The 71,877-nt window shown below is 42.7% G+C and overlaps 2 protein-coding genes across 8 annotated transcripts; both read right to left on the reverse strand.

Annotated features, from left to right (window-relative positions):
* Nucleotides 1-7,442: 7,442 nt before the first annotated feature.
* On the reverse strand, nt 7,443-11,427 carry IQCF3 (IQ motif containing F3). 2 transcript variants are annotated; one of them, XM_054483717.1, is made up of 7 exons: nt 10,998-11,427; nt 10,091-10,156; nt 9,506-9,667; nt 9,008-9,040; nt 8,822-8,892; nt 8,602-8,649; nt 7,443-7,896 (listed from the first exon to the last, which is right to left on the reverse strand). In XM_054483717.1, the coding sequence occupies exons 5-7, from the start codon at nt 8,837-8,839 to the stop codon at nt 7,498-7,500; spliced, it is 465 nt and encodes a 154-aa protein (XP_054339692.1). In that variant the 5' UTR covers nt 8,840-8,892; nt 9,008-9,040; nt 9,506-9,667; nt 10,091-10,156; nt 10,998-11,427; the 3' UTR covers nt 7,443-7,497. The 2 variants fall into 2 exon arrangements, with proteins under 2 accessions (XP_054339692.1, XP_054339691.1); XM_054483716.1 differs by having other exon boundaries at nt 10,965-11,427.
* Nucleotides 11,428-18,636: 7,209 nt separating this feature from the next.
* LOC129034129 (IQ domain-containing protein F5-like) lies at nt 18,637-40,998 on the reverse strand. Of its 6 annotated transcripts, XM_054483711.2 has the most exons (5): nt 40,830-40,868; nt 40,482-40,580; nt 27,574-27,718; nt 20,174-20,293; nt 18,637-19,083 (listed from the first exon to the last, which is right to left on the reverse strand). In XM_054483711.2, exons 4-5 carry the CDS (start codon nt 20,264-20,266, stop codon nt 18,652-18,654), a joined length of 525 nt encoding a protein of 174 aa, XP_054339686.1. In that variant the 5' UTR covers nt 20,267-20,293; nt 27,574-27,718; nt 40,482-40,580; nt 40,830-40,868; the 3' UTR covers nt 18,637-18,651. The 6 variants fall into 6 exon arrangements, with proteins under 6 accessions (XP_054339686.1, XP_054339684.1, XP_063518008.1 ...); XM_054483709.1 differs by lacking the exon at nt 27,574-27,718 and having other exon boundaries at nt 40,830-40,998; XM_063661938.1 differs by lacking the exons at nt 27,574-27,718; nt 40,482-40,580; nt 40,830-40,868 and adding an exon at nt 20,453-20,511 and having other exon boundaries at nt 20,174-20,375.
* Between the last annotated feature and the right edge of the window lie 30,879 nt (nt 40,999-71,877).

Below are 71,877 nucleotides of genomic sequence, written 5' to 3' on the forward strand. Positions count from 1 at the left end.
ATATTGTACTTAATGATGAGGTATATACTTTGTTTCTTTGTTTTCGAGACAGGATCTTGCTCTGTTACCCAGTGACAGTGGCTGCAGTGGCATAATCACATCTCACTGCAGCCTCCACCTCCCAGGCTCAAGTGATCCTCCCAGCTCAGCAAGCCAAATAGCTGGGACCACAGCCATGCACCACCATGTCTGGCTAATTTTTTTTTTTTTTGGAGACGGAGTTTCACTCTTGTTGCCCAGGCTGGAGTGCAATGGCGCGATCTTGGCTCACTACAACCTCCGCCTCCCGGGTTCAAGTTATTCTCCAGCCTCAGCCTCCCTAGTAGCTGGGATTACAGGCATGTGCTACCACACCCAGCTAATTTTGTATTTTTAGTAGAGGTGAGGTTTCTCCATGTTGGTCAGGCTGGTCTTGAACTCCTGACCTCAGGTGATCCACCTGCCTCGGCCTCCCAAAGTGCTGGGATTACAGGCATGAGCCACTGCACCTGGCCTCCTGGCTAATTTTTTAATTTTTTTGCAGAGACGAGGTCTCCCTATGTTGCCCAGGCTGGTCTTGAACTCCAAAGCTCAAGTGATCCTCCAACCTTGGCCCCCTAAAACACTGGGATTTCAAATGTAAGCCCCCTTGTCTGGCCTGAGGTATATGCTTTGAATTAATAAACTTTATATGGTCTATGTATTTGTATTATAGCTAGAATATAAGGATCTGGGAAATAAAGGGTAGAAGTAGAAGCAGCCCATCTTACCTTTATTCCCAGTGACCCACGTGGGAAGTTGTACTTTCCATTTCCGACTTTATGCTCTGTGTTATTAAAGGCCCTAATTCATGCATGGAGGATGCTTCTATCAAGGGATAGAACAAGGGTCCCACTAAATCTGAAGCTATGGCTACACAAATTCTCACTGTAATAGGAGTTTCTATATTGGCCAGGGTAATTGACTCTGAGTATCCCAAGATAGAAATGTTAGTAGTTAATGGAAGTAGGAAAGAATACATCTGGAATGCAGATTTGCTGAAAAGCTTCTTGATAGTTTATGCTCAGTGATGAGACAAGCATCTACAGCATATATGGCCTGACATGATGAAGAGAAAGGAAGGTTTGGATTACTCCACCAGGTAAGCAACCTAGACAAGACAAACGGCTGGCTTAGAGTGAGAAGAATCTAGAAAGGAAGTTAGAGGAGGTTGATGATTAATATCAATTACAGCCTGTAGATTAAGAGAAGTGGGGATAATAGCTTGCTGTAGTAATTACCTTGTAGTAAACTTTTTATGTACTGTGACTGGCCACTACCTTGAGGATTCAGTGACAAAACACAGTGGACTTGCCATGGGGCAGGTATGGATCTGAGCGGCAGAAGCTGTTGGTGTACTGCTCATGTCTACTGAACACTCATCTCTAGACACAGAATTGCTTACTGAGGATGCCTGACACTTTCTGCCTGAGGGCCCTTTCCTGGTCATAAGAGAATAATGAATTCATTCATGGAGAAAAATGAAATTGCAGAGAAGTTCATGTCCCCTGAAGCAGCTCTCAAGCAATGATTGATGGAGAGTTGGTGGATAAATATTCTCATTTACCCTTATGTGGAATAACTCATGTGTGGTGTACGCTGTCCCAGAATTACCAGAAAGTTGAGCCCCATGTCTCACATGAGTAACTTGCTATAGAAAGTACTTTTTGTAGGCTTCTTTCCCTTCTCTATTTTCTTCCTCACTGCCTCACTTTTCTGTTTCTTTCTCACCCCTACAATGTTTGCTGTGATCACCTCTCAACTAAACTACTCACACTTGAATCCTTATTTCAGAATCTGCTTCTAGTGCAACCCAAAGTACAAGTGTAAAGAAAATAATTAATTATGCTAATGGCATAGAAATGAAGATGTTTAAGCATTGGAGAAAGAGAAATATAAAATAACAAGTAAAAATCTGTAATCTTACATTTGATTTGGAAATTTTAATATAGACTCATTTTTTTTTCTTTTGAAAGATATTTTCTAACTCTGTTTCCTGAAATGGCCAACTTAATAGCAATAAAAACTGACACTAGGCCGGGCGCGGTGGCTCACCCCTGTAATCCCAGCACTTTAGGAGGCCAAGGCAGGTGGATCACAAGGTCAGGAGTTCGAGATCAGTCTGGCCAACATAGTGAAACCCCATCTCTACTAAAAACACAAAAAATTAGCTGGGCGTGGTGGCGGGCACCTGTCATCCCAGTTTCTTGGGAGACTGAGGCAGGAGAATCGCTTGAACCTGGGAGGCAGAGGTTGCAGTGAGCCAAGATCACACCATTGCATTCCAGCCTGGGTGACAGTGCAAGACTCCATCAAAACAAAACAAAACAAACAAACAAACAAACAAAACCCCAAAAACTCCTGACGCCCAAGTTGTGGTTTGTAAACACCATTTCCCACTAAAAGCAATCAGAGGTCTTTGGAGAAGTGGCTGATTTCAGGTCTAGTGAAGAAAATGTATGAAATGAACCTGAGTATCTTATACTAGAAAGAAAGAAAGAACGTTATCAAAGACTACTCTATTTTAAAAGGATACAGAAGCCAACTTGGAGGGGCTGCCATGGGCCTAAAATGGGAGAGTTTAAGATTCAAAAGTATAATATCAGTGGAATAAAACAAATCAACTATGTTAAAATCCACAATTTTGTAATAATATTAAAAAGCGAAAAAACCTCATTAGTCATTTAAAAATTTTTTATTAATTTTTTTTGTGAGGCATCTGTCTGCTATTTAATCATTAGTCACTTCTGAATGCCAGATAAACAGTGGAAAACAAAGGGAAAGAATCAAGGTTTTGATCTTGTGTTTTCTGCACAAACTATATTTCAGGACGATAAAATTGTGGATGAAGAAAAGTTCTATTTAGAATAATACCAACTAACAAATGAAGAAAAAAATGGAAGAAACAAAATACCATTTGAATCTGGACAGGGCCAAGTTTTATATGGCATATTTTAAAGGTGATTGATTGGTGATGGGTTTACAATTGTTGAAGGTAGCTGATGGATACATGTGGGTTCATTATTCTCTTTACATATATTTCTAAAAAGGGGATATTTTCCATTTTTTTAAAAGCCCTTTATCCTCAGGTTGCAGTATGTGTAAAAGAAAAAAAACCCTTTAAAAAGAATATCGTGGCTGCAGCTTCAATTAATGAAATAATAGCTTGATGATATTAACCCTCCCATAGATAGCAATGTAAAATCTGGACAAAATATTTTGATAAAAAAGAACTATTTGAAGGTACTGGAGAGTGGCCCAAAGGAGGCAGAAACTGGAGGACAGTTGAGATCTGAAACATACAAACTGCACCACTTGAGTTAAGAATATTTGTATCTTTTTTTTCTTCAGGACACTCCAAATCCTCATGGTGAAGGGTGGCAAAAAGCCAGTCTTTTTGCTTTAGGGTTCAGAAGACAGAAGTTAGCTATGGCAGAGTGGCTGACAAATGAGGGAAAGGGAGTAGAAAGTGAAATCCGTGAAAGAAGGGAGCTTCAGAGAGGACAAGCCCAGAATCTGCGTGTAGGCTCTGCCCAACTACTTGGCTGACCATTGAACAATAAACATGGGGGAGAGACTCCAGAGGACCCAGAAGAGAGACAAGCTGGTAGCTCAAAGAACTTGGCAGAGATTTCAACTGTTGGCCACTGCATGTGAGGCAGAATTTGGAGTTAGGTTCCAAAAAATTTAAAACCTGGTAGAAAATATATCAACATTCCTAAGAGAAATATAGCTGAATCAAGGGTCTTAATAAAATGTTATTTATAATGTTCACCACACAAATAAAAGACTTTCAGATGTATGAAAACCCAGGAAAGTATGACCCATGGTGAAGAAAAAAAGTAGCCAAAAGAAGCAAATCCCAAGATAACAAATATTTAGAATAAGCAGATAAGGACTTTAAAGCAGCCATTATAAGTGTGCTCAGGGACTTCAGATGGGGAATCCCACTGGTGGAATTAAAACTATAAAAAACAAATAACTGTAGAATTAAGAATCACAATAACCAAAATAAAATAAAAATCTCACTGGATAGGTTTGTCAACAGATGGAAGACAATGGAAAAATGAGTCAGTGCGCCTAAAGATAGATCAATACAAATTATCCAATTTGAGTAACATGGAGAGAATTACCTAAAAAATTAGTGAACAAAGTCTTAGTGCTTTTTGGAACAATATTAAGTGATCTAACATATATGTAATTAAACTCCAAGAAGAAAGGTAGAGAAAAAGCAAAGTAGAAAAAAATTTTGAAGAAATAATGGCTAGAAATCCCTCAAATTTAGTAAAAAAAAAAAAGGAAAACATACAAAAAAAAAAAAAAAAAACCAACAACAAAAAACTCCAGTTAGATTACAGTTGCAAGAAGTTCCATGAAATACAAATTTATCTGTCAATTAAAAAGAATGGGCCACTTATGGTGGCTCATGCCTGTAATCCTAACACTTTGGGAGGCTGAGATAGGAGGATCACTTGAGCCCAGGAGTTTGAGACCAGCCTGGGTGAGACCCCATCTCTACAAAAAAAATTTTAAAAATTAGCTGGGCGTGATGGCAAGCACCTGTGGTCCCAGTTACTTGGGAGGCTGAGGTGGGAGAATTGCTTGAGCCCGGGAGGTTGAGGATGCAGTGAGCTGTGATCATGCCATTGTTCTCTAGCCTGGGTGACAGAGCAAGATCCTGTCTCAAAAAAAAAAAAAAAAAAAAAAAGAAAGAAAGGAAAAAAAAGAAAAGAAGAAAGAAAAAGAATGTCCACAAACCCCAAATAAGAGAAATACAAAGAAATCTACGTTCAGGCACATAATATTAAAACTGCCAAAAATCAGAGAAAAAGAGAAAATCTTAAAAACAGCTAGAAAAAGAACACATTACATATAGGGACACCACAATACGAAGTTGGCTGACTTTTAATGAGAAACAATGGAACCAGAAGACAATTGAACAGCAACTCTAAAATGCTGGGGGCTGGGAGGAGCCCTTAAGACCCAGAATTCCATATCCAGTTTAACTGTCTTTCAAAAATGAAAGCAAAATAAAGACATTTCCAGACAAAGACAGAGATAATTCATTGCTAGTTGATCTGTCTGACAAGAAATCTAAAGCAAGTCCTTCAGCCTGAAAGAAAATGACACCAGAAGATGATTCAAATCTGCAGAAAGAAAAGAAGTACATTGTAAATAGTAAATATTTTGGTAACTATAAAATACTGATAAAATACGTATTTTTCTTTTCTCCTTTTCATTTCCTGAGATGACATAAGACTGTATAAAGCAATAATTAAAACACCTGTATTTTGGGGTTTATAACATATAAAAGGTTAGTATATATGACAATAATAGCACAAAAATGGGGAGAGAAAATGAAACTATATTGGAGCAAATTCACTATATTTAACCAGGATTAAATTAATGTGGACCTGAACTAACTAACTAATTGGAATAAGTTAAAATGAACATTGCAACACCTTGAGCAATCACTAAGAAAACAATTTAAAAATAGTTTAAAAATTAACAGGAATTTAAATGGCATGCTAATATTATTTAACACAAAAAAGATGGTTAAAGAAGAAAGAAACAAAATGGGCATAAGACTTATATGAAACAAATATTAAAATGACAGGTGTAAATACAATCACATCAATAATTGCATTTAATATTAATAGTCTAAAAAGATACTGTCAGACTAAATCAAAAGGTAAGATCCAACTATATTCTCTTTGCCTTTAAAAACCTGATTGAAATGAGCCCAAATGGAGCTCATATCCAAGGTTACGTGCATCTGAGTCTTCCAGGAAGCTCTCTTAACTTTGGCTCAAGTAAACTCTTTAAATTATATTTTGTGCCTCAGCCTCTTCCTTTTAGGTCAACACTTTTTATAGCTGAAGAGTAGTCTGTGATATGCATATACCACAGGTTGTCTAACCATTCACCCATTTGGGTTGGTCCACTTTTTTGGCTATTCTAAAGATACAGAAAAAAAAACTTAGTTCAGCCTACATCCAACTATACTCAACACAGTACTTCACCTCTGGTCACCAAGAAGTGTGTGGGGATTTCTCCCCAAGAAGCAATTCTCTGGCAGATTCTTCAGTGGACACCAGCTTGGTGTCCCCTACCTCAATTCAGTTCTGACAATATCTACGTAGAGATAGCGTCAGATCCCATAGCTTGGAGGCTCTGTCCCACAAGACTGCCTCATGCTTCAGATGCTAATCACAAGCACAAGTTGTTGCCCTAGAAGGTAGAAGGCAACAACAACAACAAAAAATTAGAGACCAGGGTGGTTGAAATGAATGTTGCTGTAGTCACTGATGAATGATGACAAGGGCTAGGGCAATGCTACCCAGAGTGTGGTCTGTGGACCAGACCCAGCGTATGAGCTGTTTGTTACCAATGATATAAGTACAGAGATTGAGGATAAGCATGGAGAAACTATTATAACAAATTGAAGTACCAACATTATGTGTTCTAATAAATAAAAATAAGGCTTTTGTTCTCTATGACTTTTCTATATATTTTTCTCATAATTCATTTTTAATGTTTTACATATGAACCGGTCTGTGATGAATTGGACATTTTTAAGAAGTGGTCCTTCCCCATGGACAGCTTGGGAGACAATGGTCTAAGGTGGGTGACTGAGATCGGAGGGAAGTAAAAATCACTGGAGGTGAAAAACAGGGGGTTTGGGAGCATCACAGTCCATGCCAAAGTCCCTGGTTATGGTGCCACACACAGGGAGGCGGTGAGGGCAGTAGGAGCCCTGTTTGTGTTCAGGGCCCTGGGGAAGCAGGTGCTGAGGAGGCAGGAGGGAGTCAGAGCTCAGGTGCCTTAAGATCGTGGTATCAGCTGCTTCCAAAAGGGGCATTCCTGTCCATCAACCTCCAAGTTAGCATGAGGCTTATAAACCTTGCACCCAGTTGTCACTAAGGACAGCCTCCTGTGCTTTCCCTGGACAACACTGCTCCAAGGAGAGTGCTCCAAGGGCTTGACAGCCTGACTTCTGTCAGGGACTTGGCAAATAGAAACCCAACCTGTGCAAGCCCCAGTTGGCTCCTGATGGTTGAATGAAAGAGCATGGCCTCAGACACAACTGTCTTCTAAGAGGGTGCCCAGATTCTTCAGGAAAGTGAAGCCCATACCCTTCTGATTCCAAGCTCAGGAGACAGGAATGATGCCAGGGCTGTGGAGTGGGACATCTGGCTCTGCACACGAGGACAGCCTTGGGCTGCAATTTCTAATTTGCATGTAAAGGCAGCAGCATATGGCCACTGTCAGTCCTCAAAGGGGCCATAGGCCCTGCTGGGGCAGGGAGAGGGGAACGAGGAAGTACTTACACTGAAGTCTTTCCCCAGGTAGAGAAGCAGAGAAAGAGTGGGGCATGAATCCCAGGGGTCCCTGTGGTGAGAGGAATCACTGAGACTCACACAACCTGGTCAGACATTTATTAGGGCAGTGGAGCCTGTTCTCCATGCCCCAGGCCTTTCAGATTGATAGGATTTCAATGTGGAACTCTGGCTGCTTTGAAGGAATTGCGTATTGGACCTGTAAAAAGCCATCAGTCTGGAAGGCAAGGCTGCTCTCTGGGACCTGGAACAAGCAGAGAGCATTGCACATTTGGCGGTAACATTGCCGGCACTGCCACATGCGGATGCAGGACTGGAGCTTGACCGTCGCCTGCTCCTGGATGACATAGACCCTCAACAGGGCCTGCCGCCGCTGATGTATCCGTCTCTGCACCAGCGTCCTCCACCAGCACTGAATCATCCAGGCCCTGAGGGCAGCGACCAGCAGGGTCCTGCGCACCAGGACCCCACGCCACCAGGCCTGGATCTGCCCAGCCGCCTTCACCCTTTTTCCATGATGCAGTTGTGCAAGAAGCAACTGGCCAAGCAAAGCAGAGGACTCCCAGTGAATTTGTCACCATCAAGCACAGGTGGTTCTCTAAAGAATCAGCCCTCTCCCTGCTGGTTTTGAGGACCCAGGAGACCTGGGTGGGGTTTGTCCTCTACTTCTGTCCTGTCCATGGCTCTGGACATCCTCACAGTCCCAGTGCCCTCATCTATGAAATCGGAATATGTTTGATCTGTGGACTTCTTGGGTTTATGGGATTAGGGGAGACACTTTCTGGTCCAGAAGACCCAACTGGAAGACCAGGGTGTGAGGAACTGAAGGATTCTTATAAGAATCCATGAACCTCTGCATTTATGGCCTGTGTCTTGGTCCAAACTCCAGCCACGATGCTGCCTCCTAATGTCTTGCGTGGTGCTGCAGCCCTTTGGGGTCTCCCCTCATCTCACTTTTGTGGACTTCCACTACCATGTCTCTGTCCCTCCGCATTCTGCTGGGCCTTTCCACTTCCTGTGCTGAGCCCCACCTATCAGGTGGCTGTGCACATGAAACTTCCTCCCCTTTTACTGTCTATCTCCATACCTTACTCAGTTCACCAAGGAGAGGGAGGGCTTGAGGGGATAAGAGGGCAATGCTGAGCCAACCCCTGTGGGACCAGAGATGGAGCTCCATTCTAAGAACTCTGGGGTCAAAGAGTCAATGATCTGCAATTCTCTCACCCTCCTGGGCCCCACCTACCTTCCGTCGCCTCTGTCTTTCTACATCATCTTCATCTGGACCACCTTTCTGCAATCAGAATGTGGGTGTGGGGGAGCATGGGTGAGGAGCAGCCTGACTGTAAAGTCCCCACAGGCCCAGTTCCCCATTCTTTGCCTGGGTCCTAAGAAGTGGCCTGGTGCTTTCCTGGGCCATGGGACAACTCCCCACCCCTGGGGGAGTGTGTGTGCCTGAGTCTTACACAGCATTTACTGCCCATGGTTTGGAGCAGTGGTTCAGGTGATCATCTCCCTCTGGTTGCTGTTCCCTGACCTTGGCAGGGGCAGGAAAGGTGGAGAAAGAGATGGCCATGATGTCACAAAGGCAACTATGACCGGGGCCAGAGTGCCTTTTCCAGGCTCAAAGTTGATGGATAAAGAGCAAATACCTGGCTCTCCTGTTGACTTCCTTGGGCAACTCTCTGTTGAGGAAAAATTGTGCAAATATCATTTCTCAGATTGTCATCTGCCTGTTAATTTTTTTCATGGTTGCCTTTCCTTCCACAGTTATCTTTAATTTTTGATATGCTCAAATCCATTGCCCCTTTACAATTCTACTTTTGTAGTTTTCTAATAAAGTGTTTTCCATCCAGGATCATAGATTTTTCTATTAGATTCTGGTCTACCTTTTACATTAAGGTGTTTTAACATTTAATGTAGATGTTTTTATAAGACATTTACAATTAGAAATGACAAAGGGGATGTTACCACGGACCCCACAGAAATAAAAATAACCATCAGAGACTATGCACACAAACTAGAAAACCTAGAAGAGATGGATAAATTCCTGGACACGTACACCCTCCCAAGACTGAAGCAGGAAGAAATTGATTCCCTGAACAGACTAATAATGAGCCCTGAAATTGAATTAGTAGTAAATAGCTTACCAACCAAATAAAGCGCAGGACAAGAAGGATCCACAGCTGAATTCTATCAGATGAACAAAGAAGAGCTGGTGCCATTCCTACTGAAACTATTCCAAAAAATTGAGGAGGAAAGACCCCTCCCCAGCTCATTCTATGAGGCCAGCATCATCCTGATACCAAAACCTGGCAAAAACAAAACTTTAGGTCAATATCCTTGACAAACATTTATGCAAAAATCCTCAACAAAGTACTTGCAAACTGAATCCAGCAGTCCATCAAAAAGCTAATCCACCATGATCAAGTAGGCTTCATCCCTGGAATGCAAGGTTGGTTCAACATATGCAAATCAATAAAATGTGATTAATCACATAAACAGAATTACAGACAAAAGCCACATGATTATCTTAATAGATTCAGGAAAAGCTTTTGATGAAATTCAACATCTCTTCATGTTAAAAACGCTCAATAAACTAGGTACTGAAGGGACATACCTCAAAATAATAAGAGCCATATATGACAAACCCACAGCCAACATCATACTGAACAGACAAAAGCTGAAAGCATTCCCCTTGATAACTGGCACAAGACAAGGATGGCCTCTCTCACCACTCCTATTCCACATGGTATTGGAAGTCATCTTGTAGCTTCAGAACATCAGGGAAAAAGAAGATCCTAAAAGTTTCCAGAAAGAAAAAAAAAATAGGTCACATCCCACAAACAAAGGAATCAGAGTGATAAAAGACATTGTGTTAGTCGGTTCTTGCACTGCTATAAAGAAATACCTTTAAAAAAAAGAAAAAAAATACCTGAGACTGGGTAATTTATAAAGAAAACAGGTTTAATTGTCTCATGGTTCTGCAGGCTGTCCAGGACGCATAGTGGCTTAGTAAACCAATGCAGGAACAGAAAACCAAGTACCACATATTCTCACTTAGAAGCAGGAGCTAAATAATGAGAATTATTATGGACACAAAGGGAAACAACAGACACTGGGGACCACTTGAGGGTGGAGGGTGGGATGAGGGAGAGGAGCAGAAACATAACTATTGAGTACTAGGTTTAGTACCTGGGTGATGAAATAATCTGTACAACAAACCCCTGTGACACGAGTTTATCTATATAACAAACCTACACATATACCCCTGAACCTAAAATAGAAGTTAAAAACCAAAACCAAAACTAAAAACCAACAACAACAAAAAACTTCATGTACCTTGTTTAAAAAAACTTACAATTATAAATTAATTATAAAAATTATGAATAATTATAATCTTAGCATTTATAAAAATTATAAACATAATTATAAATTAATTATAAAAATTATAATTAATAAAAAAGGACAGTATGCATTTCCTGCCTTATTCTCTCCCAAAAGAATCTCCCATCACTGAGACAACTATTTTTAACTCTTCTGTATATTTCTCCTATGATTTACCTCTATAACATGCTATATAAAATTATTTTCACTTTTAGATATTACCTCTTGACTTCTTTTCATGAAGTGAAGATTTACCTGTTCCCATCCTTCTGCTCTCCTCTCTATATGATTATAGCATCACAGTTTTTGGTTCAATAAGTATTCAGTGCTTCCATCATTGTGATTATATCCTGTCCATGCCTTAGCAACATGGCATATTGCTATGACATAGCCTTTCATGCATTCCTGTCTGTTGTTCCTGGAGCTCTTGATTGCCATTGTTTGTACTAATTTATCTGAAACTTTCCATCAAAACTTGGATAATCCGTCAACTCTGCTTTTTTCACGGACCCCTGCACCACTATGTAATCTGGGTAGCTGCTCTTTAAACCTGCTGCCTGGTCATTCTTCTGGGGTACCCTCTCCCCAGCATCCTAGGAATTTCCTTCCCTTCTTCCCTGTGAGGACTCTCCTACTTACTGGATCCCATGTATTGCAGGCACAGTTTTACTGGGGTGCAGAACCACTCTGGATGCAATGGGATAAGGAATTCATAATAGGAATTAGAACATATGCGATTGTGCAAGCATCTGGGGAAAAGAGGGTATTACATTCTAGATAGAAAATTATTTTTTGTTCCTTTCCTTTTTTTTTCTTTTCTTTTGCTTTTTTGAGAGAGGATCTCTCTCTGTCACCCAGGCTGGAGTGTAGGAGCACAATCACAGCTCACTGGAGCCTCGACCTCCCAGGCTCAGTGAACTCAACCAATTTTCCCACCTTGGCCTCTGGAGTAGCTGGGACTACAGGCACATGCCACTGTACCTGGCTAATTTTTTGTAGAGATGGAGTTTCACCATGTTGCCCAGGCTCGAAAATTATTTTTCTCTCAGAATTCGTTCCACTTTCTGTTAGAGATTTTGATCTGTGTCCTTGCCCAAATCTCATGTTGAATTATAATCCCCAGTGTTGGAGGTGGGGCCTGGTGGGAGGTGACTGGATCATGGGGGTGGTTTCTCAAGGTATAACACCATCCCCTTTGGTGTTGTCATGGCAGTAGTGAGTGAGTGAGTTATTGTGAGATCTGGTTGTTTAAGCGTGGCACCTCTCCCTCTCTCTTCCTCCTGCTCGTGTAAGATGTGCCTGCTTCCCCTTCACCATCTGCAATGTTTGTAAGTTTCCCAATGCCTCCTCAGAAGCGCCTATGCTTCCTGGACAGCCTGCAGAACTGTGAGACAATTAAACCTCTTTTCTTTTTAAATTACCCAGTCTCAGTTATTTCTTTTTTTTTTTTTTAAAGATACTTCTTTATAGCAGTGCAAGAACCGACTAATACAATGTCTTTTATCACTCTGGAATGTGACCTATTTTTTTTTCTTTCTGGAAGCTTTTAGGATCTCCTTTTTCCCTGATATTCTGAAACTACAAGATGATATACCTAGAGATGTGTTTTGGTTTTTCTAACCATTCATTGTGTTGGGCACTGGTTTAGCCTTTTAATTTAAAAATTCATGTCATTTACTGGGAAACTTTGTTGTATTTGCTTTTTTTTTTTTGATAATTTCTACCCCTCAATTTTTTTAGTTTTCTATGTTTAGAAATCCTATTAATCAAATCATAGATTGATCCTCAAAGTTTCTAATATTTTCTACACTATATTCCATCTTTTTGTGTCAGTTTCTCCCTGTAAGGTGATGGAATATGTCTTCCTGGCCTTGAGTTTGACTATATGACCTGTTTTGGCCAATAGAATAGTGTAGAATGACAGTATGCAAGTTCTGGGCTGGGCTTTAAGAGGCTTGTCCATTTATGTTTGCCATCTTAAACTTTTTGATCTACTTTCTGGTAGATTTTCTATATCTTTTAAAGAGTCATTCTCATCCTCTGAATATTCTTTTTTTATAGCACACTATGCTTGTTTTATTGATTTGTTATTATCTCTTATGGGTCTAAGAATACTAATGATAGCTGTTAGTGGTGTGTGTGTGTGTGTGTGTGTGTGTGTGTGTTTGAGACAGAGTCTTGCTCTGTCACCCAGGCTGGAGTGCAGTGGTGTGATCTCGGCTCACTGCAACTTCCGCCTCCTGGGCTCAAGTGATCCTCCTGCCTCAGCCTCCCAAGTAGCTGGGATTACATGCACCCACCACCACACCCAGCTAATTTGTTGTATTTTTAGTTGAGATGGGTTTTCACCATGTTGGCCAGGCTAGTCTTGAACTCCTGACCTCTAGTGATTTGCCTACTTTGGCCTCCCAAAGTGCTGGGATTATAGGCAAGAGCCACTGCACCTGGCTTGTGTGCGGTTTTTAACCTTTTATCTTGTCTCTAATATTTCTTTTAAGCCCTTCTCTTCTGTTTTTGTTTTTGTCTCAGTTTTCTCAATAGAAATCCCAGAACCTTGGATAAGAGAGTAGGATAATGAAACCTGTCTGCAAGCCTTTGGGGAGCTGATTTGGCAGAGAGGGCTGGAGGCTTCTCTATTTAGCCTGTACACTTTCACATACTCCCTTGGTTTTTGGTATGGTGCTTCACCACTGCCGCCAGCTATGCCTGCATTCCCTGCATTCAGATGCTCTCTGGTTCAACTTATCTAGTAAATAAACCTGTCTTCTTCCAAGGTGGGGAGAGAACTCTTGCCTGGCTATGTGCGTCAAGGAGGAGGATGGGGTGAACACAACAATTTCGTAAATAAATGTTTATTTCCTACTTAGATTCTTAGTAGCCAGTACCTCAATTTCACACTAATCATTTTGTAACACATTTTAGTGTCTATGAACACTTTTCTATTCTGTTTTCAAAACTGATTTAATGAACTGTGGAAATTAATTCTGCAATATGATTTTTTTTTGCATTAGTTTGTCAAGTTCCGGTAAGTCATGATGAGATTTTGATTAGAATTAAACTTAATTTTATTTTATTGGAATGTGAGTTTACTAGATTATGTTGGAGACAAGTGACAATTTTACAATGGTAAGAATTTCTATCTATAAATATACTATATCTCTCCTTTGTTCAGGTCTTCTCTTATGTTTTCTGAGCTGTGGGCAAAGTGCCACGTGCAATGTCAGGGATAAGGAGTACGCCTTGCTTTTGCTCTTTCTTCCTTGTTGCTGGCTGGACTGTGAATGTAATTACTGAGTTTGAAGCAACCATTTTTGAATCAATAATGACCTTGGAAATGGAGGCAATACATAGCAGAGTAACACATTAGAGGGGCCAGGATTCCTCACCCTGTGGAGCGCCATATCAGGTCTGGATCACCTATACTGGACTTACATGGGAAAGAGAAAAAAATCTTCTCATTTATTGAAACCACTGTTTCTTTGGTTGTGCTGTCACTCACAGCCACCTTCATCCTGATATATCTAGGCTCCACCCCAGTGGTTCTTAGGGTGGGCAGCCTCAGACCAGAAGCCACAGCATCACCTGGAATCTTGTTAGAAACACACATCCTGTGATCCTGATACACTGAATCAGAAGTGCTAGGTAAGGCCCAGTAATCTGGGCTGTGACCTATAGGTCAAAGCCATGACCAATCCACATTTGATTTACCCTGTTGGCCATTCTGATTCTAGGTGTGAGCTGATTTATCCACAGCAGATTCTCTTTCATTGTAGTTTTCTGCATTACAGGAATGTTCTGGTCTTCTGCGTGTATTAATTGAGAGACAATTCCACGTTTACTGTCAAGAACTCCCTAGGCACACCTTCTGTCAAGTTTCTGATTCAAAAACCAGTGTTTGAAAACCACTTCCTGAAACATTGCTCACATAATATTAAACGCTTTTTGTTTATTAATCCAATGAAATGTCTTACTCTTTAGATATCTGACCTGGCAAACTGACTTGAGTGAAAATGGGGATGTCTTGACTCACAAAATTAAAATTTCCCATAGGACAGCTAGGCAAGCTTCAGGCATGGCTAGGCTTAGTCCCTCCCTTTCCATCCCTTGACTGTACTTTCCTCGGTTGGCTTCATTCTTAGCAAGCTTTTTCTGTGTGGTGCCCCCAGCAGCTCTGCTTACATAATCCCTATAGTTAGCAAACCCAGTAGTTCCAAGACATCACAAAAGCTGAGGCTTATTGACCTGGTTTGGGTCTCATGCTCAGCCCTGAACCAATCATATGCATTAAGTGACCATATGCATCAAGTGTTCTGATATTCCTCTAAGCACCTGCACATCCTGGGTTGATGAGCCTGAGTGAGTCATGCCTCCATCATGCAGGAGCAACTACGTTGGTACCTTCTCTAAGGCTTCTCCATCCCATGGTTGTGGGATGGAGACAAAGGGTAATCATGATTTAGAAAAGCAAATGGATTGTCTGAGAACTGGCTGCTGAAATAATAATCTTTACCGGCCATTTACAGATCCAGAAAATTCAGTGAGTCCAAGAGGTGGAAGGAGACATGACATTAGCAGAGAGTAGACAGAGGGAAGCAGAAGCCAATGGGGAAAGATACTGAGGAGTGGAAGAGACAGAGTGAAAGACACATTATGAGAGGTAGGCAGAGATAGAGACAGGCAAAACCCCATAGAGAAAGAGAGCAGCATGCACCCATGAAGTGGAAGGGCAACAATAGACCCTGCCCCACCACGCTGTGCACACAGACACACTCACTCACACACTTGGGAACACTGCCAGAGAGAAACGATAACACAGAGAGACTGAGGCTGAGAACAACATGCCTATTGGGTATGAGGGATCTAGGGTGGTTGGCTGACAGACTCATTCAGGGATGGTGGGATAGTTGTTTCTAGGCAGTAGGATTTCAACTGTGCTGAAGCCACAGATCTAAGATCTGGATGGAATTGTGAATCGTGTATTCATTCATCAGATAAATGTTTATTAAAGCAACAAAAAGACAACCACCAACTAATTAAAATTATTGCAAGGGACTTGAATATACATTTGTCCAAAGATGGTATTCAAATGGAGACCATGCACCTAAGTCAGCATCATTTGTTATTAGGGAAATGCAAATCAAGCCCACAATTAAATATCACATCACACCAACTAGAATGGTTATAATTTTTTTAAAAAGAGAAAATAGTGAATGTTGGCAAGGATGTACAAAAATCAGAACCGTTGTACATTGCTGGAGGGAATGTAAAATGATGTAGCTGCTAGATATTCACAACAGGTTTATTCACAAGAGCCAAAGGTGCAAACATCCAAATGTCCATCAATGATGAATGGATTAGCAAAGTGTGGCATATCTATACAATGGAATATTACTCAGGATAAAAAGTAATAATATGTGCTACAACATGGATGAACCTTGGAAACATTATGTTCAGTGAAAGAAGCCAGACACAAAATATTGTATAATTCCATTTATGTGGAAAACCTAGAATAGGTAAATTCATGAAGACAGATGCAGACTGGGGGTTGCCAGGAGCTGGGGATAATGGAAAATGGTAGTTTAATGAATATGAGTGTATTAGTCCGTTTTCACACTGCTGATAAACACATACCTGAGATTGGGCAATTTATAAAAGGAGGAGGTTTGTTGGACTTACAGTTCCACATGGCTGGGGAGGCCTCACAATCATAGCAGAAGGTAAGGAGGAGCAAGTCACATCTTACATGGATGGCAGCAGGCAAAGAGAGAGCTTGTGCAGAGAAACTCCCGTTTTTAAAACCATCAGATCCGTGAGACCCATTTACTGTCACAAGAACAGCATGGAAAAGACCCACCCCCATGATTCAATCATCTCTCACCAGGTTCCTCCCACAACACGTGGGAATTATGGGAGCTACAAGATGAGATTTGGGTGGGGACACAGAGTCAAACCATATCAATGGGATTTTCTTTTACTGTGATAAAAATGTCTGAGAACTTTATAGAGACAGTGGTTGCTTAACACTGTGAATCTCCTAAATACCATCAAATTGTTAATTTTAGTTTAGTGGTTAATCTTACCTGGTTAATCTAAAAATGATTAGTCTTATGTTACATGAAGATCACTTCAAATTTACAGACCACACACACATACACACACACACACTTCTTGTTTTTTTTTTTTTTTTGAGACAGGGTCTCACTCTGTCCTCCAGGCTGGAGTGCAGTGGCATGATCTTGCGTCACTGCAACCTCCACCTCCCAGGTTCAAGTGATTCTCCTGCCTCAGGCTCCTGAGTAGCTGGGATTACAGGCACGTGCCATCACGCCTGGCTAATTTTTGCATTTTTAGTAGAGGCGGGGTTTCTCCATGTTGGTCAGGCTGGTCTCGAACTCCTGACCTCATGATCCACCCATCTCGGCCTCCCAAAGTGCTGGGATTACAGGTGTGAGCCACCGCGCCCGGCCCCGCTGCCTGTTTTTTTAATTAGTCAGGTGTGGCCACAAGCGGAGACAAAAAGAAACTCAAGAAAACTAAGTTTATTACACTCACAGGACCTGGTTCTTACAGTGGGCGGCATGCCATGCAGGGTGACAAGGGAAGCTCCAGGCTTTGGTCAGGTGGCCGAGGAAGAAGCAAGGGGAGATATGAAGTCATGGTCTAAATTGAGTTTCTGAGGGAAGGCAAGGCAGGGCAGGGTAAAGCATTTAGGGTTGGCTGGTTGGCATAATGTGGTGAGTTCTAAGCTGTAGAGGTGGTCCCTAGTGTTCTGGTACCTGCCCAGGAATAATTAAGGGAGAGGAATATTGCCTCCTGGGGTGTAAGAGCCAGATGCAGGAGGTCTGCTCTGGATTGGGTAGTTTGGATATCTAAATATATACAGATTGAGTACTCCTAATCTAAAAATTCAAACCCCAAAATGCTACTAAATAGGAAGTTTTTTGTGTGCCAAAATGAAGCTCAAAGACAATGCTGTTGGAGAATTTTGGATTTTGATTTTCAGATGAGGGATGCTGAATATGTAAGTAAAAAGTAAATATTCCAACATCCCCCAAAATCTGAACTCTGAAGCTACTCTGCTCCTAAGCATTTCAGATAAGGATACTGAACCTGTACATATGTGTAGATACATAGAGAGAGAACCATCATGTTCCAAGCCCCATTCTAGGTCCTGGGAACCCAGCACTGACCCCAGAATCCTGCTCTCCTGGAGGCCACATTCTAGAAGGAGAAAGAAAATAGACAATCGGGTAAGACAAACTCAAGTAGTGATGAGGACTTTGAAAACAGAAAGGTAGACTGAGGAGCTGGAGAGGGCGCCTTTGCATAGAAACAAACCTGCATGGAGTGGGAGCTCCATCCAGAAGCCGACGGCCCTAGGAGAGCAGGCAGCGGGGCAAAGTTCTCAGATGGAACACGCTTGGGATAGTTGCTAAATAGCAGAGCAGCCAGGGAGGACATAAAGAGGATGAGATGGCCAGGGCCAGACTATGCAGGGTTATGTAGACCCAGAGAGAGTTTTTGAACTTGCTCTAAGTGTTAAGGGAAGACGCTGTAGGATTAAGAGCAAAGGATGGCACGAGCCTCCATACTGCATGGCCACAGGGGGCGCCATTACACACACCACAGCAGGAACCAGTCCCCCTGGAGCTGGCCTTCTTGGTGGCTCTGCAACCCCAACCCTCTCGCCTATGGCCGACATTGCTAATCTCTCACAAGCCCTGCTCCTCCAGCATGGGGCTGTCACATCCTTCTCCCCACAGGACCCCAGACAAGCCAGCTGACTCCTCAGAGCTGACCTGTGAGATGCCAGGTACCCGTCCTCATTTCCCTGACCCTTTGCTGAGACAAAGATCTCTCGGAGTTTGCTTAATAGAGAACTAGGGACACATAGTTGGAGCAGACCTGGTCAGTTCTTTATTGGGAAGGGGATGCAGTCTGTAATTCGGCAAATCTGTGATCCCAGGAAGATGTCAAGCTCAAGGCTCAGCTGGCTTGTTGTGAGCTCGTAGCTGCCGTGGAAAAAGCCACGGGTATGGCAACTTCTCCAGCGCCAATAGAACTGGATGATGCGGACAGCGTTGAGCAAACGACAGTAACGCTGGCGGACACGCCACATGCGGACCCAGGACTGCAGCCTGACTGCTGCCCATAGCTGCCGTGCACAGAGCTCCAGCGCCGCCCGTCTCCTCTTCGCCTGCAGCCTTGCCAGCACCTGCCTCCACCAGCACTGAATGATCAAAGCTCTGAGGGTCGCGTGCAGTAGTGTGCGTCGCACCAGCGTGCCCCGCCACCAGGCCTGGATCTTTGTGGAGGCCAGTTCAATGTCACCAGGTGGCTTCTTTAGTGGGGAGGGGTGCAATGGAAAGGAAGGACAATCAGGAAACATTATCACACGTCAGTCAGCCCCAGGGTGTGAGAGGAAGGGGCCTTGATCCTCTATGAGGAATGGCCCCTTCCTCTAAAGTTCATGAATGGGACAAGAGCTGGACCTAGGAGACCTGATAAGTGTCCACCCTCTGCTACCCACAGGTTAATGGACATGGTCACCTCACCTTGACCTCTGAGTCTCAATGTCCCCAACTGCAAAATGGAGGTACACTGCCTTGGCTACCTCACTTGAATTTCCATTGACCTTGTCAGCCAGTCTAGAGCAAGGACACTGTGTTCAAGAGGTTAAAGTGTTACCATGTTCCACCTGGGCTGGACCACCTACCTGACATCCATGACCCTTCCCTTCAGATCCTCCCACCAGCTGGCGTCCTTTGCTGGTCCTGCCCTCTTCTCCCCAACTCCAGCTCAAATCCACAACCTGCTCTCTCCCTCTGTCACGTCATAGTATTAAAACTTTCCCCATTCCACACAGTTTGGGATCTTTCTCATTTATTTCTCACTTTGACCTCTTTTGGCTTTCATACCTTAAACTTCAGTTACCATACACACACATACACACATTTGCACACAGACATGCACACACACACAAATTTTAGACTTAGATTGATTTCCCTTTATTTGGCCATGCATTATCCAAACAGTGCTCATCACTCTTGAACTTTGCATGATCTTGTCCCCACATTTCAGGGTTTATCTGCCCTGAAACCAAATCTCCATATCTCAGTCACCCACCTTTTTCAGGCTGTCAAGGGAATGGGAGAAGAAGATATCTCAGGATGAGTCAATTGCTGATCATCCCTGCTCTGTGTATGGCAATTATTTGTCCTGGTTGCTTGGGATATTTTTAGTTATGATGCTTATTCCTGAGAAATAATAGCACCACCTTCCACAAATGTATCCTGGTTTGGGCTATAAATTCCATGATCATCCCAAGCTATGGGCCACAGAGAAGATAACCATCACTGCTGGGTGATGAGGGTCAGAGAAGTTGCATGTCAGGGGGTCTCTCCCAAAATTAAGGGCCTGCTGTGACCTACCTTTGTTTGCGGTGGAAGAAGATGTTCTTGCGTCTTATTCCTTTCCTTCTTCAGTTTCTGTTTCATCAATATGTTTTCTTCATCATCATTCATTACACTGTTTTTCAACTGTCCAGGCTTCTGCAATCAAGTTAAAGAGGGGAGGTGTGGGTAGGTCGCTCTTTGTGGAACTCAGTGCCAAGTCCACCAAATCTTCAATCTCCTATCTTACCCAGAGACCCGAGACACAGGGCTTGCATCTTGATTAACTGTGGGAATTCACCTTCCCCTGCCTGCAACTTTGGGTGAACTGGCTGTCTTTCACACCACAGCGAATGCCCATGATTTGGAGGTAGTTGGTTCAACCTCCTCAGATCTGCAGTCCCCTAAATTGCCCATGGTTAGGGGCTAGATGACTCCATCATGCTTCTGTGTACTCCTCTAGCCACATATGTGACAGGAAGAGTGGAGGAGGGGAGAATGATACTGATATAAGGGCACCTATGACTCTGGTTACACAGTCTGGTTGATAAAAACATAAAATTGAGGCAACTTAAATCTCCATCAATAGAAAATTCAATCACATGAATTTCAAATCGGTCAAACAATAGAGCCAAATAAGAATGACAAAGAATGAGTTTGCAGCAAAATTCTTAATCAGGTGCTTCAGAAAAGAAAGTTTATGTATGGCTAAGAAGCACACAAAAAGATGCTCAACATCATTAGTCATGGGGAAAATAATAACGGGAACCCAAATGAGATACCCTTAGGCATCCTAGAGAATGGCTGAAAAATAAGGACAGTACTAAATATTGGCAGGGACACAGAATGGCTGGATCTCTTATAGACTGCTGGTGGAAAGGTGTAAAATAGTAGAACCACTTTTGAAAATGGTTTGGCACTTCCTAATGAAGTTCAACATGCATCTGCCCTATAATTCAGCAGTTCACTCCTAAAAGTTTGCAGATAAAAAATGAAAACACATGTCTACAAAATATATGTGCATAAATGTTCATAGCAGCTTTATTGAAATAAGTCAGAACTGGAAACTGCCCAAATGTCCACTAACAGGAGACTAGACAAAAAATTAGTGATATATTCATATAATATAATAATGCACAGTAATAAAAATAATTACATTCATAAAGAGTATACTATGTGTGCATCTCAGAAACATTAAGCTAAATGAAAGAAGCTAGATGTCTAGACGCCGTGGCTCGTGCCTGTAATCCCAGCATTTTGGGAGGCCGAGGCAGGTGGATCACCTGAGGTCAGGAGTTCGAGACCAGCCTGACAAACATGGTGAAACCCCGTCTCTACTAAAAATACAAAAAATTAGCCTGGCGTGGTGGTGGGTGCCTGTAATCCCAGCTACTCAGGAGGCTGAGGCAGGAGAATCGCTTGAACCCAGGAGGCAGAGGTTGCAGTGAGCCGAGATTGTGCCATTGCACTCTAGCCTTGGCAACAGAGCAGGATTCCATCTCAAAAAGAAAGAAGCTAGACATAAAGGAGTACCTACAAGATGATTCCACTTATATAGAATTATAAAACAGACAAAGCTAATATACAGGTAAGATAAATAAGAATGGAGTTTACATTTAGTGTAGGGACACAAGGCATGTTGCTTGCAAACAGCACAAAGAAGGAGGAATGTGCTGTCTCTTGTTTTGGGTGGTGGTTTCTGGGGAATGTAGGATTGCAAAAATTCATTAAGCTGACCATTTAATGAAACCACAAAGAATAACTTTGTGCTGTCTGTACTGTAATGGAAGAGTACAAGTGAAACAAATGGAACTGAAGGATAATATGTTCCCTGTCATTTATAACACATGCATATAAATACCCATGATTTGGAGGTAGTGCATGTGTTATAAATGTTTTCTTGTAGTAGTTTCATCGTTTGAGGTCTTAGATTTAAGTTTTTAATCCATTTTGTTCTGAAATTAAAAGATGATATACCTAGAGATGGGTTTTGGTTTTTCTAACCATTCAATGTTATGTCTAACCATTCAACGTGTTGGGCACTGGCTTAGTCTTTTAGTTTAAAATTTCACACCATTTACCTCTGGGAAACTTTTTTGCATTAGTTTTTTAATAATTTCAATCCCTTAATTTTCTTAATTTTCTACTTTTAGAAATCCTATTAGTTAGCTCACAGCATGATCTTCTAATTTCCTAATAGTTTCTATGCTATCTTCCCTCTCTTTGTCTTTTTGTTCTACTTTCTGGAAGATTTTCTGTTTCTGAAAGGGTCTTTACCACCCTCTGAATAGTGTTTTCTTTTAGGGCACACTGCTCTTCCATCACTGATTTGTTATCATCTCTATGGGACTAACAATATTAGTTATAGTCATTAGTGCTTTTTTTTAAACAAAAACAAAAACATTTTCCCTTCTGTCCCCAATAACATTTAAGCCCCTTCCTTCTGTTTTAGATTTGGTCTTAATCTTTCATTTGAGAAGCTTTTTACCAATGTTAGTGATCCTTGGTTGGCTCTCCATGTATCAGATTGGGACACTAATAATTCAGTGGGAGGCTCCGTGTCCATGGGTGGGGCTTCTTATCTGGGGCTATTCAGTATAGGGTGCTGAGGCAGAGTGTTGGGTTTGGTGTCAGTGAGGGGCCCCAAACATCTGTATTCATTAGTTTATTTCTTTGTAGCTTGTGGCAGGTTGCGCTGGTGGCCCTATATTTCTATCTTTTGCTACGGAATTTTGTGATTTCTCCCTGTAAGGGGATGGGATATATCTTCCTGTGCCTTGGGTTTGGCTATGTGACTTGCTCTGGCCAATAGAATACTGTGGGAGGATGACATGCAAGTTCTGGGCTTGGCTTTCAGAGGTTTGCTCATTTACATTTGCCTCTTGCATTCTGCTATTACCAAGAGTAGAACATACCCAGGGAACCCCCCAGTAGGTGCAGGGTGGCAAACATGGAGCTGAGCTTCCCCAGTCAAGCCACGCTGGCTGCTTGCTTACTGTTGCTTGATGCTGAGTTTTACAGTTGTTGGTTAGGCTGCATTAGTGCAGCAATCATTGACTGAATCCCCAGAGCCAGATTCCCAGAGAAGAATCCCAGAACCTTAGGTCAGAGAGTAGGAGAACAAACCTCCCTGCAGGAAGCTAAGTTGGCACAGAGGGCTGAAGCCTTTCTATGCAGCCTGCACACTCTCCTGTGCTCTCTCTAGTTTTAGTATGGCCCTTCACCCCTGCCATTAGCTATGCTATGCCTGAATTCTGTTGACTCCAGATGCTCTCTGGTTCAACTTGTCCAGGAAATAAACTTGTGTTCTGCCAGAATGGGAAAGGAACTGTTGCCTGGCTGTATGCATGAAGAGGACAATGAGGCGGACCCAATAAATTCTTTTTTTTTTTTTGAGACGGAGTTTCACTCTTGTTGCCCAGGCTGGAGTGCAATGGCGTGATCTCGCCTCACTGCAACCTCTGCCGCCTGGATTTAAGTGATTCTCCTGCCTCAGCCTCCTGAGTAGCTGGGATTACAGTCATGCGCCACCACGCCCAGCTAATTTTGTATTTTTAGTAGAGATGGGGTTTCTCCATGTTGGTCAGGTTGGTCTCGAACTCCCGGCCTTAGGTGATCTGCCTATCTGCCTGCCTCGGCCTCCCAAAGTGCTGGGATTACAGGTATGAGCCACTGAGCCTGGCCACCCAACAAATTCTTAAGCAAATTTTTTTTTTTTTTGAGACGGGCTCTCACTCTGTTGCCCAGACTGGAGTGCGGTGGCGAGATCTCGGCTCACTGCAACCTCCTCCTACCAGGCTCGAACGAGTCTCCTGCCTCAGCCTTCTGAGTAGCTGGGATTACAGGCATGCACCACTGCTGCTGGCTATTTTTTTTTTTTAATATTTAGTAGAGATGGGGTTTCATCATGTTGGCCAGACTGGTCTTGAACTCCTGACCTCAAATGATCCATCTGCCTCGGCCTCCCAAAGTTCTGGGAATACAGGCATGAACCACGGCACCCAGACTTAAGGAAATGTTTATATCCCACCTTAGGTCTTACTACCTTGTGCCTCAATTTCACACTAATTGCTTTGTAACACATTTTAATGTCAGTGAGCATGTTTCAACTCCTTTTCTCTTTTTTCACAAATTGACTTAACTAATCGTGGACATTTGCTCTATGGTATTATTTTTTGCACTAATGTGTCAAGTTCCCATAAGTCATAAGAAGATTTCAATAGAATCAGCTTTAATTTTGTTAGTGGAATATGATTTTAATAGATTACCTTGGAGATAACTGACAGCCTTACACTATTGACAATTTTTTGAATGACTATAGCATAGCTCTCCATTTATTCAGGTTTCCTTTTATGTCCTTCTAAGCTGTGGGCAAACTGGAACCAGAAATGTCAAGAATACGCCCTTAAAGAGAAAGAGTATGAATTTCCCCTTCTTTTTTCCCTGCTGCTACATTGTCAATGTAATTATTGAATTTGTAGCACTCATTTTTGGATTATTGATGACCTTGGGAATGGAGGCAGTACATAGCAGAGTAACACGTTAGAAGGGGCCAAGACGTCTCAGCCTGTGGAGTGCCATACCAAGCCTGGACCACCTCTGCCAGACATACATGGGAAGGAGACACAATCGTCTCATTTAATGAAACCACTGTTTCTTTGATTATGCTAACATTCACAGTCACCTTCATCCAGATATAGCTATGCTCTACCCCAGTGGTTCTCAAAAGAGGGGGCCCCAGAATAGCAGCCACAGCATCACCTGGAAAATTGTTAGAAACACACATTCTGGGACCTTGATAACACTGAATGAGAAGTGCTAGGTGGGACCCAGTAATCTGCTTTACCAAGCCTTCCACAGGACTGTGGCGTGTGCTGAAAGTTGGGATGTGCTGCTCTTACTGTTTCCCTCTTAGTTCCCATACCTACAATAGGCTCTCTCCATGGGGAAATTGTCCACTTTCTTTAGGAGACAGAGATCAGAGGTTATCCTGGAAGTGAAGGCTACCACGCACTTGCTTTGTATAAGCAGAGGACAGGGCAAAAGAAGGGAAGGCCTTGACCAGCTCATCTATTCCTAATGGAGTTGTTTCATGAGTGGCTGATGAGTGCGCCTGGCTCCCTGCTGCTGACTTGTTGAATTAGGCAAAGTGTAAAATCCCAAATAAGGTTCATGGGTAACTAACTCATGTTCCATTCACCCTCTAGCCATTCTGATTCTGGGTGTGAGCTGATTTATCCATTAAACCACAGAAGCTTCCCTTTCACTACTCTCCTCAGTATCAGAGGCATGTTATGGTCTTCTGTTTGTATTAGTTGAGAGATAATTCCATGTTTACTGTCAAGAACTCCCTAGGTATACTCTCTGTTGAGATTCTGATTCAAAAACCAGTGTTTGAAAACCACTTCCTCAAAAGTTGCTCACATAAAATTAAACTCTCCTTTAGGTGTTTAATAATCTTTTAAGGTGCCCTACTCTTTTGCTATCTGTCTTGGCAAACTGAGTTGAGTGAAAACCGGGGTTTCTTGACTCACCGACCAAAGATTTCCTATAGTAGAGCTCATAATAGCTCAGGCATGGCTGTGTTAAAAGACAAATTTAGGACAAATTGTATTTAAAGTTCTAATTGGCTTTCTTTTGTGATTTCAGAATTGGGCACTACCTCATTCTATAAAATAGAAGAGTGTTAAGATGAGCTGAGCAGAGGTGTTGGCTTTATAGGCAGAAAAGGGCTGAAAACAGCAGAAACAGGAAACAAAATGGGGATAGTTGTTTGAAAGTTACTTTCCTTATTGGGTTAAAACAGAGGGAACTTCTTTATCATGCTCACTTAGGTAAACTTGTTTCCTTCTGATTGATTGCTGTAAATCTGGATTTTTTTGAAAACTGGCCCATTTCAGATTTCAGTCTGATTTCATAGCACCTAGTATGAGTGACTCCATTCTAGTTTGGGCTAATGTGCTGGGACCTAGTGCAGGAGGCTAGTCCAAAGCAATGGCCTCGTTGTTTAGCAATTTCCCCTTTTGTTCAGACTCTTGCCTACCTGAGAGTCTGACTAAAACTTAGGGCATCAGTGCTACTCTCAGGAGCCATCACTTTGGGTTTTTGGTCTCAACATGTCATTCATAGGTTAATGTGTCCTTGTTTTCATGGTTTCCTTGAGTTTTCATCATTCCAGATGGAGAGAGACCATTTAGCATTTGGCAGATGGCTGCATGTGAACATTTAAGACCTTTTGAGAGAGTGCAGCACACCAGGGACAGTACTATTATGACTATCAGGAGGATAATACCAAGTGTTTGGAGTATGCTCCTCATCCAGGCTTCCCATGAGTCAACCCAACTAAAATTTAGTAGATAAAGAATAAGCCAGACCAGAAACCTACTACTTTTAACAAAGAAGCCTTCTCTTTAATGTTGTTTTGCAACTGAGTCTAACAGTTAATGTGCAACAAGAAGTGTTAGCAACTGCACAGTTACCTCTTTGATCAGCCAGTAGGTAGCCATTCCATAATCTAGAATCCCATGACCATGCAAAATTAAAACAGGGAGTGAGAACAGGTGATTCTAGAAGTATGACTCTATAAAAAGGACCACCAGTACAGTCTGAACAGTCGTGGTAGGAATGCCTCTAAAGTTAGCCACTGTGTGGACTAAAGGATCTCTTAGGTCATGTAAAGATTTGGGTTTGGCATAACAGATCTAAACTCAGCCAAATTATCCACAGAAGCTACTGATTGTGAAATTCTAATGACAGCAACATTCTGTCATGTGAAAGAGGTAAGCATAAGCAAGGAAAACATGAAAGGGATGAGTCTCATGATGGGCTGTCTTGTTCTGACTTCTTGAGAAAAGCTGCCCATAGCATGAAGTCATCAACTTATTCTGCTTTGCAGTTTGAATGTCTCTGGGTATAACACTGGGTGTTTCAATGACCTGTCTGAGTGGTCCACACATCAGGCATGAGGCTTGTCCAAGTTGTCCATCCTCAGCTTACAGGACTTCATGAGCAAAGCAGTTTCTGCCCTTAGTTGAAGAGTGTATTAGTCCATTCTTACACTGCTATAGAGAACTACCTGTGACTGGGTAATTTATGAGGAAAAGAGGTTTAAGTGACTCACAGTTCCACAGGCTCTACAGAAGGCATGGCTGGGGAGGCCTCAAGAAACTTACAATCATTGCGGAAGGATGAAGTGTAAGCAAGCACCTCTTCACATGACAGCCAGACAGAGAGCAAAGGGGGAAACACAACACACTTTTAAACAACCAGATTGCATGATAACTCATTCACTCTCATGAGAACAGCATGGGGAAAGCCTGCCTCCATGGTTCAATCACCTCCCACCAGGTCCCTCCACCAACACATGGGGATTACAATCCAACATGAGATTTAGGTGGGGGCACAGAGCCAAACCATATTATTCTTCCCCTAGGCCTTACCAAATCTCATGTCCTTCTCATATTTCAAAACACAATCTTGCCTTCCCAACATTCCCCCAAAGTCTTAACTCATTCCAGCATTAACTCAATAATCCACAGTCCAATGTTTCATCTGAGACAAGGTAAGTCCATTCTGCCTATAAGCCTGTAAAATCAAAAACAAGTTTGTTACTTCCAAGATAACAATGGAGGCACAGGCATTCGGTAAATGCTCCTGTTCCAAATGGGAGAAATTGGCAAAAACAAAGGGGTTACAGACCCTATAAAAGTCTGAAATCCAACTGGGCTGTCATTAAATCTTAAAGCTCCAAAATAATCATTTTTGACTCTATGTCTCTATCCAGGGCATGCTGATGCAAGGGATGGACTCCCAAGGCCTTGGGCAGCTGTGTTCCTGTGGCTCTGCAGGGTACATCTCCCTTTGGCTGCTTTCATGGCCTGACGTTGAGTGCCTGTGCCTTTTCCAGGTGAACAGTGAAAGCTGTCAGTGGATCTACCATTTTGGGGTCTGGAGGATGGTGGCCCTCTTCTCACAGCTCCACTAGGCAGTGCTCCAGTGGGGACTCTGTTTGGGGGCTCTGACCCCACATTTCCCCCCTACACTGCCCTAGTAGAAGTTCTCCATCAGAGCTCCACCCCTGCAGCAGACTTCTGCCAGGACATCCAGGCATGTCCATGTATCCTCTGAAATCCAGGCAGAGGCTCCAAAGCCTCAACTCTTGCCTTCTGCACACTCTCAGGCCCAACACCACATGGAAGCCATCAAGGCTTTGGGTATGCCCCATCTGAAGCCATGGCCTGAGCTGTACCTTGGTCCCTTTTAATGATGGCTGGAGCTGGAGTGGCTGGGATGCAGGGTACCATGTCCTGAGGCTACACAGACAAGCTGGACCCTGCGCCTTGCCAAAGAAACCATTTTTCCCTCCTAGGTCTCCAGGCCTGTGATGGGAAGGGCTGCCATGAGTGTTTGTGAAATGCCCTTGAGGCATTTTCCCCATTGTCTTGGCTATTATATTCAGCTCCTCTTATGTGAATTCTGCAGCCTTGAATTCCTCACCAGAAAAATGGGTTTTTCTTTTCTACCACATGGTCAGGCTACAAACTTTCCAACTTTTATGCTCTGCTTCCCTTTTAAATATAAGTTGCAATTTCAGACTGTCTCTTTCTTTATGCATATGAGCATAGACATTTAGAAACAGCCAGGTCACCTCTTGAATGCTTTGCTGCTTAGAAATTTCTTATGCCAGATACCCTAAATCATCGCTCTAAGAACTATGAAGTTCATAGTTCTTCAGATATCTAGGGCAGGGGTAAAATGCTGCCAGTCTCTTTGCTAAAGGATAGCAAAAATGAGCTTTACTCCAGTTCCCAATAAGTTCCTCATCTCCATCTGAGACCACCTCAGCCTGGACTTCACTGTCAATATCACTATCAGCATTTTGGTCCCAACCATTCAACAAGTCTCTAGGAAGTTCCAAACTTTCCCGCATCTTCCTGTCTTCTTCTGAGCCCTCCCAAACTGTTCCAACCTCTGCTTATTACTCAGTTCCAAAGCTGCTTCCACATTTTCAGGTATCTTTATAGCAGTACCCCACTCTTGGTACCAATCTTCTGTATTAGCCTGGTCTCACATTGCTATAAAGAACTACCAGAGACTGGCTAATTTATTTTTTTAAAAAAGAGGTTTAATTGACTCACAGTTCCACAGGCATAACAGGAAGCATAACTGAGAGGCCTCAGGAAACTTACAACCTTGGCAGAAAGCGAAGGGGAAGCAAGCACCTTCTTCACAAAACAGCAGGAGAGAGAGAGAGAGAGCAAGAGGGGAAGTGCCACATACTTTTAAACCATTAGGTTTTGTGAGAACTCTCTTACTAGCACAAAAACAGCATGGGGGAAATTCGCCCCCAGGATCCAATCACTTCCCATCAGGTTGCTCCCTCAACATTGGGAATTCCAATTCAAGGTGAGATTTGGGTGGGGATATAGAACCAAACCGTATCAGCCAGCTTGACCACACATGATATTTGTCTTTCAAAATTTCGTTTTCACAAACCTTCTACAAATTTGTTATATCCATTTAGTTTGTCCTATACTCTTCCTATTTCTATTTGTGGAATAACTAGTCACTCACTTTAGGACAAAAATTACTGTCTTTTTTTCTTACCTCTTACCTTATAACTTCCTTTATAAGACATCTTATTTTCGTCACATACAGAATTGTTTCTTTTATTCTCTAGTTTTAGTTAGCACATATTAATTGGAATTTAAATCCTAGTATTCTTAATTTTTGATGAAAACTAATAAGCCTTGTGAACTGTTTTATATCAGCATTCTGTAGATGAGCAGCATTTTCATAATTTCTAGAGACACGTTTCCTTGTAATATAATTTTTCAGGTTTATTAACAGACCCAAATATATTTACCTTCTCTATACCACGTAAAAACTAGATGCCAAAGTATATAAACTTTAAATTTATGTTCAGTAATTAATGTTTTAATATTTTAACTTTCTTAGAAATGACTCAGCCATTAAATAAATATTTATTACTTAATTTAACATAACTTTTAGATTTCAAGTTACTAAAGATATTTTTGAAACTGTAAATTTTTATCCTGCTTACATTTACCTAATTCACTCCTAGCAATTGTTCAAATTGCTCATTAAACAAAGCTAGCCATTAAAGGAGTTCATGAAATGCCACCCCAAAATATGCTGCTTTGGTATACTGATTACTTCAAGCTGAAGGCACTTGAAAAACAGCAACATTCAAAAGGAGACTTTCTCTGAATTCCCCTTATCTGCCTAAAGACAGATCCTCCAAAAGGAACTCAATTATTTTCAATCCTCTCCCTGGGAAGATTAACTCCTATGACAGGAGTGGAGACTAGATGTCAACACCAAACTCAGACAAACTTTGTCACAAATCATCATCTATTCTTTTAAGGGCTCACTCGTCTTTAAAAAAATCATTTGCTCTGAAGATATCTCTCTTCTTTACCCTATGAACATTTTACCCATGTTATAAATAAACTTTCAGTGCCACAAAAGAAATAGCACTTGAGCATAAATTTTCTCAGCAAGGCAATTTACTTCTATAGAAGGGTGCATCTCACAGATGGAGCAATGGGGAGAGCACACCTGAACAAGGGGAGGGGAAGGGGTTCTTATTCCTGATGCAGGTAGCCCCTACTGCTGTGTCATTCCCCTGTTGGCTAGGGTTGGACTGCACAGTCTTAAGCTAATTCCAATGGACTATTTTAAAGAGAGCAGGGGTATGAGCTGGAGTGGCGAGGTGAGTAGTTTGATGGGGAGGACGCTTACAGAACAGGTGACTCAGGATGACTCAGGTCAGAGCAAGTGACCAGGGGTGACTCAGGATGGAGCAGGTGATAGAGGCTAGGAATGGGTTGTTTACTGAAACTAGGGGCAAGGAGATGAAGCAAACAAAGAAGCTAAACTTTAAAATGAAGAACAAAGAACAGAGGAGCTGAACATAGTGATACATTGGTTCTTTGGGGAGGATCTCAGAACTCATTGTACTTAACAATTTACAGGCTAAAACCTTTGAAGAGGAATTTATTATATCCTACACCTACTCCAGCATGGGGTTGAATCAAAGAATCTTTGCCCTATTGTCAATTCTTATCTTGATTTACCTATCTGGTCATTGCCCTAAGCATGTCAGATCAGATTTCTCGTTGTAATCTTTGACTTCTGGTTTTTAAATTTTTCCAAACTGGAATAAGTAGAGCACACTGAATTGGGGTTCTGTAATGTTAGGGGACCAGCAGAGAGTCCCTCTGGCCCATACAATCTCTGGTATATTAAACCTTCATTTTAACTTTATCAATGTTCATTTTATTTATTCCATTTTTAATAATCATTTAAAGTTTTTCTACCATGAACTTTCATTTTCATAGGGCTGACCCTTAGGTAAAACAAGGAAGAAAACTTACATACCAAAGTCACAAAACTTAGATCTCAAGTTTAAATACTGTTATTTGTCAAAACAAGGAATGATATAGGTAGAAAGTTCAGTTAAGACAAGGCAGTCAGCAAACGTGAGGCTTGTTATGTAGATTTATGCCAAGGCTTTCTCTCATTACAAAAATTTTTAGTAATTTTCCTTTATAGGTATAAATTTTTACAAGAGTTTCATTTTTGCATTTAAAATTTTTATTTGTATAAATTTATGGAGTACAAGTATAATTTTACTACATACATAGATTGCATAGTGGTGATGTCAGGGCTTTTAGGCTATCCATCACCTGAATAATGTACATTATACCTATTAAGTAATTTGTATTATTATTTTTTTAATTTCATTATTTACATTTTTTTCTTTATTTCTTCAAAAAAAAAAATGAGATACATGTGCAGAACGTGCAGGTTTGTTACATAGGTATATGTGTGCCATACTGGTTTGCTGGACCTATTGACCCATCCTCTAAGTTCACTCCCCTCACACCCCCATCCTCAACAGGCCCTGGTGTGTGTTGTTTCTCTGTGTCCATGTGTTCTCTATGTTCAACTCCCACTTATAAGTGAGAACATGCTGTGTTTGGTTTTCTATTCCTGTGTTAGTTTCTATTCCTGTGTTAGTTCCTGAGGATGATGACTTCCAGCTATTAAGTAATTTTTCATCATACACCTCCTCCCACTCTCTCACTCTCTGTCTATCATTCTACACTCTACATCTATGTGTACCTTTTGTTTAGCTCTCACTTATAAGCAAGAACATGCAGTATTTGTCTTTCTGTTTCTGACTTGTTTTACTAACTCACCTCCAGTTCCATCCATGTTGCTACAAAAGACCTGATTTCATTCTTTTTTAGGGCTGAATAGTATTCTATTGCATATATAAACATGTTTTTTAATCCAATCATCTGTGGATAGACACTTAGGTTGATTCCCTATCTTTGCTATTGTGAATAGTGCTACAATAGAGATAGAGGAACAGGTATCTTTTTGATATTAATGATTTCTTTTTCTTTGAGTAGATACCAGTAGTGGGATTGCTGAATCATATGGTAGTTCTATTTTTCGTTCTTTGAGAAATCTCCATACTGTTTTCCATAGAGGTTGTGCTAATTTACATCCCCACCAACAGGGTGTTAAGAGTTCACTTTTCCCTGCATCCTCATCAACATTTGTTATTTTTATTTATATAATAGTCTTTCTGACATATGTAAGATGGTATCTCATTGTGGTTCTAATGTGCATTTGTCTGATGATTAGCGATATTGAGCATTTTTTCATATGCCTATTGGCCATTTGTATGTCATCTTTAAAAAAAAGTCAGCTGGGCACGGTGGCTCATGCCTGTAATCCCAGCACTTTGGGAGGTGGAGACAGGCAGATCACGAGGTCAGGAGATCGAGGCCATCTTGGCTAATATGGTGAAACCCCGTCTCTATTAAAAATACAAAAAATTAGCCGGGCCTCGTGGCGGGTGCCTGTAGTCCCAGCTACTCGGGAGGCTGAGGCAGGAGAATGACATAAACCCAGGAGGTGGAGCTTGTAGTGAGCCGAGATTGCGCCACTGCACTCCAGCCTGGGCGACACAGCGAGACTCCGTCTCAAAAAAAAAAAGTCTATTCATGTCCTTTGCCCACTTTTTAATGGGATTATTTGGGTTGTTTGCTGTGAGTTATTGAGTTCCTTGTTTCAAAATAACTAGCTGGGCCAGGTATGGTGGCTGACACCTGTAATCCCAGCACTTTGGGAGGCTGAGGCAGGAGGATCACTTGAATCCAGGAGTTCAAGACTGGCTGGGCAACATAGTAAGATACCATTGCTACAAAAAATAAAAAAATTAGCTGTGCATGGTGGCGCACACCTATAGTCCCAGTGACTCATGAGGTGGATGTGAGAGGATCACTTGAGCCCAGGAGGTCAAGGCTGTGTAGTGAGCCATGATCATGCCACTGCACTCCAGCCTGGGTGACAGAGCAAGACCCTGTCTCTAAAAAAAATTTTTTTTTTTGAAATAAAAATAACCAACTCAATGCCAGGAAAGAATGCACTGGAGACTAATTTAGATAGCCAGCTTTTTAATTTAGCTTCTGTTTCTTAACTAGATTACTAAGTACAGGGCAAAGCCCACTAGTAATAGAGCAGACAAAGCATTTCTTCTCCTTCTCCTTCTCCTTGTCCTTCCCCTTCTCCTTCCTACTCCTCCTCCTCCTCCTCCTCCTACTTCTCCTTCTCCTCCTCCTCCTCCTCCCTTCTTCTCCTTCTTCCTTTTCTTCTTTTGAGACAGGGTCTCGCTCTGTCACCCAGGCTGGAGTGCAGTGGCACGATCTCAGCTCACTGCAACCTCCACCTCCAGGGCTCAAGCAATCCTCCCACCTCAGCCTCCTAAGCAGCTGGGACTACAGGCACACACCACCATGCCCAACTAATTTTTGTATTTTTTTTTTAGAGAGACAGGGTTTCATCATGTTGCCTAGACTGGCCTCAGACTCCTGGGTTCAAGTTAACTGCCCGCCTCAGCCTCCCAAAGTGTTGGGATTACAGGCGTGAGCCACTGTGCCCAGCCCAGACACAGCATTTTCTATGCCTGGACTCATCACAGATAACTATAAACTCAAGAATCTTGTCAGGGCATATTGGTGGTTAAAGAAGCATACATGGTGACCTGAGGGTTTAACTCTTATAAATATTTTTTTCTAGCTTTCTTTTCGTCTTTGAGGTGGGATGGTAACTAATTGAAAAGGTTAGCATATTCCAATTTTCTTATCAATTAGTTACTTAAGCTTTTCCTTTTCCTTTGGTAAGGAGTCTTTTAAAAAAGGCAATTAAAAAAATCGTTTTGGAAGCTTCTGCACATAATTAAAATAGACATCCCTGGTGGGCCTAATTTGGGAGCCCTTATTTTTAAATGCACTTCTTAGATGAACAGTCTTGTTTATCTAGAACATTCTACAAATGGCCATTATAATTCCAAATTATTTTTAATAAGATTTCATTGTTTCTGTAAGTATAATCATGCATCGTTTAATGATGGGAATACATTCTAAACCATCACTAGGTGATTTCCTCATTGTGCGAACACCATACTACTTACACAAACCTATAGCCTACACCTATGCTGTGGGATACAACTTATATCCCCTAGGCTACAAACCTATATAGCCTGTTACCATACTGAATACTGTAGGCAATTATAACACAATGATAGGTGTTTGTGTATCTAAACATAGAAAAGGTACAGTAAAAATATGGTATAAAAGATTTTAAATGGTAGACCTGTATAGGGCACTAACCATAAATGGAGATTGCAGGACTCAAAGTTGTTCTAGGTCAGTGAGTTAGTGAGTGGTGAGTGAATGTGAAGGCCTAAGACATTATCATATACTGCTATAGATGACGTTAACACTGTACATGTGGGCTAGACTGAATTTATTTTAAAATTTTCTTTATTCAATAATAAATTGACCTTAGCTTAATGTAACATTTTTACTTTAAAAACATATTAATTTTTTAAACTTTTTGACCCATAATAACACAGCTTAGAACATAAACATACTATATAGCTGTACAAAAATATATTCTTTATATACTTATCCTATTAGCTTTTTTCTATTAAAATTTTTTTTTGTACTTTTAAAACTTTTTTGCTGAATATTAGGGAACAAACATACATTAGCCTAGGCCTACACAAGTTCAGGATCATCCATATCACTATCTTCCACCTCCACATCTTGTCCTTCTGGAACATCTTTAGGTAAAAAACATGCATGGAGCTGTCACCTCCTAAGATTACAATGCCTTCTTTTGGAAGGACCTGCCCGAAGGACCTCCTGAGGCTGTTCTACAGTTAATTTTTTTCTAATAAGTACGAGTACACTATAAAATAATGATAAAAGGTATAGTAAAGGTTGGCACAGTGGCTTACGCCTATAATCCCAGCACTTTAGGAGGCTGAGTTGGGTGGATGGCTTGAGCTCAGGAGTTTGAGAGCAGCCTGGACAACATGGCAAAACCTCATCTCATCTCTACAAAAAATACAAAAATTAGCTGGGTGTGGCAGTGCACACATGTAGTCCCAGCTACTTGGGGGACTGAGGCAGGAGGATTACTTGAGCCTGGAAGTTCAAGGCTGCAGGGAGCCATGATCATGCCCCTATATTTCAGCCTGGGTGACAGAATAAGACCCTGTCTCAAAAAAAAAAAAAAAAGTAAATACATAAACCAGTCATATAGTTGTTTATTGTCATTATCAAGTATTATGTACTGTTCATAACTATATATGCTATACTTTTATACAATTGGCAGTGCAACAGGTTTACACCAGCATCAACACAAACACATGAGCCATACATTGTGCTATGATGTAACAATGGCTACATCACCAGGCAATAGGAATTTTCAGCTCCATTTTAATTTTAAGGGACTGCAATGATATCTGCAGTCCATCATTGACCAAAATATTAGGTAACACATGGCTGATATGCAGCTTCTGGAGCCACAGTACTTTTTTTTTTTTTTTTTTTGAGACGGAGTCTTGCTCTGTCTCCCAGGCTGGAGTGCAGTGGCGCGATCTCGGCTCACTACGAGCTCCGCCTCCTGGGTTCACGCCATTCTCCTGCCTCAGCCTCCCCAGTAGCTGGGACTACAGGTGCCCGCCACCACACCCGGCTAATTTTTTATATTTTTAGTAGAGACGGGGTTTCACCGTGTTAGCCAGGATGGTCTTGATCTCCTGACCTCGTAATCCGCCCGCCTCGGCCTCCCAAAGTGCTGGGATTACAGGCGTGAGCCACCGCACCCGGCCTGGAGCCACAATACTTTTAAATGTAAAAGGCAGGCAGAGCCAAAAGGTGGAGTAATCAGTTCTTTAGAAGTTAAGGATCTCATTTTTACATGAAATCTTGGGTCTCAGAGCCAAAATAAAAGTCTAAGAGGTGAACACCAAGGGGTTGGGTCATGAGATGTTTCTAAAGTGTTCCTCATTGCACAGAAATTTTCTTGAGGCTGGTGCATGACCAAGTGTCAAAATAACACATTTCATGACTCAGCTTATTCTTTTTCTGGAGGCTTTTTAGCTGTTGGGGCCCACTTACCAACTTTTAGATGCCTGACTCATGCTCACCAGTCAAGTTGTGCTTTGGGTCTGAGATCCCCGTAACCAACTTCCCTTACTTTAGCAGGCAAGAAAAAAAATAAACAGGAGAAAACCCAAATCTTTGCAAATTCTGAAAGCCAGAGTTATATTCCTCATGCAGTAACAGCCACTTACTGCAACCACCTTCAATTATCTCTAAAATCCCAGGGAGGTCATGTGCCCTCTCATGGCACCAACTAACCCTTGACATCCCATGGTCATGCACTCTCTCCCAGCACAAAGCAACACTGAATTAAAAGCAAAAAACAAAAGAAAAGAAAAAAAAAAACACAGGGGTTGGGACTCACTGCAAAGACAGCAGAGTCAGAACCGAAGAGGAACTTTACTTAAAATCCTTGGGGCTCCATGAGGAAGACAGGGGACCTCAGAAAGCTTCAGTGGTGCCTCCCCTGTGTTCCTCAGGCATCTCAGGGTCATCAGAAGTCCCCTCTCAGTCCCTTCAGAGGTTGCCAGAAACCATCAAAAGACAAAATTACAACAAACTTAAATATGTAATTGGCTTTTATTTGCGATTCTAGAATCAGGCAACACTTTTCTTTATGAAAAAAATGAGCGTTCCCATGAGCTGAGAAAAGGGCATTGGTGCCCATCAATGATAGACTGGATAAAGATAATGTGGTACATACACACCATAAAATACTATGCAGCCATAAGAAGAAATGAGATCATGTTCTTTGCAGGGACATGGATGGAGCTGGAAGCCATTGTCCTCAGCAAACTAACGCAGGAACAGAAAACCAAACACCACACATTCTCACTTACAAGTGGGAGCTGAACAATGAGAACACATGGACACAGGGAAGGGAACAACACACATTGGGGGCTGTGGGGAAGGGCGGTGGGGAGAGAGAGCATCAGGATAAATAGCTAATCGATGCGGGGCTTAATACCTAGGTGATGGGTTGATAGGTGCAACAAACTACCACAGTACATGTTTACCTATGTAACAAACCTGCACATCCTGCACAGGTGTCTCAGAACTTAAAATAAAATTAATTTTTTAAAAAAGATGAAGAGCTTAGGACTGGCCAGTTTGAATAATCTGTTGAGTTCTAAATGATAGAGGTGGTCCATAGTTGCCTGTTACCTGCTTGGGGATAACTAAGGCAGGAGAATGTTGCCTCCTGGAATGTAAGGGCCAGAGTCAGGAGGTCTGGCTCTGGATTGGGTAGTTTGCACATCTATTTAGATCTATGTACAATTTGAATAACCCTAAATCTGAAAATTCAAACCTCAAATGCTGCAAAATCCAAAGTTCATTGAGTGCTGACATGAAGTTCAAAGGATGTGCTCATTGGAGCATTTTGAGTTCAGATTTTCAGATTAGGGATGCTGCATCAGTACATACAATGCAAATATTCCCAAATCCCCCAAAATCAAAAATCAGCAACACTTCGAACCCAAGCATTTCAGATAAGAGATGCTTGACCTGTCCGTATACATATAAACAGAGAATCACTGTGTGCCAGGCCCTGTTCTAGGTCCTGGACACAGCTCTGATCCCAGAGTCCTACTCTCCTGGAGGCCACACTCTAGAGGGGAAAAGAAAATAAGCTAATAATCAGGTAACACAACCTCAGGTAGTGATGAGGACTTTGAAAACAGTAAGGCAGACTGAGGAGCTGGAGAGGGCGCCTTTGCACAGAGACAAACCTGCATGGAGTGGGAGCTCCATCCAGAAGCCGACGGCCCTAGGAGAGCAGGCAGCAGGGCAAAGTTCTCAGATGGAACATGCTTGGGATAGTTGCTAAATAGCAGAGCAGCCAGGGAGGACATAAAGAGGATGAGATGGCCAGAGCCAGACTATGCAGGGTTATGTAGACCCAGAGAGAGTTTTTGAACTTGCTCTAAGTGTTAAGGGAAGACGCTGTAGGATTAAGAGCAAAGGATGGCACGAGCCTCCATACTGCATGGCCACAGGGGGCGCCATTACACACACCACAGCAGGAACCAGTCCCCCTGGAGCTGGCCTTCTTGGTGGCTCTGCAACCCCAACCCTCTCGCCTATGGCCGACATTGCTAATCTCTCACAAGCCCTGCTCCTCCAGCATGGGGCTGTGACATCCTTCTCCCCACAGGACCCCAGACAAGCCGGCTGACTCCTCAGAGCTGACCTGTGAGATGCCAGGTACCTGTCCTCATTTCCCTGACCCTTTGCTGAGACAAAGATCTCTCGGAGTTTGCTTAATAGAGAACTAGGGACACATAGTTGGAGCAGACCTGGTCAGTTCTTTATTGGGAAGGGGATGCAGTCTGTAATTCGGCAAATCTGTGATCCCAGGAAGATGTCAAGCTCAAGGCTCAGCTGGCTTGTTGTGAGCTCGTAGCTGCCATGGAAAAAGCGATGGGTATGGCAACTTCTCCAGCGCCAATAGAACTGGATGATGTGGACAGCATTGAACAAACGACAGTAACGCTGGCGGACATGCCACATGCGGACCCAGGACTGCAGCCTGACTGCTGCCCATAGCTGCCGCGCGCAGAGCTCCAGCGCTACCCGCTGCCTCTTCGCCTGCAGCCTTGCCAGCACCTGCCTCCACCAGCACTGAATGATCAAAGCTCTGAGGGTCGCGTGCAGTAGTGTGCATCGCACCAGTGTGCCCCACCACCAGGACTGGATCTTTTTTGCTGCCAGTACCTTGTCAGTGGGGGGCTTCATTTGGAGAAGGAGGAGAGGTTGCAAGAAAAGAAAGAAAAGTCAGGACGTTTTCCTCACAAACATCAGCCCCAGCAGGTGAGAGGAAGCGGCCGGGTACTCTACAATGGCCCTTTCCTGTCAAGTTCAGGAGCACTGGGCAGGGCAACACCTAACCCAGGAGACCAGATTGTACCACCTCTGCCACCCACAGGCCAATGGACATGGCCACCTCACCTTCACCTCTGAATCTCAATGTTCCCATCTGTAAAATGGGGGTACGCCTGTCCTAGCTACCTTGCCCAGGTTTTTGCAAAACTTGTTGGCCAGTCTAGAGCAAGGACACTGTGATGTAGGGTCAAAGTGTTAACACATTTCACCTAGGCCTGACCATCTCCTGAGACCCATGACCCATCCCTTCAGACCTCTCCCACCTGCCAGAGAAGTACGTCCTTTGCTGGCCCTGCCCTCTTATTTCTAATTCCAAGTGAAATCCACAACCTGCTCTTTCCTGCTGTCACGTCATAGTAGTCAAAGTTTCCCTGCTCCACACAGTTTGGAGTCTTTTTCATCTACTTCTTACTTTCACTTCTTTTAACACACTTTTTCTTGTTAAAACTTCTTTTAACTTCAGCTTACCTACACATAAGTGGACTCATGTGCACACTCCCCCACATCCCACCCAATTCAAGACTTGTGTTTCCCTTTACATGGCCATGCATTCCCCAAACACAGCCCTCACCATGCCATGCTCCAATGTTGCATGTCTGCTTTCCACTTTTCAGGGTTTCTCTTTCCTACATCCAAGTCTCCATGCTTCAGTCACCCACCTTTCCCAGACTTGTAAGGAAATGGGAGAAGATAGCCCAGGATGAGTCAATCTCTATTTATTGCAGCTTTGAATACAACAACTATGTCCTTGTTGGCCTGGGATATTCTTGGTTTATGGTGGTTGTTCCTGAGTAAGGATTAATAGCAACACCTTTCACTCACAAATGTTTCCTAGTTTGGACAAGAAACTCCATAATTAACCAATTCTATGAGCCACAGAGAAGACAACCACCACTACTGGGTGGCATGGGTCAGAGATGTTGCGGGTGCAGGGTCTCTTCCAACCTTGAGGGCCTACTCTGACTTACCTTTGGTTTTGGAGGAGGAGGTATTTTCTCCCGCTCCATTTGTCTCAACAGTGTGGTTTCATCATCTTCCCTTATGCTTTGGCGAACATGGCCATCCTTCTGTAATCAGATTTTAAAGAGGAGAAGTGTGGGTAGGTAGTTCTTTGTAGAAGTCAGGGCACGCTCCCTCACTGTGACTGAATCCCCTGTGTCTGTCCTGCCTGCAGGATACCCAGTTTTCAGCCAAATTCACCACATCCTTAACCTCTTGGCTTTCCCAGAGACCCAGACACAGGGCTTGCATCCTGATTAACTGTGGGAATTCACCTCCCCCTGCCTGCATCTTTGAATGGATTGGTTGTCTCTTACAAAACATTGAATGCCCATGACTTGCACGTAGTTGGTTCAACCCCTTCAAGTCTGCAATCCCCTTTAGTGCCCATGATTAAAGGCTAGAGGTCTCCATTATACTCAGGTCTGTACTTCTCTAGCCACCACTGTGGCAGGAAGTGTGAAGGAAGAGAGAGTGTGATGATGTCATAAGGGCATCTATGACTCTGGCATCAGAATGGCTTCCAACCGCTGAGTCTTTTCCAGTGAATATGTGGAACTCTTGTCCATTCTTTTTTGCAGATGTGGCCACAATTTGACTACAAAAGCAAGCCACTGGAAATACTGGCTAATTAGCACTAAGAGGTATATAGTTAGTGCTTTCAATCTAGTTGATAAAAACAAAAATGGAGACAACCTAAACCTCCATCAAATACAAAATTCAGTCACATGGATTTCAGTTCAATGAAACAATTGAGCCATATAAGCATAAGAAAGAATGAATTAGCAGCAAAATTCTCAAACAGATGCTTCAGAAGAGGAGATTTAGGAATGGCTAAGAAGCACATGAAAATATGCCCAATATCAATAGTCATGAGGGAAATAAAAACGAGAACCAAAATGAGATACCCCTAGACACCCTAAGAGAATGGCTAACATAAGAAATCTGACAGTACTAAATCCTGGCAGAGATTCAGAATGGGTAGATCTCTTATACACTGCTGATAAAAAGGTGTGAAACCGCAGAACCACTTTGGAAAATGGTTTGGCACTTCCTAATGAAGTTCAACATGCACCCGCCCTATAACTCAGTAGTTTCAGTCCTAAAATTTGCAAATGAAAAATGAAAACAAATTGTACAAAGACATGTGTATGGATATTCATAGCAGCTTTATTCAAATAGATCAGAACTGGAAACAACCCAAATGTCCACCAACAGGTGACTAGACAAAAATTTCGTGATATATTAGTATAATGAAGTAATAGTAACAAAAATGAATATATTCATACACAGAATAACATAGATGACTCTCAGAAACTTGATGCTAAATGAAAGAAGCTAGACTACCTACAGGTTCTTCCATTTATATAAAATTCTAAAACAAGTAAAACTAACAGGTAAAATGAACCACAGTAGAAAATGAATCAGATGAATTCCTAGATATAGGGGTTTTGCCTGCAAACAGCACATGGAAAAAAGGGGAATGTGCTATATCTTGTTTTTGGTGATGGTTACTAAGGAATATGGAATTGTGAGAATTCATCAAACCGAGCACTTAATGAAACCACAGAAAAGAACTTTGTTCTCTCTGTACTGATATGGAGTACAAGTGAAACAAATTAAGTTGATGGACAAATACTTATAAGCATATCATAAAAGTACTATGAAAATGAGGGAATTAGGAAGACATACACAACCAAAATTTATCAATGATTATCTTTGATGAGGCTAGTAGAATTGGAGGGACAGGGCATACTCCCTCACTGTGGCTGAATCCCCTGTGTCTGTCCTGTCTGCAGGGCACCCGGTTGTCAGCCTCCTGGGAGAGCAGGGCACACACTGAGGATACCTTTGAGGCCCGAGCTAAGGTACAAATGTCTTGCCTGTTCTCCTGTCACAGTCAGAAGATGAGTCAGCACAGCCACTGCAGAAGCCGGCACCATCTCTGCCTGATCCCGACCACTGAAAAGCCACCTGGTGCCGCAGGTCAATGCTCAGCAGAAGGTCCTCTGGCCACGGCCTGAGGGCTCAGCATCAGACCCTGGTCCCTCTCAGAGTTTCTGCCCAGGGGTCACTAAAGAGTACATTTGAAATGTTTAGGATGAGTACTGGGGAGGCTGCAGTGGGGCCCTGGGGGGAATGTAGGGAAGAGGAGGAGGCCAGTTAAGGCTGGGGGTGGATATCAGGGTGAAGATAGGACGAGGGGCATGGAAAAGACAGGCGCTAGGTGGAGCGCAGGGTAAGTGGTGAGAAGAACTTGTGGGACCGGGAAGGTGCAGAAAGCACCTTTTTGATGAAGCGATTGGAGAATATCCACAGGACAAGATTTGCATCTCTGAGAGTCTTTCTTTGGATCATGACCCAGTGATTTTTTTTTTTTTTTTTTACTGTATTGTTTGTTTTCAATTTCTTCAAGCAGAAACTTAAAATGTATATTGATCAGCTTTTCTAGTTACCTTCAACAAAAGGACCATTCTAGCTCCTTAGCACATCATTACTAGAAGCAGGAGTCCCTCCATGCTGTATCCTTACCCACTCCTTTATTTTCAAATTCCCATCTCCTTCTGTGCACAAAATACATGTGTTTCTCTTTTGATCCAGCAAGAAAGTCTCTGTATTTTGATAGACACTACTACACATTCACGGTTATTTTCATTTCTAATATGCTTTGACTTATTGCCATATTGCTTCATAATTTCCAGCTGTCAGTTTTTTTTTTCATTTTCACTTTCGTTGTCTTTTGTTGAATTGGTAGGGAATTGTTTGGATTTTTATTCTTTTTTCGCTATAGAAGTTGAGGCAGACTGCACTTGCCTAGCCAGTATCCATTTTCCTCATTTTCCTAACTAATGGAACCATGAATATTTGGAGTAGCAATATCTCCAGCCTGGTAGCACCTCCAGGGATTTGTCATGCAGAATTCCAGGCACAACCACCTTACAAAGCAAGACATGCAAGAGTAGGCATGGCTCCCATCAGTGATGGCAGAAAGTTGTTCTCTCACTGCTTTGGGAGGAGGAGGAGGGGGCTACTCCTAAAGCTTCTGAAGAAAAGAGCCCCTTGGAGGAGTGAGGCACAGGCCAAAGGCAATTGGTCCTGAGCAGAATCTTTGCAACCTGCCCTTGCCAGTGGTGTTGGGCACCAGGCTGAACCCTGGACCTGAAAATATACTATGGCTGCTCTGCAGATCCCCACTCCCACACCTTCCAACACACGGAAGGGGCTTGGGGCTGAGAAAAGCGTCACCCAGCTTCAAGGCATGAAGATCCCTGCACACGTCTCCACTGGCCCTCCCACCACTCATGCAGGGCCCACCATGGAAAGACCCTGCGGAGGGTTGCAGACCTCAGACTTCTGGGATGGAGGTTCACACAAACATCTGAGGGACACAGGCTGAGAGTGAGGGGCCTTGGGCATGGATGACAAAGCAGAGACAGTGAGAGACCACATGAGAGATGGTTGCGCCATAGGTGCCCAGAGACAGAGGGAGACTCAGCAAAGCAGTGGCCCAGCAGCACCCACCTAAGGCAGGCCCAGCAGAGGGTGAGACATCCTGGGGGGAGGCCAGAGAGGGGACATGGGGGTGGACGAGGAGCACAGCTGCTTCTGAGGACAAGATAGGATTTAGAGGCTGTGTGCCCAATGACCTCCAGTGGCAGAGGGACAGCCCTTTCCCCTGCCTACCCCTAGTCCTCTGTTTGTTTACCTGCCTCCATCCATGCCACCCCCACCACCATCCCCCCACAGCCCCCGAGTCTCTCTCCCCTCCCCGATCCCATGCCTGGTTCTCCCAGGAAGTGCCCAGCAGAGGGGAGGGAAGCCTTGTTGTTCAGCCCCAGGGTGGGGAGGCGGCAGGCACAGCTGCTGCCCTCAGCTCCTGCTCTGGCTTCCTCAGGGGCTGGCTCTGGCTGGCTGCTCCCCGACTCCCTTCACCACCATAAGGCACAGCGTCTGTCCTGCTGTTGCCCAGCTGAAGTGCCATGTCCTCCTGGCTCCCTGCCAAGCACTCTGCCGGCCCTGAGGGCCCTGCCAAGCACAGGCCTGTGGAATCCCGGCCTTCCCAGCTGGCCCTGGCTGCAGCCAGACTCTCTGATGTCCTGCTCTGAATGGAGATGCCTGGACAGGGGCTGTGAAAAATAAAGCCCAGTTTCTACACTCCCTGGTGAAAGGGGTTGAAACAGCCCTCCTACCTCTGTTGGCATCCCAGTCAGCCTAAGCACTAGGGCCTCTTTTAGAGAAAAGTTTCACCAGATCTGCCGTCAGGGGCAGCAGCCAAGGGTCAGCTTGGGCCAGGCCTTATTCTATGCAACAGATCTCCCACAAGTGGCCATTAGCTTGGCAAATCTGGGGTTAGCTAGGTTTTCCTACAGCCAGGCCTATGTCATGGCATTCTCTATTTCAAGTTCCATCTGGCTTGCTGTGATTTTGCAGACTGGGCAGGTGTGATAGGAAGTGAGGAAGGGCCTGGTAATATTGTCTGGGGTTCTGAATCCAACTACAAAAAATGGCCTTCTGGTATGCTGACAAATGGGCCTCTGAAAGGTATGCACATGAAATCCCTGGAATCTGTGACTATTGTGTATGACAAAAGATGTGATTAACCTAAGGGTCTGTGAGGAAGGGTTTATCCTGGATTACCTGTATGGGACCTAAATACAGTCATAGGTACCCCTAAAAGAGAATGGCAGAGGAACTTTTAAGAGAGACACACTTTAGACAAGGCGATGTGAAGAGGAAGGCAGGGACAGGAGGGATGTGACCTCAAGCCAAGGAATGCTGGGAACTACAAGAAGCTGGAAGTGACAAGGAAGGAAATCTCCCCTAGAGCTTCTGGAAGGAGCTTGGCCCTCCTGACACCTGAATTTCAGCCTCTAGCCTCCAGAACTGTAAGAGAATGTATTTCTTTTCTTTTAAGCCACCAGGTATGTGGTAATTGTTACAGCAGCCACATAAACAAATAGACCTCTTAATTTTTTTTTTTTTTTTTTGAAATGGAGTTTTGCTCTTGTTGCCCAGGCTAGAGTGCAGTGGCACGATCTTGGCTCACTGCAACCTCCGCCTCCTGGGTTCAAGCAATTCTCCAGCCTCAGCCTCCAGAGTAGCTGGGATTACAGGCACCTGCCACCATGCCCAGCTAATTTCTGTGTTTTTAGTAGAGACGGGGTTTCTCCATGTTGGCCAGGCTGGTCTCAAACTCCTGACCTCAGGTGATCCATGTGCGTTGGCATCCCAAAGTGCTGGGATTACAGGAATGAGCCACCGTGCCCGGCCTAGACCTCTTAACTTTTAAGTAAACCAATAAATTCCCTTTTTTGGTTTCCAAGTCTATTTTCTGTCATTTGCAACCAAAAGAGTCTTAATTTAGACAATAGCTTAAAAGAAGGGAGACAGGCAAAAGAAAAGAATGGATTGTTATATAGGGATCGGTGGATGAGAGAAGGACACTTTAAGGGTAGAGGAAAGGAGGACAGTGAGTGTCTGCCAGTGTGATGATGTGGACACTGTTGTGGGAAGGGAAAGACTGATGGAGGTAGCAATGGAAATTTTATCCAGGCCACAATCGTGACAATAATAATCCACAGAGCTTCTGTGGTCAGAATGTTTGTGTCCTTTCAAAATTCATATGCTGAAACCTAATCTCTAATGTAATAGTATTAAGAGGTGGGGCTTTGGGAGGCTGTATCCTCATGAATGGGATATGTATCCTTATAATAGCACCTTGAGGGAGCCATTTTGCCCTTCTATCATGTGAGGACACACATTTACCCCTGTGAGGACAGAGCAACATGGTACCATCCATAAAACAGAGCAAGCCTTCAACTTCATCTGCGAACACATTGATCTTGGACTTCCCAGTGTCCAGAACTGTGAGAAATAAATTTCTACATCCCGTGCCTGGATCTCCCAGGAAGTGGCCAGGGACACAGGCTGAGAGTGAGGGACTATATGCTGTGCTATAAAATTACGCAGTCTAGGGTATTTTTATAGCACAGCATGAATAGCCTAAGACAAGAGCCATTATAATAATAAATTAGGGAGTAGGAACATCATGATATTCTCAACTGTGTGTGTGAGTGTGTGCATGCGTGAGGTGTGGGGGAGTCAGAGAGAGACAGAGAAACAGAGACAGAGAGAGATTAAGCTAATCTGAGATGTGACCTACGAATTGTCCACCTAAGGTTGCCTGAAAACCTAAATGATGGGGCATCAGCTTTTTGAGAGGAAAGAGGAGCACAAATGATGATAAGTCAAATGCCATGAACTTATAGAGCAGAAATAGAACCTACTCATCTATGCAAAGACATAGAGATCCTGGCTGTATACTAAGAGGAGACAAGGTAACACAGAGTTGGAGGCAGAGGGTTAGAAAAGGTAGAATTTGCCTAAGCAAGGAAGGAGAAAGTAAAAGGAGAAGAAATAAGTGGTTTCCTCTCAAATCCATGAAGTGCTGAATGTGCACACAAACCCTTTATCAGTGTGCAGAAGGGCAAGTGTCCAGCTATAGGGGCTGCTCAGTCATGAGGGGGGATGTCCAGCCATGGGTGGGGATGTCTAGTCGTTGGTGATTATGTTCAGTCAGGAAGGGGATGTCTAGCCATGACTGTGAATGTCCAGACATGGGAGGATGTATAGCCATAGGTGGAGATGTCTAGCCATTGGTACCATGCCCAGCCATGGAGGAATGTCCACACATTGGCAGAATGTCCATCCATGGAGGAGGCACTCCCAGCCATGGTGAGGATGTCCAGCTATGGGTGGATGTGCAGTAATGGGAGGAGGTCCAGCCATTGGGACAATACTAAGCCATGATTAGGTTGTCCGTCCATGAGTAAAAAAGTCTGTCAAGAGCTCAGCTGAGCTAAAGAGAGCTGAACTGAGAGGCATCAGAGGAGGTAATTAAGACAACAAGCCAAAATGAAAGTAACAGTGAAGTTGTTAGTTACCTGCTGCAATACAAGTAAGAGGCTAAACTAGAGCCAGTGCCCACTCTCCCATATCCCTTTTCCCTCATGGTACAGCATACTGGTTGAGGGTCTGGTGGATCAGCATAGATGCAGGGGTGGGCAGTCTCATCGCCAAAGGAGCCCTGAATAAAAGACTTCTGCAGTTTTATGAACCCAGAGCCTGGGAAAAAGGAGAGAAAGAAGGGCTAGGAGTGGAAACATAGTACGAAGTCAAAGCAGTGAAAAATATCTTTAAGCCCACCGCAACCCACCCACTTAAGGATATATTGGCGGAAGCACCTAGAGAAAGCCTCAGCTGAAGGTCCACAAGAATGAGGCCTCCAAATGAAGCTGCCTGGACTACAATGAGATATGAGTAACAGCATAGCAAGCCAGAGGGGCCTTATTCCTTAACTGTAACTCCTTTCAGAGATTGCAATGCATTGGTTGCACACCAAGTCTGATGCAGGGAGGGCAGCCTTCTTCCATGAGGCCTGCCAAATAATGCTTTTGTTGTTGCCTGTGTTTAGGCCAGAAAAGTCACAGGAGCTGGACTCTTCAATGTCCATGCATGAGGAAGGATGTCCAGCTATGAATGGGAATGTCCAGCCTTGAATGGGGATATCCACCCAAGGGGGAGTATGACCAGTCATGCATGCATGTAGATTTCCACCATTACATCAGGAGAACCAAACATGTGAATATGTCTAATTATGTGTAGAGATGTCTATTCAAGGAGATAAACAGCCATGCTTGGGGATGATCCACCCAGCAGAGGGAATGTTTAACCATGTGTGAAGATTTGTCCAATACTGTGAGAGAATGTCCATCCTTGAATAGAAATATCTAAACATTGTACCAAGGCTGGACACTTGGACTTTGGCTCTGACATACATCATGTCAGCCTTGGCCTCTGTTTTTAATTTACAGAGTGTGTCAGTGGGATATGGTCATCGTCAGCGTGGATTGGAATTCCTTGGAGTCTGAAGACTTGAGGAATTTGTGAGATGCAAAAACACAGGCCAGATCTTTACCAAAAAAGAGAGCCAGTTTTCCTCACAGGGAAAAAAGGGAGCCAGTTTTCCTCACAGGGACTCTTCACACCAAGATTTCAATGTGGAACCCAGCTGGTTGGAAGTGATTTCATATTGTTCCTGGAAAAGGCTGTGGGTCTGGAAGATGTATTATCAACAGTGGGCCTGGATCATTCACCACAGCACTTGGCAGAGGTGTGGGTGGATATACCACATGCAAAGCAAAACTGCAGCCTGACCACCTGGTTTATATAGAATCCCTGCCTCCACCTCTAAGCTGCCAGCCATTTCTGTTCCAGCAGCCTTGCCAGTCTTGGCCTCAACCAGCACTAAATGATCAAAGTCACGAGCACAGCATACAACAGTGTATCATACCCAAGCAAAATCTTCATGGTTGCTTTGTTCTGCTGTGTGTTCTTTAGTTTTAGGAAGCATAGGTACTTAGAGAAATAAAACTACCCACACTTCACCCCCAGTGTCTGCCAAGAAGGGGTACTGGCTCACTCTTAACAATCAACCCTTCCTTGGGTAGTTCCAGAGAAACGGGCAGGTGCCAATATAAATCTGGAAGTTTTGAGTTTATGTCCTGCTTCTCACAGATGATGACTTACATTCTCATCTGAGAGAGAGACACATCTGTCCTATTCTCCTCAGAGGTGCGTGATCTAGGAGAAAGCATATGATGAACAGGAGTGTACCATGTTCGTATGAGGAACCGTGTTCATGATACCAAGACCTTTTAGATTTCTCGGACTTTATTGTTTTTTTCCTTGATCTTTTATTCCCTTTTCATTATTTTCTGTCATTATCTCTATTATTTTTCTCCTTCTACTTTTACTGGGTTTCAATTGCTTTCTAAATTTTAAGATGGGTAATTAGCTCATTGGTTTTCTACCTTTCCTAATGCATACATTTGAAATAATGTTTCCCTCTAAGCAAGTTTTAGCTGCATCCTACAATTCTGAATATGTAGTATTTTGTTATCATTCAGTTTAAAATATGTTCAGTTTAAAGTATCTTCTAATTACTATTTTGATGTCTTCTTTGACTTCTGAGTTGTAAAGAAGTATGTTGCTTAATTTCTAAAAATTTGGAAATTTTCTAGTTGTTTTTATTATTATTGATTTCTGGCTTAATTCAGCTGTGCTCGTAGAACATAATCTCTATGATTTACATTCTTTGACACTTGTTGAGGCTTTCTTCAAGGCTCAGCATATGGTCAATTTTGGTAAACATTCAATATGTGCTTGAAAATAATGATTCAAGCACAGCAGTTGGGTACATATTCTGTATATGCTGATCAAGTCAATGTTGTTAATTGTGTTGTTTAAATATTCCATATCCTTACTTACTAATTACTTTTCTTCTTATTCTATCAGACATTGAAAGGCCCACTACATTGTAAGTGTGCATATTTCTCATTGTGATTCTGTCAATTCTTGATTTATATATTTTATACCTATATTATTAGGCGCACACAGATTTATAATTAGTATATCATCCTGTTGGTGAAAATTTGTCACTATGAGGTGAGCATCTTTATTTCTAGATGCTTTTTGCATTAAAATATGCTTTGTATGATATCATTAATTAAACCAAGTTTCTTTGGTTAGTGTATTTGCCTGGTTTATAATTTTCCATCTTTTTACTTTCAATCTTTCTAAATCTTTGTATTTTAGATATACCTTTTATAAGCAGCATGCTCTTTTGTTTAAAATCCAGTCTGACAATCTTTATCTTCCAGTTAGAGCCCTTTGTCCATTTACGTTTAATGTAATTATTGGTGTATGTTTCAATCTACTGTCTTACTATTTGCTTCATCTGTTATATATTTTTTTCTCTTTCTCTCTCTCTGTCCTTTCTTTCCTTCTTTTGGCTTGATTTTTTTTTATTATTCTATTTCTCCCACTACTCTCAACTTCATTAACTTGGAAGTTAAACACTTTTTTTTTTTTTTTTTACTATTTACTTAGTGATTACCTTAGACTAGCACTATCCAATAGAAATATAATGCATGTTGCAAATATAATAATATAATCTGTGAGCCATATATGTAATTTTAAATTTTCTAATATCCACAGTAAAAAAAGAAAAGAAAAAAGAAACAGGTGAACTTAATTTTAATAATACTTTCAATTTAATTTAATATATCAAAATATTATCATTTCAACATGTAATCAATATAACATTAGTAATGGTATCATTTTCCTTTCTTTTATTCTCCTTTTTTTCTTTTCTTGCCCTAAGTCTTTGAAATCTGGTGTATATTTTACATTTACAGTATACCTGAAGTAGGACTGGTCACATTTCTAAGTGCCAATAGCCACATGTGCCTAGGAGCTACCATAGTTAACAAAGCAGCCTTGTAATACAATATGCATCCTTAACTTATGAAAGTCTAATCTAAATGTAGTACTTTTACCTTATCTCTTCTCAGACATTCAAGGAGCTCAGAACACTTTTATTTTATTTAATTCTCTTCCCAAATTATATAATTATTGCTTAATGTAGCATATTCATTTGAATTTTTCCAAATATTTACTATTTTCATTGATTCTGAATCTGTCTGCCATTTAGGCTTATTTTCTTTGCACCTGAAGAATACCCTTTCGTATTTCTTTAAGTGTGATTAATTTTCTCAACTTTTGTCAAAAAAGTTCTGTATTTCACCCTCATTATTGAAGAATGGTTTCAACAGGTAGGTCATTAGTTATTATTTATTGCTTGCAGTACTTGAACAATGTAATTTCACTGTCTTCTTGCTTCCATTGCTTCTGTTAAAAAGTCAGCTATTAGTCTAATTATTCTATATATTTTCTCCTAACCTATCTTCCAGTTCAGTAATTCTCTCTTTGTCTAATCTGCTGAAACTTACCCATTAAGTTTTTAATTGAGTTATTGTGTTTTTCTGTTCTAAAATTCCCATATGATACTTTCTGAAAGATTTCAATTTCCTGCTGAATTCTCATTTTGCCTTCTGTTTTCTTTAACACATAAAGGCATAGTGTGCTTACAAATTTTAAAATGTGTATAACTTCATGACCTGGATCCTCTGTGAGTCTGTTTTTGGTGTCAATTATTTCTCGTATTTTGGGTGGGGTTTTTTTGGTTCTGTGTTTAAGTTTGGGTTTTTTTAATGGAGTGCTAGATGGTTGTATAAGAAAAATTTTCTCTCCCTCTCCCTCTCCCTCTCCCTCTCCCTCTCCCTCTCGTCTCCCTCTCCCTCTTCTTCGGTCTCCCTCTCCTTTTTTCGGTCTCCCTCTGTTGCCGAAGCTGGACTGTACCGCCGTGATCTCAGCTGGCTGCAATCTCCCTGCCTCAGGCTCCTGTGACTCTCCTGCCTCGGCCTGCCGGGTGCCTGGGATTGCAGGCGCGCGCCGCACGCCTGAATGGTTTTTGTGTTTTTGGTGGAGATGGGGTTTGGCGGTGTTGACCGGGCTGATCTCCGGCTCCTGGCCTCGAGTGATCTGCCTGCCTCGGCCTCCCGAGGTGCTGGGATTGCAGACGGAGTCTTGCTCACTCAATGCTCACTGGTGCTCAGGCTGGAGTGCAGTGGCGTGATCTCAGCTCGCTACAACCTCCACCTACCAGCCTCCTGCCTTGGCCTCTTAAAGTGCTAAGATTACAGCCTCTGCCCCGCCGCCACCCCATCTAGGAAGTGAGGAGCGTCTCTGCCTGGCCGCCCATCGTCTGGGATGTGAGGAGCGCCTCTGCCCGGCTGCCCCGTCTGGGAAGTGAGGAGCGCCTCTGCCCAGTCGCCCAATGTCTGGGAAGTGAGGAGCGCCTCTGCCCGGCCGCCCCGTCTGGGAGGTGAGGAGCGCCTCTGCCCGGCCGCCCCATCTGGGAGGTGAGGAGCGCCTCTGCCTGGCCGCCACCCCATCTGGGAGGAAGTGAGGAGTGCCTCTGCCCGGACGCCCCATCTGGGAAGTGAGGAGCGCCTCTGCCCCGCAACCACCCCATATGGGAAGTGAGGGGCGCCTCTGCCTGGCCACCCCATCTGGGAGGTGAGGAGCGCCTCTGCCCGGCAGCCACCCCGTCTGGGAGGAAGTGAGGAACACCTAGCCCCGGCTGCCCCGTCCGGGAGATGAGGAGCACCTCTGCCCGGCCGCCCCGTCTGGGAGGTGAGGAGCATCTCTGCCTGGCCGCCACCCCGTCTGGGAGGAAGTGAGGAACACCTCTGCCCGGCTGCCCCCTCTGGGAGATGAGGAGCACCTCTGCCCGGCTGCCCCGTCTGGGAGGTGAGGAGCGCCTCTGCCTGGCCTCCACCCTGTCTCGGAGGAAGTGAGGAGCGCCTCTGCCCGGCTGCCCCGTCTGGGAAGTGAGGAGCGCCTCTGCCCGGCTGCCTCATCTGGGAAGTGAGGAGCGCCTCTGCCCGGCTGCCCCGTCTGGGAAGTGAGGAGCGCCTCTGCCCGGCTGCCACCCCGTCTGGGAGGTGAGGAGCGCCTCTGCCCAGCCGCCCTGTCTGGGAGGTGTACCCAACAGCTCCGAAGAGACAGCGACCATTGGGAGCGGGCCATGAGGACGATGGTGGTTTTGTTGAAAAGAAGGGGGGGAAGTGTGGGGAAAGGAAGGAGATCAGATTGTTGCTGTGTCTGTGTAGAAAGAGGTGGGCATAGGAGACTCCGTTTTGTTCTGACTAGGAGAAATTCTTCTGCCTTGGGATGCTGTTGATCTATGGCCTTCCCCCAGCCCCCTGCTCTCTGAAACATGTGATGTGTCAACTCAGGGTTAAATGGATTAAGGGCGGTGCAAGATGTGCTTTGTTAAACAGATGCTTGAAGGCAGCATGCTCTTTAAGAGTCATCACCACTCCCTAATATCAAGTGCCCAGGGGCACAAACACTGCAGAAGGCCGCAGGGACCTCTACCTAGGAAAACCAGAGACCTTTGTTCATGTGTTTATCTCCTGACCTTCTCTCCACTATTATCCTATGACCCTGCCATATCCCCCTCTCCGAGAAACACCCAAGAATGATCAATAAATACTTCATAAATAAAAAAAAAAAAGAAAGAAATGTTTAATAAAGCACGGTGACAAAGTGAACAAAAAAAAAAAAAAGAAAATCAATTGACCATAGACATATGGGTTTATTAAATTAAAATTATATTTCATTGGTCTATATGTGTACACTTATGCCAATATCACACTGTCTTCATTCTGTAACTTTGTAGTAAGTTTTGAAACTGGAAAGTGTGATTCCTCCAACTTTGATCTTCTTTTTCAAGATTGCTTTGAGGTCAGGTGCGGTGGCACACACTGTAATCCCAGCATTTGGGGAGGCTGAGGCGAATGGATCATTTGAGGTCAGGAGTTCAAGACCAGCCTGGCTAACATGGTGGAGCCCCGTCTCTACTACAAATACAAAAATTAGCCAGGCGGTAATGGCGTGCGCCTGTAGTCCCAGCTAATCGGGAGGCTGAGGCGGGATAATCACTTGAGCCTGGGAGGCGGAGATTGCAGTGAGCTGAGATTGCGCCACTGTACTCCAGTCTTTGTGACAGAGTGAGACCCTGACTCAAAAAATAAAATAAAATAAAACGAAAAAAAAAAAAAGAATCACTAAATGATTTCTGATCTACAATAGCTCCTTTTCATTTGTCAGAGAAACTGTGTCTATTAACTAGTAAGAAAGGAATTCTAAGTCTATTGTCTTAGAAGTAATTTAATCATTAGCTTCTCCAGTAGCTTTAAATTGTGGATAATAACCAGAGACTATTTAAGAGAGTGCAATTACTTCAACCTTCATCAGTCCATTGCAGCTCCATCTAACCATATACTTTTGTTTTTCCCTAACTATTAGTGTTAGTAAAAAAACTAATCAAAAAGAGTATCAGTCATCCTCATTTAGTTTGGTTCATTGCTTTATGGTCTTACTTTCTTTGATCTTTGATTGTTTCTTTACTCAGCTTCTACTTTCATTGACTACGTTATTTTAAAAATAATTATATCATTATTTTCATTTCATATTGTTAAAAGCATAGGAACTGGTCCCCTAAATACTTAACTGATGATTATTTGCTATTATTAACAGTTTTATGAAATTCACAGTTTCATTTTCATAATTACCATTTTACTACTTAGCATTCTTATTTTAAATGAAATAATATAATAAAATAGTGTTCCTCCAACAAAGCATAAAACTTTATGGTAACCGGCTACTTTGTTGCTCTTTCAACTGAATAAAAATTTTTATATTTATTTATGAAAAAAAAAAGAAAAATTTTCAAAATAAGTTGAGGTCTGAGATTATGCTACCTTCCTCCAGAGGCGATTTACATTTGCTTCTGGTAGGTGACTGGAGCATTAGCAATCCTGGATCACTTTAACCCAATTTCAGAGATTAAGATGTGAAACAGGGCTTCCACCATGGGAAATGCTGGCCTATTTTAAATCCACCTTTCTCCTGGTATGGTATAGCCCTCTTGGCTTCCACTGTTAAATACTGGGGATTTACTAGTGTGCCCCCATCCTTAGCAGGCCTGGTCTCCAACTTTGGAGCCTCCTTACACAGAAACTGTCAAAAATTCTGCCCAAAATTTCAGCTCCTTGGCTTTCCAGCTGCCTTCTCACCACCTCTTCCACTCCCTCTACCACTACCCAGGAAGATGAGGAACGAGATACCAATGTTTAATGATCAGGGTGACCCTTTTTATTTTTGGGTTCTGGATCCACACAGGAGGCACAGCTCAGCATCCTCAGGACACTTAAGTATCTGATAGTAATAATCTGGGTTTCTCTTTTTTATATGGAACACCTACTTACCTTCTGCTTCCCTTAAAATATTTCTTCAACTTTCTGGGTCTCAATTATAGTTGCCTATGCATTTTTGTAGAGTTGATCTTATACAGAAGAGATAGATTTGCATAAGATATGGTTCTTTCTCCTTTTGGCTTATAACAATGACATCCACAACCCTAGCTTCCTAATCAGTCTCAGAGTCTATGAATTTCCAGGGTCCCTCTCATCCTGGGATAGTCATGGGATACTTCTGCCAACTGGGTGGATATGGCTATGTTTCCTATACAACGGCAAATGCCCAAAGCTTGTTTCTAGATGGTTCAGTCGCCAGGCATGGGTAAAGGTGATGAAAAATCATGAGATTGAAAGTGACTACAGCCCAGGGATTAGGATGCTGGCCACATAATTGAGTCTTCCTCAGGGAGAGGCTCTGTGGACAGGAATGCAACACTTGTCTGTTTCCCTCCTGTCAAAGATAGGATAGGGGTGTAAGTAAAAATACGTGAAACCTGAATCCCATCACTTACCAAGTTCTCCTCTGTGTGGTCCGTGCACAGTTCTTTCCTGATACAGTCTTTTATGAAAACAGAAAGGCTGGGCTTGGTAGCTCATGCTTATAATCCCAGCACTTTGGGAGGCCAAGGCGGGTGGATCATTTGAGCCCAGGTATTCAAGACCAGCCTGGGCAACATGGCAAGATCTCATCTCCACAAAAAATTTAAAAATTAGCCAGGGCATGGTGGCACACACCTGTAGTCCCAGCTACTTAGGAGGCTGAGGTGGGAGGATTGCTTGAGCCCAGGAGGCAGAGGTTGCAGTGAACCAAGATTGCACCACTGCACTCCAGCCTGGGCGACAGAGTGAGATCGTCTCAAAAAAAGAAAGAAAAAAAAAAAAAGAAAAGAAAAGAAAAAAAAAGAAAGGACCAAGGCCACATTGCCTCTTGAGGGCCCTCTCTGTACCCTCTTCTCAGGCCTTGACTGGCCCTGGACATGCTTCCCTTGGCCCTGATCCTTTGTCCTTGGGTCTGTTTTCTTTTCTGTCCTTTTGTGGGCACTTGAGGATTTATCTCACATCAAATCTAGATGCTGCTTAGCTCTCCAGCTCTCCTCAATGCTTCCCAGGGAAGCACACTATTCCTCTTTATTTTCAAGGTTTCATACATGGGGAACAAAAAAAAAAGTGGGCATTGTAACAAAGTTTACAGCATTCATATAGTACTGATTCCCAAACCCTTGCTCCTTACTGCACATGAGATAGTATAGGAAAGCCAGGTATTCACATGCTTGTTTTACTATGTCAGGGCTGATACATCTGTTTCCTTCCAGAGGAAGCCAGAAACCTCAAGATTAGCTGTGACAGCCAGCACCAGGTGGAGGGACAAGTCCCATTAGGACTTCCTGGCAGACCAGGTTCTCCTGGACTTCACCCACCCAACTATGTGTCCACCATGGCACTATGTCATAGCTGCGGCAAGACATTCAAAAGGAGATTTTACTTTATTTCCCTTTATTACAAGAAGGATGGCTTTTCTTGGGCTAGCTCACATGATGGACGGCCAATACAACATCAATACAAGGAAGAGGGTGTTCTGGAGATGCAGGTTTAAAAAGTCATAAAATGGGCCAGGTGCAGTGGCTTGCACCTGTAATCCCGGCACTTTGGGAGGCCAAGGCAGGTGGATCATTTGAGGTCAGGAGTTTGAGACTAGCCTGGCCAACATGGCGAAACTAAAAATACAAAAATTAGCCGGCATGGTGGCACGCACCTGTAATCCCAGCTACTCGGGAGGCTGAGGCAGGAGAATTGATTGAACCAGGAGGCAGAGGCTGCAGTGAGCTGAGATTGCGAGATTGCACCACTGCACTTCAGCCTGGGCAACAGAGCAATACTCTGTCTCAAACAAACAACAAACAAGTCATAAAATGGAGCATCTGAAAGACTTGAATGGAATGCAAGGTAGCTCTGGGACTCCTCAGGACTTTAGTGGCATTCACTCTGGGCTGGTCTGTCCAGTTAGGCTAACTTTTTTATGCTCTAATTGTTCTTGTTGCTACCATTTTTTCATGCTCTCCATTGTCTTTGTTTTCTCTGCCTTGTAACATTGATGGCTTCATAATTTTGGCTGGTCATGACCACTATGACCCCTCATGTATCTATGCATATGATCCTCAGCTCTGCCACTCTGCCCAATTGTCTCCATTTACCACAATTCAAACGTGTGTGCGTGTGTGTGTGTGTGTGTGTGTGTGTGTGTGTGGATGGGATTTTTCAAATATCCTATTACCATTTTTCTGTCTCCTTGATCCATGAGTGTCTGAAATAGGTACAAATGTAGAATTATCTACTTTGTAACTTTGTAATTCTTTTTTTTTTTTTGAGATGGAGTCTCACTCTGTTGCTCAGGCTGGAGTGCAGTGGTGCGATCTCAGCTCACTGCAAGCTCCACTTCCTGGGTTCACGCCATTCTCCTGCCTCAGCTTCCCGAGTAGCTGGGACTACAGGCACCCGCCACCATGCCCAGCTAATTTTTTTTGTATTTTTAGTAGAGGCGGGGTTTCATCGTGTTAGCCAGGATGGTCTTGATCTCCTGACCTCGTGATCCGCCCGCCTTGGCCTCCCTAAGTGCTGGCATTACAGGCATGAGCCACTGCGCCATGCCCTTTACTTTGTAATTCTATCAGCCTTTCTATTTTTATATTTTGAAGTTATGTTGCTTACATAAAAATTCCCAAGTATTATAGCATCTTAGAGTAGTGTTCCTTTCATTGGTTTACAACTACAATTGGCAAAGTTTTTCTATAAAGAGCCAGTTACTAAATAGTTTAGGCTTTGACAACCATTCAGTATCTGTCACAACTACTCAACCCTGCCATTGTAGCTCAAGAACAACCACAGACTATATGTAAACAAAGGGGAGTGATTGTGTTCCAATAAGATGTTATTTCTAAAAACAGGTGGTGGGTTCAGCTGGCCTGCAGGCCATAGTTTGCTGATTCCTTGATTCCTTGATTCCTTTTAAGGTTTAAATTATATTTTGTTGTGGTAGTTTTCTTTGGTTGGAAATTTGCCGGATATATCTTTTTTCTATCCTTTTGTTTTCAAACTTTCTGTGTTACTTTGTTTTAGATATATCTCTTATGAACATTATATAGATCTATTAAATGTAATCTATCAAACTGCTTTTTAATTATCAAGTTTAACTCATTGAACTTATTGTGATTACTGATTTATTTGGACTTATTTTCATCCTTAGTCTGAAGATTCAGGTCTGTCCCACCACTGGGAGAGTAGGCTAGACTTCAAATTCAAGACACGACAGACTTTAATCTAGCACTAAGTTTCCTTAGCCCTGTAAAAGATACAGGTCAGGAAATCAGCTTCACTCTCCTCAGGAGTCCCAGCAACTACTCAGAATGCAGATTCTGATTCCTCCCTAACCCCACCCACAAGGGGCAAGGAGGGGTGTAAACATCTGCCAGGAACGAGGTCCAGGTGTGTGCAGTTCCCCTTGCCACAGGGAGCCACTGCCTCATTTTTCCACTGGTCTTTTTTATCATGCCAGTCACACAGGCATATCATCAGCATTACAACTTACAGCTCTCCCAGTTCAGAGGCTTCACAGTAACCGTGACAGATAACTTACCCCCAGTACGTGGCCTTCTGTCAAGCACACACAAGGCACACAAGAGAAAACGAAGGCCAAGGTCTAACCGATCCAATCGAGCCACTTCAGACTGATTGTTTCAATTACTCACATAGACAGAAAAAAGATTAGTCAAAAGTGCCAGCTCCCTGTGGTTCTTGTCTCACACAACAAAAGGAACAACACAAAAGGGATTCGATGACTACAAGGCAAGTCGTGGGATACCCTGTTGCTGTTGAGCCAAGGGGGTCTAGACTGTAGCTATGTGGTTTTATATTCTGTAGCTCTATTCTGAGGGGCACGAGGCAGAAAGCCCCACACCTCATCAGGACAGGAGAAGAGACAGAAAACTGTCTCATGACAGCCTCCCAAGGGAGACAAGGGCCTCAGAGCATGCCTTACAAGCCTCCTATCCTCTTCTGTTCCAAGGGGGATCAAGAAGTGTTCTGCCAAGATTCAGATTAGCTGTGGTTCAAGCCTTCGCCTTTGCAGGGGTGTAGATATATGCAAGGTTGCCATGGCAAAGTCATTCCCCTACAACTCCATCCCTTGACATTCATGTGTCCTATTAAGAATTCGCAGGAGCCTGGGTCACCCCATCAGATACCCTAATTCATTATACAGATTAGGGCTTGAATAAGTGCGTTTTGTTTGTCATAGACAACGAGGTGTGTGACCATAACAATGACTCTTAATATGGTGATCAGGCCGACTTAGAGTACTGACTGCAGCCAGGCTTTCCATCTGGAGCCAGGCTAGCTAAATATGTCATGAATCCAGATGCAGCAAGAGGTGTTGGCACACACCCCCACCTCAACTGGCCAGCAGGAAGCCCAGGACAGCGCCATCGCCCATCACCACTTACACTACAAAGTTTAGAACAATTTGTAGACTGTTAAAAAAAAAAAAAGAATCTAACAATAACAAAATGAGGCTAAAGGGAATCATATCAATGTCCAAAAAGGTTAATCTTGTTTTGTCATCTCCAGTGGAGGCTGTTTCTTTCTGGCTCTTGGGAGGTTTCGAGAGTTTTTAGATTAAGATTCTTCAATGAGAGTGGTGGTCACAGTTAAGTGGGGCCCAATGCCCTACAGACAGGAGCTGAGAGACATAGATGGTCCCTTCCTCAACCTCTGACATCCAGGGTCTAAAGTGCTCTCTCTTGTTTAGCTTAATTCAGCCAGAATCCAGTTCAGCAGGTTCTCCCCTCTGTACCCCATACTATCCTAGAACATCTCCCACCTCCTGACAGGTGGGCTGCAGCAGAACCACCTTAGGCACTGTTACCTCATATTGATGATCTGACTCTTTCCAAGAAAATGGTCTCAGAGAAAACCTGAAAATCACCTTTAGAAGCAGGGAAGGATGCAGGAAAGGTCCAGGCCTGCTTTTGCCCTTGACTCACAAGGTCCTCCCTAAATGCTGGAAAATCTTCAACAATTCTCTCTAGGAATTTCACATCTGTAGGCCACATCTTTCTGACTCCAGCCCCTATCCCTTTCCCCCTCCCTTACTCTGCTCTGCCGTACCGGCCTCCTCTGTGTTCTTCAAACATGCTGGGCACGTTCCTGCTTCTGCCTTGATGACTGTCTCCCAGATGGCTGCTCAACCTCCTCCCTCCCTCCTTCACCTCTCAGTGAAGCCTTCTCTCACCACAGATAAAATCAAGACCTCCTCTTCATGCCAGAATACTCTATCTCCCTTCCCTGTTTGATTTTTCTCTATAACAAATATTACCATCTCAACATTCCCTATATCACTGCTCCTTAAGTTCAGGAATCTTGCCTGCCCTTTTCACTGTTGCGAGCCCAGCCCCTATAACAGTGTCTGGCACATAGTGGGTGCTCAATAAACAAGCATGAAGTGAATACATTTGGCCTAAGCCAGTTAAATAAACCTTTCCCACACCCTCAGCACAGACTGCTCAGCCTTAGGTCACAGACAAATGCCTGCCCTTGGCCACAGAGCCTAGTCATGGATTTCAGGCTACACTAAGCTCAAAACTTTTGTTCAAAGATTTGTTCATTGATTCAAAAATTATTGAACCATGCTATGTGTCAGGTACTGTCACTGGTATTTATTAAATAAAAGAATAAAACAGGCAAAGCCCTCTCCACATAAAGGTCACATTCTGGTAAGAGAGACAGGCCAATATATGTGCTTTCCATGCACTGGGAGAGATGATCATTTGTGACTGTGCTGCACTGACAAAGCATTTATGGATCGCATTGTCTAGTTCTAACAATGCTAAGCCTTACCAGCACAGGCAAGGGAATTAAAAAGATTTCCACAAAAACCCCTAGGCTGAAATGCACAAGCAAGAAACCCTGGTGCTGATATTTTTCTCTCCCCTAGAGGGAGCTCCTCATCAGTCAAATTAAGATGCCGTGGAAATGCTTTTAGAAAACAGATGTTTTGAAATGTTTCCTTCTTTACGTGATTCTGTTGCCAAAAGGAATGTGACTCACTCTTAACAACTCTCTCAGTCGAACACTTAAAACTTTGGAAATAGAATTTCCTCACCTACTTATTACTTACAAAATCATTGTATTGGTTTTGGGCCCAGTTGTTAAAAATATAAAAATGCAACAACTTCTGACTGGTTTATAGAACAACTGATTATCATTAGGGAATATGAAATTTTTTTCACCAGACTTCAATAAAAACCTTTGCATACTTGGTGGATGCAACTGGAAGTGAATATGTTGAGTTGGGAGACAGAGCCAATCACGCCATCTTCCCTCTACACTGCAGGTCTTTGTGAGGGTCTTTTCCAGTTTCAACAGCCATTACAACCAACATCCAGGAACTGAGTTTAAACTTCAGACCAACAGGTCACTGTAGGACAGAAAGTTAAATCCTCACTCTCCCATGCCTCCTCCCTCCCCAGCAAAAAACATAAGAGGAAAAACTAAACACCTAGTCAAAGAACATCAACAGACAGTTCATAGAAAACAAAACAGCTGGGGAAAGAAAGACTCTGAACATATGCAAGGATGCTCCACTTACCCATAAAAAAATAAAGAAACAGACTGATAACGGTCCTTTGTGTTGGCAAGGATAGAGAGAAACAGGCAGTATTATATGTTGTTGGTCAAAATGTAAACTGGCAAAATTTCTTTGGATAGCAATTTGACAATAGCCATCAAAACTGAAAATGCACAGACCCCTTGATCCAGCAATTCTACTGTAGGAATTTTTCTAACCAAAAAATTCCCAAAAGTTGGCACCCTCTTAATACTAAAATAAGATGAGAACAGTGCAAGAAGAGAAAACTATCAGCCAATCTGATTTATGAACACAGGTATAAATATTAACAAACTGAATCTAATGGTGATTTCAAATAATGCTTGAATGAGTAGGATTTATTCCACAAATGCAAATATGTTAGTCATTGATCTTAACTACAAACATAAACAGATTCATATTTACTTAAGCAAAATAAAAGTGTATTGAAACAATATTTAGTAGCTCACCAAATTGTCAGAAAGCCCAGGGACCAGGCTCAGAAAACAGGCAGATCAAAGAGAAGTTATGCACCTAGAACCACAGAAAACATCATACCACAGAACCAGCCTGCTGAGGATTCCAGCACCAACACAGGGGTTGCTATCCTGGTTCTCTGGATCCCAAGCTGCAGACTGAAAATTCTCAGCACGCAAATTTGATTGGCCAATCCTGGTCACATGTCTGTCCCAGCAGCCAGGGTAGCTGAGAGAGTGAGAAACTGGTATTTTCATCTCTATAAATAGAGGCAGGCTGTTTCCCACCCAGACAGATAAGAAGGAGAGTCCCCAGACATGGGGAAGGGAATCAGGTGTGTTTGGGCTCAGAAAACAACACCCCCAAAGTATAGCTCTTTGCTGTACTAAGCACCTTGAATGAAAGGCCTCCCAAGCTGCCTCAGAATCAAGGTCTCTGATCTTCCCTTGTTTCTCCCCACAAGTGCGGGAAGGAGCTCTCTCTGAGTTCCTTTATCTGACTGAGGGAAGTTCTTTTAAAGAAACACAATTGCCTTCAATCCACTGTTTGAAATCAAATTAAAAAGGGATAGTTACTCACTGAAGAAGAAATTAAAGATCATCAGCATGAGCAGACTTTTCATCTGTTCTGAGGGCTGTCACCAAGAGACTTTATCTGCATAATAAGACAAGCTTTGGCTGGGCGCGGTGGCTCATGCCTGTAATCCCAGCACTTTGGGAGGCCAAGGCAGGTGGATCATGAGGTCAGGAGTTCAAGATCAGCCTGACCAACATGGTGAAACCCCATCTCTACTAAAAATACAAAAATTAGCCAGGCATGGTGGCACATGCCTGTAATCCCAGCTATTCAGGAAGCTGAGGCAGGAGAATTGCTTGAACCCGGGAGGTGGAGGTTGCAGTGAGCTGAGATAGCGCCACTGCACTCCAGCCTGGGCAACGGAGCGAGACTCTGTCTCAAAAACAAACAAACAAACAAAAACAACCTTTGTTTGCAATGCAGTTCCACCCTTCACCTTCCTACAACTTATCACCACCCCTACTAGAGCCTAGAAGAACTTTGCCTTCAGCTATTGTTTGTGCTTCAGGCTCATTCATCCTTCTTAAAAATCATTTACTCTTCCTCTAGAATTGTCTACATTTTCCACTTTCCTCTCCCATATGAAGAGGGTATTTAAGCTTCAATTATCTGACTTTTCTTTGAGTTTCATGCTTATATGATTCCCATGTGCTTGCATGCTAATACATTTGTATGCCTTTTCTCCTGTCTGTCAATCGTCAGTCTATTTCAGCAGATTCAATTATCAAAACTTCAGAGGGAAAGTTTAAACTTCCCTGAAGGTGTCAGGTAGCCTAAAATCTGGCTAAAGTCCACCACTGTGAGGAGGTTTCCGTGGGAAAAATATATTGATGTAATTTACCATATTAACAGATCAAAGAGGAAAACTGTGAAATCCTTCCTGCTTGAAGCTGCCTTTGCAAAAATTATAACTGAGAGAATTCTGACAGTGAAAGAGATCTGACCCAACTAACTCCATCTTATTTCAAACCTCCAAGCTGTTCTTGTTCATTCCTGGGCGTAGGCTGAACTAACTTTGGGAGGAATTTAGTTTGTAGCCCAACTTTGAAACAAAGATGGTAACAGCCCTTTCCAAAACAAACCTCCTTCTTGCCTGGGGATTGGACTGCCTTTGCAGGACTAACAAATTAGCCACAAGATTAGAAATTATGGTTTAGGAGTCATGCAATTAGAAGCTGCAAGAATATGAACCTCCCCAAATTGCCGCTGGGGATAACATTACTGTTGTAAAACCTAAGATCAGTACTTGAGATATTTTCAGACCCTGGACTTGATGGCTCAGTAGACACCACCCAAACCAGTAAACTGGTTCATTTGGTCTTGTGGCCTCCCCACCCAGGAACTGACTCAGCACAAGAGAACAGCTTTGACTCCCTATGATTTCATCTCCAACCTGACCAATCAGCGCTCCCCACTTTCTGACCCCCTACCTGCCAAATTATGCTTAAAACCCCCTATCCCCAAGCTTTCAGGGAGACTGATTTGAGTAATAATAAAACTCAAGTCTCCCATACAGCCAGCTCTGTGTGAATTAAACTCTTTCTCTATTGCAATTCCCCTGTCTTGATATTGGCTCTGTCTAGACAGCAGGCAAAGAGAACCCACTGGGCGGTTACATGCTGTTATTAAAAAGAAAAGCATTTAATAAACATCTTGATTACAAAAAACAATTAGCACACAAGAACGGAAGGAAATGCAGTTAATTTGCTAAGGCTAGATAAAATGAAACTCCTGCAAATATCCTCACTGGTGGGAAAGCATAAGAAACAACCCCATTAAAGTTGGAGGGAAACATGGTGCCACTCCCCACAATGCTTTTCAATGCTGTTCTTGAGTCTTTGTGCAACAGCAGAAGGAAGGAAAGAAGGAAAGAAGGAAGGAAGGAAGGAAGGAGGGAAGGAAGGAGGGAAGGAAGGAGGGAAGGAAGGAGGGAAGGAAGGAGGGAGGGAAAGAAAGAGGTATCATGCTGGGGGAAAAAAACTACCAAGTTGTCAGTATTTATAACTGATATGGTCACCTACTTTAAAAACCCCAAAGAATCAACTAACAAATTATTAGAACTATGAAATGCAACGACAATGTGATTATTATTGTAAGAAATTTCAACATCATTAGCCAAAAAGCAGGGACATGGGGGAATTGAATAAACAGTAATCATCAAGCAGTCATCAGCAGATACATACAGAACTGTATATCTTTCAAACAGAGAATAATCATTTATTTCATATGTCCAGAGAATATTAACAAAGAACTGCCATGTACTGGGCCACTAAAAGAAGCTTAAAAACAACAAAAAAATAGAAATTGTATACATATTTTCAGTGATCATATCCAATAAAATCAGAAACAAATAATTTAAAAATTAATAAAAGTCTTACCTCATTGGAAATTAAGAAAAACTCTTAAAGGGAGGTGAAATCAAGATAAAATTGCAAACTACCCATAAAGCAATGAAAAAATAGACCACTTCCTAATAAAGCCTGGGCTTAGAGGGAATTTCACAGCCTCAAATGCCTTATTATGGAGGATAGACCCCAATAGCCTCAAATGCCTTATTATGGAAGATAGACCCCCAAAATACATCCCAAAAATGTGGGAACTCATCCTAACAGTGAGAAAAAAGACAAAATAATCTAACATAAATGAAGACTAGGAGATAATAAAAGTTTGAATTAGTGAAATGGAAAACCAAGAAAAAAAGTTAAAGGAAAGATAAACTCAAAAGCTGTTTCTTTGAAAAACAGACAAACAAACAGATAAACTCTCCAGTTCTCTTATAAACCAGATTAAAGAAAAAAAAGAGGGTAAAAATATACAAGACAGAAAATGAGAACTGAGACTCAACTACAGATGTGGTAAAATTAAAATTATATTAAGGAGAACACTATGCAAATTTATGGCAAACCAAATTTGAAACTATTGAGGGAATGGATGGTTTTCTAACAAAATCTAAATTACCAAAATCAATCCAAGAAAAAATAGAAAACTTGAATAGACCAATTACCAAGGAAGATTATATTTTTATATATTAAATATTGCCCTGGAAGAAATAGTTTCATAGCTGAGCTTTATCTAACCTTTAGAGAGATCATTCCAAAGATATTTAAACTATTCCACATAACAGAAAAAAGAAAAGAAATTCTCCAATTCATTTTACAAAGCCAGATTACACTTCATACCAAATCTGATAAAGATAGCTCCTCCCCCAATAAAAAGATAGACCAGAGAGGTTGGCAAACATTTCTGTAAAGAGCCAAATAGTAAATATTTTAGGTTTGGGGGCCATACAGTCTCTTTTGCAAGTACTCAACTCTACCACTCACAAAAGCACTCCGAACAATATGTAAATGAATGAGTGCAGTAGTGTTCCAAATAAATCTTTATTTATGAACACTAAAATTTGTATTTGATATAATTTTCCGTTGTCACAAAATACTACTCTTCTTTTAATTTTTTTCACAACCATTAAAAAATGTAAAAACCATTCTCAGGTCATGAGATGTACAAAAACGAGTCGTGGGCTGAATTTGGCCCAGGGGCAGTAATTTGCTGACCTCTGCTATGGCCCAATCTCAGTAATCAATACAGATGTAAATGTAAAAAAATTGAACATTACCAAATAGAATCCAGCAGTGTGTCCAAAGAACAAGACAGTAAGAGTAAATAAGGGTTATTCCAGAAATATTCAATTCAGGAAAAATTAGTCATATGTCTTTACATGAACAATTTAAAGGAAAACAAAAAGCCCCCTGATCAACTTAATATATACTGAAAATGCTGGTTATAAAGTTCAGCAGCCAATCTTAATAAAACTCTGAGAAAAACTAGAATAGAAAGAAACTGCTAAAAACTGGAGACTAGTTTGTTGGTTTTTTGTTTTTTTTAGGCAAGGAGCATTCTAAATGGTTTAAAAAAAAAGGTGCAGCCGTCGGGTGGGGGAGCGGTGGCGGAGGAGGGGTGGTGGTGGCAGGCACAGTAGCTCTCGCCTGTAATCCCAGAGCTATGGAAGGCCCAGGAAGGAAGAGTGCTTGAGGCCAGGAGCTCAAGGATCTCGCCACTGCATTCCAGCCTGGATGACAGAGCACCATTTCCATTAAAAAGCCATTTGCATTAAAATTAGGACCCTAACAAGGATGCCTTCTACTATCACTATACATATTGTCCTGGTTCCAGCAAATGCAACAGGATGGCAAAATGGAAACATTAAAATACATTTTGAAAAGAAGATTAAAATTATTTCTTTCTGCTGCTGATATAATAATACACCTAGAATATACACCTACTATGTACCCATAAAAATAAAAAATAATAATAAGGTACCTAGAAATTCCAAGAGAATCTAATGAGGACAAACAAAATAGAGAAATTAATAGAGAATTTGGTATGTGGCCTAATAAAAAATAAATACACAAAAATCTCTAGTGTTTCTCTGTATTAACAATAGCCAAATGAAAAATGAATTGGATAAAATATCCACCCATAATAGTAAAAAAAAAACCCCACATCTGTTAAATACTTGGCAATCAATTGAATATGGAACCTGTATGAAGTAACCTGTTGGTCAAATTAAAAGACACAAAACAGGATCGGAAAAATGTCCTTGGATGGTAAGATTATTAATGTATTTTCTAAGAGAGAGAATAGATTATGATAGCAAATATATAATGAACATAATCCCAAATAAAATACCAATGGATTTTTAATTATTCACAATGATACAAAGGCATATCTCTCAAAATGAATATCCAGTTACCAAGAAATCATTAATAAAGAACAGCCAGGGGTCCATCACCGTAGCTCACACCTGTGATCCCAGCACTTTGGGAGGCCGAGGTGGGCAGATCACCTGAGGTCAGTAGTTTGAAACCAGCCTGGCCAACATGGTGAAACCCTGTCTCTACTAAAAATACAAAAATTAGCGGGGTGTGGAGGCACCCGCCTATAGTCCCAGTTACTCAGGAGGCTGAGGCAGGAGAATCGCTTGAACCCAGGAGGTAGAGGTTGCAGTGAGTTGTTGTGCCACTGTACTCCAGCCTGGGTGACAGCAAGACTCCATCTCAAAAAAAAAAAAAAAAAAAAGAGAATAGACAGGGAGCCCAGACTCAGCACTCTAAAGTAACTGTACCCCAAACAATAGGAATAGACATACAAATGATCAGAACAGAGTGGACAAACAAAAAGAAATAGACCCCAACTAATATGAAAATTTAATAAATGATAAAGGTGGCGTTTCAGTGTTATGGGAAAATCACAGCTTCTTTAATAAATAGTGGGTCCATCTAGAAAAATAAAGTTGGACCCCTCATCTCTCAACACATGTCAACATTAATTCCTGGTAGACTAAAATCTAACTGGAAAATTAATCCCTGAGGTGGCTGACTCCCAATTCCCAGTCAACCGGTTCCAGCACACTCTGGATGGCCCACCCTTGACAGGATGATCAGGCAATGAGATCTGGGCCAGGATAGCTCAGACCCTTCCAAGGGCCCTAAGAGAGAAGGGCACCGACTTTTTAAAGCCCTTGTTCCCAGTTCCTGGGGTGTCCAACTTGGATGTGTAGCAGCAGGAGATCTCCGGCCAGCAACAGCTGGGAGTTGCCTGCCAGCCAGTGGACTCGAGCGAATCCTTCCACACCCGAGGTTTAGTCTACACCAGGGGTCCCCAAACCCTAGGCCAGGGACGGTAGCAGTCCATAGCCTGTAAGGAACGGGGCCACACAGCAGAGGGTGAGCAGCAGGTGAGCATTACGGCCTGAGCTCTGCCTCTTGTCAGATCAGCTGCATTCGATTCTCATAGGAGCGCTAGCTCCATTGTGAACTGCGCATAGGGATCTAGGTTGCACGCCCTTGTGAGACTCTTATGCCTGATGCTCTGAGGTGGAATAGTTTCAGTTTCATCCCCTCCAACCCCGTCCATGGAAAAATTGTCTTCTATGAAACCAGTCTCTAGTGTCAAAAAGGTTGGGGACCACTAGTCTGCACCTTCCTGACACCACCACACATCACCTGGCAGGCCTCCCATGGTGCAGACCTCAGCAGACACAGGAGCCCTCCTCTCACTGACGTTAGCTCATTTCCACAAAGTTTCTCTCACTATACTTCTATGACCATGGAGGTTGGGATACTAGTGCCAGAGTAACCGGGAGAGGAATTTGCAAGAGAGGGCAGCTCCAGGTGCAACCTGCCTCTGGGCCTTGGATCCCTTGCTCTTGAGATTAACAGAAGACAAACCATTCTACCTGCTGCCTGCCCGCTGCCTGTTTTCTCTCTTTCACCTCAAGGCTCTAGCTGATGGGCATAGTTTCTCCCGGATGTGCTAATTAACTTTCTTGATGTTTTCCTCTCCTCCCTTTTCCTAGATTTTATCTGTAATCAATATTTCCCTCTCCACAAAGTTTGAGACAATACTGTATGACCTGTAGGTTTGGGAGAACTTTCTAGACCAGAAAGGAAACACAAAAGCTAGGAAAGAAAAGAGATATGTTTGGCCGGGTGCGGTGGCTCACACCTGTAATCCCAACACTTAGGGAGGCTGAGGTGGGCAGATCATGAGGTCAGGAGATCAACACCAACCTGGCTAACACGGTGAAACCCTATCTCTACTAAAAATACAAAAAATGAGCCAGGCGTGGTGGCACGCACCTGCAGTCCCAGCTACTCGGGAGGCTGAGGTAGGAGAATCACTTGAACCCAGGAGGCAGAGGTTGCAGTGAGCTGAGACTGCACCACTGCACTCCAGCCTGGGCCACAGAGCAAGACTCCATCTCAAAAAAAAAAAAAAAAAAAAAAAAGAAACGAAAAAGAAAAAAGAGAGATATCTTTGACTGAAATGCTTCACTGGCAAAAGATACTTTCATAAGCAAAGGTTAAAAAAAACAGAAAGGAGAATTGCAAAACAAATGACAGATAAACAGTTTGAATGCCTGTAGAGTTGTCCCGGATGACAAAACTACAACCCAATAGAAAAATGGCCAAAAGAATATAAATAGAAGAGCAAATATATATTAGGTTGGTGCACAAGTAATTGCGGTTTGCCATTGAAAGTAACGGCAAAAATAGGCCAGGTGCGGTGTCTCATGCCTGTAATCCTAGCACTTTGGGAGGCCAAGGTGGGCAGATCACCTGAGGTCAGGGGTTCGAGACCAGCCTGGCTAACATGATGAAACCCTGTCTCTACTAAAAATACAAAAATTAGCCAGGCATGGTGACGGATGCCTGTAATCCCAGCTACTCAGGAGGCTGAGGCATGAGAATCACTTGAACCTGGGAGGCAGAGGTTGCAGTGAGCCAAGATCGCGCCACTACCCTGTAGCCTGGGTGACAGAGTGAGCCTCCGTCTCAACAAAAAAAAGTAATGGCAAAAACCGCAATTACTTTTGCACCAACCTAATATTATCAATGAACATATGAAAGTATCCCCAATCCTCCCAGTAGCAACAGAAATGTAAAATAAAGTTACTATGAGATATTACTTTATACCCTTTAGACTAAAAAGAATCTGTAAGTGTGATAATGCCTACTGTTGGCAGAGATGCATGGTGTTCTCATACACTGTGGTTGGTGGAATTATGGCTTTTTAAAGGAGAAGTTTGGCATCGTCTGTTAAAATTTAATAGGCCCATACCCTTCATACCCTTTGGCCCGGAAGCCACACTTTCCTATGAGAAGCCCTGAGCGATAGCGTTTCATGTGTGTGATGACACACATGAAAGACATTTATGCCACACAATATGTAGTGGCAAATAAAAACAATGAACAAAAGAATACCCATGGATAAGGAAATGGATGCATAAATAGTGGTACTTCCATTCCTTGGAGTATTAATTGTCAATAAAAAAAATGGTTAGATCTATACCAGTTGATTTGGTGATATTCCCACAACATATTGTTCTTCTCTTTGGCCAAAGGCCATGTTTGGAGTGTGTACTATCTATGGATGGAAATATCCTCCTCTTCAGAAAAAAGCACCTCCAAAGCCTTTGCACAATGCAACCTCAAGGACCCTCAGTGATTACTTATAATCTGTGGTTTCAGTAGTCCATCTCAACAATGTAAACATAGCCTGCTCAGAGCCTCCCAAATGTATTGGACCACTGTGGGCCCCCAGTGCCCCATCTTCCTGTTTTGAGTTGCTACCTGGGAAGTATACTTGTCTTGGAGGAGAGGAGGTGCTAAAATTGGTAGACATCATCAATGTCAGGAGATGACAACCTAGTCTTGGAGATGGAAATGCCTCCAATGATAGCACCCAGCCCAAGACAATGTTGGACCTTGCTACACAGAAGATGACAGTGCCTCAGCCCAAGACAACAGGGGACAACACCACCATTACCTGACCTGGACCCTTGGCCATGACAGTGTCCAGGAAGGTAAGACAACTGATGACTGACAACCCCTGCACCCCCATCTAGGACTTGGTTACAGAACTCAAAAGTTGTCTTTCTAAGTTCCCTGATGAGGAGGAACCTTTGGAAGGGCATTTTACCAAGCTAGTGCATTCCCTGTCACGAAGTCTCCTGGCTTACATTATTGCCTATGATTCTACCAATTGGCCCATGATACTGGCCAGACCACTCTTGACTGCTGTCACCAATTGTAGCAGGCTAAGTCATGTGCGCTTACCCACAGCTCACTGGAGTCCCAAGTAACCTAACCATCCCCTGTCTTGCCACACCTCCTACATGGAGATGGACTGAGTTCTGGGTCCTCCAGGATTGGAGACATTTTGACGTCTGTTGGGATAGTTATTTTTCTACCACCACTGCCCCACCTACCACTTCACCACTTCCTCCCCCAACACCTTAGACACATCCTTTGAGGTCTCCCCAAATGCAGGATCATCCACACCATCAGAGATCAGACCACCCCTCTACTACTACCTCCCCTTACGAGCCTAATAGTCCCAATATTTTAACACAGTGGGCTGAAATCAGAGCCAAGCTTC

The sequence above is a fragment of the Pongo pygmaeus genome, chromosome 2 (assembly GCF_028885625.2).
Source record: "Pongo pygmaeus isolate AG05252 chromosome 2, NHGRI_mPonPyg2-v2.0_pri, whole genome shotgun sequence".
Taxonomy (NCBI): Eukaryota; Metazoa; Chordata; class Mammalia; order Primates; family Hominidae; genus Pongo; species Pongo pygmaeus.

Bases quoted from the DNA above. Each gene is read 5' to 3' on its own strand.
- IQCF3 (XM_054483717.1), bottom strand. The intron at 7,897-8,601 runs GTAGGTGGGGCC...TTGCTTGGCCAG, and splicing joins AAAGACAGAGGCGACGGAAG to TTGCTTCTTGCACAACTGCA.
- LOC129034129 (XM_054483709.1), bottom strand. The intron at 20,294-40,481 runs GTAAGTCAGAGT...ACTTGATTGCAG, and splicing joins CTCCTCCTCCAAAACCAAAG to AAGCCTGGACAGTTGAAAAA. The intron at 19,084-20,173 runs GTAGGTCACAGC...TCCCCACTAAAG, and splicing joins TTCTTCCACCGCAAACAAAG to AAGCCACCTGGTGACATTGA.